We start from the raw sequence: 72,089 nt of genomic DNA on the forward strand, positions 1-72,089 counted from the left end.
TCTTGTATGCAGCAGAAGGATGGATTCTATTTTTGTATCCAATCTGTTAGACTGTGTCTTTTATAGGTGATTTGGTTCTACTTATATTAAGAGATATTAATGACCAGTGATTGCTAGTTACTGATATTTTAGTAATCATTGTTTGTGTTGTTATTGTGTGTGTTTTTCTCTTCTTTGGGATTTACTGCTCTGAGATCTTCTATTGTCTCTATTTTTGTGGATATAACTAACTTCTTTGGGTTGGAGTTTTCCTTCTAGTACTTTGTGTATGCCTGGGTTTGTGGCTAGGTATTGGTTAAATCTGGTTCTGTCATGATATATCTTGTTTTATCTTTCTATGGTGATTGTAAGTTTTACTAGGCATAGTCTTGGCTGGCATCCATGGTTTCTTAATGTCTAAATAATGCTTTACCAGGACCTTCTGGCTTTCATTATTTCCATTAAAAAGTCTAGTATAATTCTGATAGGTTTGTATTTATAAGTTACTTGACATTTTCCTTTGAAGCTCTTAGTATTATTCTTTCTTTATTATGTATGTTTAGTGTTTTGATTATTATGTGCTGAGAAGATTTTTTTGCGTCCAGTCTACTTGATGTTCTATAAGCTTTTTGTATCTTCATAAGTATATCTTTGTTTAGGTTGAGGAAGTTTTCTTTTGTGATTTTGTTGAATATATTTTCTGTGCTTTTGAATTGGACTTCTTCTCCCTGCTCCATTCTTATTATTCATAGGTTTGGTCTGTTCATGATGTCCCATATTTCCTGGATATTTTGTGTTAAGCTTTTGTTCAATTTAACATTTTTTTGACTGATGAGTCTGTTTCTTTAAATGTATCTTCAACACTTGAGATTTTCTCTTTTATCTCTTGTATTCTACTTGAATTTGTGGTGCCTTACCATTTCCCTCAGTTTTATTGTCTCCATTTTGGTTTTTCAAATCTTGATTTGCTTATTTTACCTGTTTAATAGCTGCTTCTTGGTTTTCTTTAAGGATTTTTTTCCAATTTTTTGATTGTCTTTTCTTTCATTTCTTTGAGAGAATTTTTCATTTCATCTTTAAGGGCCTCAAACATTCTCCCAAAGTTAATTTTAGGTCATTTTTTTCTGCTTCTTCTGTACTGAGGTGTTCAAGTCTTGATGTCTTAGTTTTTGTGGGTGTTGTGTTGCTCTTTTTTTGGTGTTGAGTGTGTTATTACCTTGTCTACCCATCTTTTCCTCTGATTGGTGAAGTTGGGGCTGTTTCTCTGGTTATCATTCATCCAGGTGCCAGTAGAGCGAAAGCTCAGATGATTGTTCCCCATGGTGGAGTCAAGACCATAGTTCCAGTTACCTCAGAGGTCACTTGAAGTTCCCAGAGGTCATTTGGCACTCCTAGAAGTCATTATGCAATCCTGAAAGTCATTAGTCCTACTCCCAAAGAGATTGCTTGCTTGGTCCCATTCCCACAGAGATCACTGGCTCAGGCCTACTCCCCTGGACATTGCTCTCTCATACCTGCTCCTGTGGAGGTTGCTGGCCTGTGCCTACTCCCATTTGTGACCCTGTCTCCAGCCTGCTTCTTCAGAGGTTGCTGGCCTACTAACTGTTGTAAACTTAGGGAAACATAAGACGAGGTTCATCTATAGTTCTAGTTTAAGATAAGGTACAGACCATCCTGATTGTGTGATAACACATCTATATTTAGGAGAAACACAGATAAATTTTGGGACTTACCCAAAAATCTACTATTCATTTATAGTAAAATAATAGTTCCTTAGACGGTATCCACAGTCAGAGTGATCTTTCTCTTTCAAATGATACTTTCTAGAAATAACTTTATAGATAAACTAAAGGTGTGTTTCCATTGTGGTTCTAAATACAGACAGATTGGCAATGAAGACTAAGTACCCTAATGACATAAAAAGTACAAATAAAATGATTAAAAGGAACTATTGCTAATGTTTTTTTAGAAAAAAATTAAAATATTTTCATTTAAAGATTACATTTTTAGTAAACAAATAAACAACAAAAAATACTGTTACAGAGAGAAGGATAACTTCAGAAACCAAAATTAGTATGGGTTTTAATAATATAAGTAGTGCATTAAATGTCTCAATAAGTATCATTCTAATGCTGTGTGTCATCCTTAGTCATCAGAGAAATGCAAATCAAAACAAGTCTGAGATTCCACCTTATACCTGTAAGAATAGCCAAGTTCAAAAAGACTGATGACAACTTATGCAGGTAAGGTTGTGTGGTAAAGGGAACAGTCCTGCATTTCTGGTGGGAATGAAAGCTGGTACATTCCCTTTGAATATCAATATGATTATTTCTCAGAAAATTAGTAAACAACCTTCCTCAAGACCCAGCTATATCACTTTTGGGTATATATTCAAAGGATGTTCAATTGTACCACAAGGACATGTGCTCAACTATGTTCATGGCAACATTGTTCGTCATAGCCAGAACCTGGAAACAACCTAAATGCCCCTTTACTGAAGAATGGATAAGGAAAATGTGGTACATTTACACAATGGAGTACTACACAGCAGAAAAAAATAATGACATCTTGAAATTTGCGAGCAAATGGGTGGAGCTAGAAAACATAATGAGTGAGGTAACCCAAACCCAGAAAGACCTACTCATAAGTGGTCTTTAAACTTATGAACCTACTCATAAGTGCTCTTTAAACATAATTCAAAGACAACCCACCTACAAATCACAATCCCAGACAAACTTTACACAATGAGGATCCTAAGAGAGCCATGCATGTATCTAATCTACATGGGAAGTATAAAAAGACAAGATCACCTGAGCAAATTGGAAGCATGGGGACCATGGAAGTAGGTTGAAGGAGAAGGGAGAGGCAGGAAAGAGAGAGCAGAGAAAAATGTAGAGCTCAATAAAATCAATAAAAACATCAAGAAAAAAAGAAAAAAAGAATTATTTGATTAGAGTAAAGAAATAAAAAGAATATTCCTCAAAGAAGTCACATAGCTCTTGGTATGTCTGTGTGTGTTTGTGATTGTTTGTGTGTGTGTGTGTGTGTGTGTGTGTGTGTGTGTGAGAGAGAGAGAGAGAGAGAGAGAGAGAGAGAGAGAGTTGTTTAAGTGAACTTAGCCTACATGGGGCCATAATGATCCCTTCAGAATGGACTATCTAACAAAATCCCTGGGCTGGACATGGAAATCTCCCTTTCAGCTCTCAGGGATTCCAAGAGATTCTCTCAAACACCATAAGCTATGGCTGTTTTCTAGAATGTGAAAATAAGACCTTACTGATGAAGACACCATCTACTTCATATACAGAACTTGGAAAGATAAAGCTGGTAGTGACCTGGAAGCCTGCACGCTAAGGACAAGTTTTTATATTATCAAAAGGTACTATGGAAGCTGCCAAGGAAGACCAGATTGAAAGACATATGTAATTTTATAATACTGACACAAATATTTTGGGAGCAACCAACAGGGTCTCAAAAGACTTAAGGTCTACTCAAGAGGAGGAAACTTACAACTGATACTGTAAAGTCAGTCAAGAGCTTATGGTTGGAGAGATCATAGAACCACAGGAGAACTTACTACTTCTGATTATCTAAATCAATGTAGCTTCCAACTCTGTTCTAAATACTTATCCTTATAGCCAAAGGCAACTGTATCTTACTCATTATCAAAAAAATACTGCTTTTTGCATAAAAGAGAGGTTACTACAGAGATTCACAATTTACAGTGTATACCCAGCACTAACTGGAACATTTGTAACATACTGGAATTTCAAGAACTATTACTTTATGAATAGAATAACAAATTACACATGGAAACAAAATTTTGTAGGTTGGTTTTATACACTAATGAACTCCTTGAACACTAAAAATAAAATTATGAACATTATATTTTAATTGCATGTGAACAGATACTTATGAAAGCCAGAAGAGACCAACAGATCCTCTGAAGGTGAAGTTACAGGAGGCTTTGAGGTACGCAATATTGGTGGCAGTAACCAAACTCATGTCCTCTGCAAGAACAGTGGACACTCTTTTAACTGATGAGCTACCTTTACATCCCTCATTATCTTAATACTATTATATCGATGGTACTCTATTTACTTTGGCAAACATGGTAGTATATGTGTTCTATTAGAAACTTTGAACAATCATAGTTAATAGTATGGTTTATATATAAAAATATTTGGTAATACATAAACAAATATAAATATTTTAAAAGTTCATATCCAATGTTTTATGCATTGGAAGTAGTTCTTATTCAAGGTAAGTCTTGCCATTTATGATACATTACTAGAAAAATTACTGGGTTAAAAATGATTTAATGCATTAACAGAATTCCAGGAAATCACTTTGTCTAAAAGTAAAGAATGATAAATGAGTATACTGAATAAAACTGTTTCAGTGAAGTAGAACACACACATATACACATACACATACATGCATGTGTGTGTGTGTGTGTGGTCTCTTAATGCATAGTATATTGATCTAGAAAGTAATATTATGCCCAATTTACTATCATAGCTGATAATTCAAAGCTTCAGCATATGTGTACAATTTATTCCAATGTTTGCTTGCTTTATTCAACCACTTAACATGTATTTACTGAGAAGCTATTATGAAACTCATAAGGTTGAGAGTGTCAAAAATTTCATGTAATCATTGCTGATCTAAGCTTGAACATATCTAGTAATATTCCTCTATGTTTAAAATGTCTTTATTCTCCAACATGTTTTTTATAAATTAGTCTTCAAAAATTAAAGTATGAATGAATTTTGTATGAAATGACTCAGTCAAACAGAAATTAGTCATTTAAATGACATACTAGACTTATACATCTTATCGAAGATACATACCATCAAAACGAGCACTTTCTTTTAATAATTTATCAATTTTACTTAATTAGAAATTTATTTTTATTCTGTTGACACTTCAATGGATTAGATCATGGCCACTTATCTAAATTATATTTTTAAAAAAACTTACTTTATCAATATTAGAATTTTGAGAGGCTACCCTCACAGAAAAGCATCACGCTGTCTATTTGGGCATCCAGTAATGAATTCAAATTAACACATGAAATAACTTCTACAGTAACCATATTATATTTAACTCTATAAAATCAGCATCTCCCTATGTGTCTGTACCATGGGAGATCTGTATAAATTTTGTCATTTCATGAACTTCTTCAAGTATTTGTCTTACATTTTCATTGACATGTGACAAATATACCAGTAAGATGAGTGAATATTTCAGTGTGGAATGAGGGTTTTGGTGTCTTGACCTCTAGAAACATTAGCTATTGTATTTCAGTTATGTCTTTGTAGGTATATCATTTTCTGTTTTAGCAGAAATGAGTCATTGCGTATAGCAAAAGAATCACCTTAGAACTTCAAAAGGGACCATGAGTGTAACTCAATAGATAAAGAAGATCAGAGAGGAATAAATCCATGGTTGGCATTACAAATAGTGTAGAAATGAAAATTTCCTAAAGATTAGTTTCCTTCCAAAATATGAATGTGTTCTTTAGCTTTAATAATGCATTCTTGACCTCTTTGTTTCTAAGACTGTAGACCACAGGGTTTAACATTGGAATAACCATGGTGTAGAACACAGATGCAATTTTGTCTGTGTCCATGGAATGACTGGAGCTGGGCTGTAAATACATGAAGATGACTGTCCCATAGAAAATAGAGACTGCAGTAAAATGGGAGGCACAGGTAGATATAGCCTTGCGATGTCCTGCAGCTGTGCGCATTCGTAGGATGGTAATAAAAATGAATATGTAAGATATCCAGATGACTATAATAGCAAAAAAGATATTGAAGCTCACTACATAAACAAGAAGCAGCTCGTTAATATGTCTATCTGAACAAGAAAGAACCATTACTGCAGGAATATCACAAAAAAAATGATGAACCACATTGGATTCACAGAAGGAGAGACTGAATGCATCTCCAGTGTAGATGGAAGCATTAAGGAAACCTAGGATATAGCAGCCTATGACCAGCCATGCACACACACTTGTAGTCATGGTGGTGGAATAGTGTAGAGGCTTAGACACTGCTGCATAGCGATCATATGCCATTGAGGCTAGCAAGTAGTTTTCCACACTGGCAAAGGCAGTGAAACAGAACATCTGAGTAGCACAGTCATTGTAGGACATGACCTTCCTCCCTAAAAGAAGTCCGGTCATCACTGTTGGAGTAACAGCTGAAGAATAACAAAAATCCACCAGAGACAGGTTACCTAGAAAAAAGTACATGGGAGTGTGAAGCTGAGAGTCCAGGACAATCAGAAGGATCATCCCCAGGTTGCCCACCAAGGTGATGGTGTAGATAAGCAGAAAGGTGATGAAAAGGGGAAGCTGCAGATCTGGGTCATTAGTGAGTCCTAACAGGAAGAAATATGACACTTCTGTCCTGTTCTCCATCCAGCTCATTGGGGATCACTGAGTGCTCTGTGGCATAAAAACAAGAGGAAAAGAACAATAAAAGAAAATGATATGAAAAGTATAAATTATGTCTAGAAGCCATTGAGATATGACTTGTGCCTTAAACTTTTTCAAACAAAGCCCTGATTTCAGAATCAAGTTCAGTGCACTAATTATATAGTGTTATTTATTTACAAATTGAGGAATCCTAATAGATAATATACACAGTTTTAAACTTTATAAATTGAGATGTTGACAAGTTAATAATTTAATAGAAATTACTTGTTTGGCTGAATCTTTTGCCAAGTAATCTCTCTTGAACTCAAAACAGTTGATACTCCCATATAGCTCATCTAAGAAATCTTTGAACATTTTTGAAGTGTGTTTACTGCCTTTTCTTATGAATATATAAATTTCAGAAGGAGGGAGAACATGAGCAAGGAAGTCAGGACCGCAAGGGGTGTGTTCACCCACTGAGACGGTGGAACAGATATAATAGGAGCTCACCAAGGCCAGTTGGAATGGGACTGATGGATCATGTGATCAAACCGGACTCTCCAAATGTGACTGATGGTGGAGGCTGACTGAGAAGCCAAGGACAATGGCGCTAGGCTTTGATTCTACTGCATGGACGGGCTTTGTGGGAGCCTTGTCTGTTTGGATGTTCACCTTCCTGGACCTGGGGGGAACGGGGAGGACCTTGGACTTCCCATAGGTTAGGGAACCCTGACTGCTCTTTGGCCTGGAGAAGGAGGGGGAGGAGGAGTGGGGGGAAAAGAGGGGAGGAAAGTGGGTGAAGGGGAGGAGGTGGAAATTTTTAATAAACTAAAAGAATATATAAATTTGCTTGGTTGTCACTTTTATGTAAATTATAAGGTACAGGAGGTTGTGCAACTTATTCTAGTTACTAAACTATTGCTTCGCACTGTTTTCTTTGGACTCTTGCCAACCATTAAATGATTCTGTGTCTGTTAATTCTCAGTTTGAAATGACTTTAAAACACATCCAACCACCTGAATTCATAATTATTCTTTTGTCACCATTCATGGAAGTCAGTATCTACATTTTCATAGTCAATTAATAAAGGAACTGACCAAGTAGTAATTTCATATTTTCACCATACAGTTTCCTCTCATTGCAAATATAAAAAAAACAAAACTTCAAAGGAAAATGATCCTTCTCTTAAAAGCAAAACTGTTCTTAATGAATTTAAAATTTCTTAATTGGATTAGTTTTTGATACATAAAATATTATCACATATCAAAAGTCAAACAAACAAGAAGATGATGATGGCTCATCTTCACCATCTCAAGACAGATTTTCACCATCACCAATATCTTTATATGTTGAGAATTCATAGTTACATCATAAACTTATGAATTTATTGAGGTGTTTAACTCTTATGCACAGTAGTTTTGGAGGGGTAGTTGGAGTTATGGGAATGAGTTCAACCTGAAAATATAGTTTTACTGAGTGAATGAAACAAATGGTTTGGCAGAGACAGGATTTTCACTACTGAAAAAAATACAAATATTTGAGCAATTGATTTCTTTATAGGAGTCACTGTAGCCTCATTTCTCTGAAAATCATTTTCCATCCACAGAATAAAGACAATCACCTTTATGTAAAACCCATTTTTAATTCAGTACATAAAATAGATATGACAGGAGTGTGCTAGATGCCATCACACTAGTATTAGGATGGGGCCAGGGACATCACAATAATTAGAGCAAGGCAAATACTAAATTTAGTTCAGGGCTTCGCTTGCATGTCAGTCTTGAGTATTGAAACTTCTTTCTCTTGTCTTTTCTCCCACATTCCAGCCACTGAACATGTCTACGTTCTCTAGGGTTTCACTGCCTTTACTCAAAGAATAGCATTGTCTTTTTATATCTTCATTTAGACATGTTAATTTTTCCTTGAAGTCTGTATTTCAATTTAGTAAGAGCCATGACCTCTTAAAATCCATTCTTTATTTTATTAGTGTTGTAAAATAGGCTAAATCACAGATCAGTGGTAAGTTATATTTACTACAGATCTGTTTATTTCAAAGCTCCATAGTTTTAAAAACAATTATTTGAAACTGTACTTCTACAATAAAAATATTATTTCAAATATTCTTTCTGTTTTGAAAACCCTAGTAGGACGTCCATCCCAAATTGAATACTATTATTTACCACCATCTTTATCAACAATCTTTAACAAGTTCAACTACTAGCCTGTCCTTGAAGATATCATGGTACCCAATTTTAACACAAATGATCACAATTAGCATTTGATAAGTGTAGGAGTTGTTTATAAATCCCCCCCTCTCTCTCTGTGTGTGTGTGTGTGTGTGTGTGTGTGTGTGTGTGTGTGTGCGCGCGCGCGCGCGCACTAGGTATTACTATATACATTAGCAAGGAAACTTAGGATTTCAGAAGTTACACAAGAACTATAGGATAGGATCCAGGTTCAAAATGTTAAACAACTTCCCAAAAGTAAGCAGAAGATTAAAATAACTTTGAAATTAAGTTTGAGGTTTATTAGTTCATAATTTATTATGACCCTTTACAGCTTAGCAAAGTCTCCTTCTACCTTTCTCATTTTTATCTGTTTTAACTCCCATTGAGATGAAAGAGCATAAAACCATTATATTTATATTTTATATTATATATATATATATATATATATATTACATTTATAGAGCATAAAACCATTATTAGTCTGCCTTTATTTAGTGGTTGAAAGAACCATAACTAATAAAATAAACTAATAAATTCTCCATAATATACATGAAGGCATTTGTGTCCTACTCTCATCTCATTGTTTTTTAAAAAATAGTCTTGAACATCTCATTTTCATAGAACTTATATAGGATGCAGGCAGCCTATAGTTGTATGAATTTCACTTCCCATTTAAGTGAAAACATAATATAGAAGTGAACATTCTGAGAAAATCAAAACAACATACAATAAAGAATAATATTAAAGTCATAAGATTAGCTACATAATATTTCTAAAATTCTATTATAGGTAATCTAACTTCTCTAATACAAATAAAATTGGCAGAAGAACACAAGTATGGATAAGTTTCAAACCAACATGAATTCTTTCAATTTTACTGCCCTGGGAAGAATCACTTACCTGCTCCTTATTGGTAAAATGGATATGATACAATTTCTTCTCTTATACAATGCAGTATTTTGACAAGTAATATGGAGTAGATAGCTATTTACAAAGATGGTGTAATTTAAATATCAGTAACTTAGAAGTGAATATGAGCAATGTACATTATATATGTTTAGAAAATGTCTTAATAAAACTCATTATTTCTCATAAATATTATACACTGATAGTAGAAAAGTCCATCAATGTAACTTTTATATTTGGAAATTTCTTTGATCCTGCTAAAAGTTCACAGCAAGACTTCAGGTAAGTAGAAGGCATTTTTTTATTCACAGGGAATTCACTCAGATGATTAATGATGTCCAATAAGTCATTATCTGCAGGCTGTCTTTTCTAAACAATGTGATTTGGAGACATGTTGGGATTTAGAGGCCAGGGTGAGGGGAACTTGAGGGAATTACACAGATTTGATGAACTCTGGAGATTTCCCCATGTGATTGCTTGAAGAATTCTTATCCAAATTTTCTATGGAAGAGACAATTAACCTGCCTGCAGAAACAAAAAAAATGTTGTTATATTTTTAAAATTAAGGTTTTTAACTGATAAATGAAATTATGTAAATTAATGATGAAACATGAGACCTTTCTTTTCTCTGTTTTATGCTTCATTAAATCTGTTCTTTAACAAACTAAGTATTGTGTATTATGCATTCTTATACTCTCACCACATTCTAACTTGTCTTCCTTCACCTTCTGACTCCCAAAAATTTCCTTTTCACATTCATGACTTTGAGGATTGATTGAGCTTGACCAGGACTATGTGTGTAGCCTTAAGTTTGGAACTATCCATTTTTGCCTGCTGGACTCACTATTGGATATACAACTGAAGAATATGATGGTTTATCCCCCAGAATCCAGTAATAGCCAATAGTTCAGGGAAGTATAGAGTTCTATGAGACCCTCCTCTAACCATACAGACATTGAAAGGCCCAGTTCAGTGCAAGAAAGTTCAGGAAGTCACAACTATTGTAAGATCACAATTACAATGGTTATGCCATATTCTGAAGACACTTTCCAGATCTCTGTGTTTTCTGGTACTCACATACATTCTGCCTCTTTCTCTGTGATGTTCTCTGAGCCTTTGAGGGAATGAAATAAATGCCCTCTTTAGAGATGAAAACTCAATGTCATTTATTCTTAGCAACTTGAGTAATCATAAGTCTCCTTATTCAGCAACATTCATAGCAAAAAAAAGGTTATATGATTAAGGCAGTGAGTATCATTTTTCTAGGGTTAAGGCTGAGGTGTAGTATTTTTCTACTGTTTTAAAAATAAACATTTAGAAAGTGATTTGTCACCATATCAGTTTAGCAAAACATTATCAGTCTATTGACCTCCAAGACCTCCTCAGTCAATTTTTTCTTTTTCTTTTATACTGGTAGTGTCATACATGAACGACATTTAATAGACTAGGCTTCAAATCCAGAAGACTTTAAGTTACCCCATAGCCAATCTATGTTTGAATCAATGTATCTTGCCTGGTAGGTGAATATTGTTGTTCATTGGATTCACAGCTATGGAAGACAACTGAAGGCTTCTGGCACCATCTAGAAATGTGACGCTCAGTTTCAGTCTAATTTCTTTATATGTTACAACAAATGAAAATACTATCTTCAGCAATAAAGTCTTATCTACTATTTATACTGAGTAACTAAGAGGAATAACTAGAGTCTGTATTGTTTTAAGGGCCTCCACAGACTATCTCAACAACAATTCATAAGTCAATATTTCACAATAAGTCCTGGGAATTTTGTAATTCAAGTTTTTAAGAGCCACACTATTTAGCAACACAGGATATTTACCCTCTAAAACATCCTTCTTTTTGCTCTTAGGTTTTCATTGGGTTATAAACAAGTAAGTTTCTACACTTACCTGGGGGTTTCAGGTAATTTTTTATGTATTGTTGTTAGGGACTATGCTAGTTTAGTGAATTAGGAGTTGTAGTGTTTTCTTGCAACAACCATAACTTCACTAGCACAAAGTGGTTATCTAGGATTTGAAAACCAGGAATGGTATCCTTCTTGTTGACAGGGTCTCAAGTGCAATTAGAAAACTGTTGGTTACTGCTAAGGTATTCTTGTCACTATTGCACCCTTGGGGTTACTAACCAATGTTGGTTTTTTATGTGGGTTATAGACATTATATCTGGATAGGATTCTTGGTTGTCTCCATCCTTTTTAAACTTCTGGTGCCTTCTGGTATGATGAAAATTAGTCTGGGAGGATATTCAGGTTAATTTCAGATCAGGGGTTTATGGGCTCTGCTTCTGAAGTGTATAAATACCAATAATAGTTACTATCTTTCCACCTCTGGTGGGCAATGAAGGGTAACTACAGCAGATTGTATGGTTTGGGCGTCTCTTGGATATTCTTGTCCAACTACTCAAAAGAAGGCTTTTCATTCCTAGTATTAATGTTTCTGTTAGGTAGACTTTGGCTTTTGGAGGAACCATTGTCATCCCATATTTAAAAAAATGTGTTTTGACTATATATGTATACATTGAATTTTGTGTATTGTAGGGTTTGTTTGTGTAAATAATTAATAATATGGCTCCTTATGACTTTTTCAAACTTCTTAATAATTATGTTAGACACCTCCTCTTTCTTCTATCTCTCTATCTTCATCCTAAAATTCCCCCTTTTGCTATTTACCATATGATTTCACGTGCATCCTGCTATTCCCCTTCAGTCTCCTGCCATGAAGACCAAGAACCATAACCAATGAAAATGCACAGTTGTGAAACCCTGTCCCAGTAGATACATATACAAAACACTCGTGCCCTTAAGTCTCAGAAATATTGTTGAGGAGGATGTGGAATGAGTGGAAGAGACAGAATCAGGGAGTTTGCTATGAGATTCTGTCTCCTTGTAACATCAAAACCTACATTCATGAAGCATTACCTACATGACTGGTCAAATGTGAACTGAAAGACTATAAAACCAATGAACAGTCCAAAGTGGACAAAGAGAAACCCAAAATGCCTCAAGCCTACACAAAGAACTATAGGCACCTGAGAAAAAGTGGGATCATAAAAGTAGTTTTACTGAGAGACACTACTCAATTTGATATCCAGTACCAAGGCATGAAAACATACATTCAAGTAACATTAAATGTACTGAACTGGTATATTTAGGAATATATACAAATATGTATTCATATATTCATGCAATAACAATTAATGAAAATTGGCTAAGAATTTGCAGGATAATAGAAAAGGGTATACTTAAAGTTTGGAAGTAGGAAAGAGGAGTAATAAATGATATAATTATATTATAATCACAAAAAAAGAAAAAAATTGAAACAAAAAAGAAGTAGGTTTCCACCTGGTGGTTTCACACACCCTTCATTTACCTAACCATCTTCTGTTCCATATTCTCCCCATCCCTGATTAAGCCTTATTGATCTCCAGTCACATTAATGTTGTTTATAAATAATTGAATATTTGTATGAATCATTATAATATATAAAATATTTGAGTACTATATTTTCTTTATTGTACCATCATCTGAGAATATTTATATTTTCTTTCTATTCCTGAGTATTATGATAACCACTAGAAGGATTGTGTAGTGCCATGATTTGTTGTTGGGTCCAAACTCATTTTATTTCTTTTGAACTCTTACTCATTAGCAGAATATGGGTTCTCCCTAAAATTATATATAGTAGTTATGTTAATTATATCTCAGGATTCCAGAAACTGGGCATACTTACCAGATTTCACATAAGTGCTAGGGATTGAAACTCATATTTATACAGCAAGCTTTTTATTCACTGAGTCATCTCCCAAATTTTGCAATTTAATTGTTTTTGCTCTAAATTCATGAAATTAGGAAAGGTGGTAAGACCTATGTTGAACTAGTTCTATGATAAACAGTCAGGAGGTAGAGCTAAATGAATAAACTTGAGCTCAAATACCTGACAATGATGAGGAAAATCTATAATTATTGTACTCTTAGAAACTGAGGAAATGAGAAGGCATGGGAGAAGAAAGGGGATAAATATCACTTAATAACTAATTTAAAGAAGGAGGTAACTCTTTTTTCCACAACTTCCTACTATTCAGGTCAGTACTCCTCGGGTTGGATGATGAGAAAAACTGACATTTTTAAAGTAACTCTGCTTGTTTCAAGTAGAACTCTTTAAATATAACCACATATTCTAGTCATTAAACAAACATTAAATATTTGCTATGTTCATTTGGATATCTCTATGAAATGAGCACAATTAAATGAACACAAAGGTAGGCATATAACACAAACTCATGTTACATTTTATTCTGGGAATTTTCTGACATCCATTTGTATGAGTCTTCAAAATAACTTATTAATGTGTCTTCTCTTTAACTGTTTGCTCTATGCACCTGTATATATAGATTTGTATTGATGTGACAGAAAAATATTTGATTAAAAGTAATTAATGATGATAATATGATCATTTAGATTTGTCACAAGCTATCCTAAATTTATCATACACATTTTATTCAGGTTTCACTCTTCTGAACAAAATGTCACCTTTTTGACAGACAACACACATTGCAGGGATAAAAATATCACTTCAAGTTATTGAATTCAATATAGCATGAAAATATGTGATTCAGTGTAGAGTTAGTAAGAGAGAAATTATTCCAGATGGTGTGCATCCCAAAACGTTAAAATTAAAGCTTCAGCATTATTTTGACCTCAATACAATCTTTGTGAATGCATTCTTCACCTCCTTATTCCTTAGACTGTAGACTAGAGGGTTCAACATGGGTATAACCATGGTGTAAAAGACAGATGCAATTTTGTCAGTGTCCATGGAGTGACTGGAGCTGGGCTGCAGATACATGAATATGAGTGTCCCATAGAAAATGGAGACAGCTGTGAAATGGGAGGCACAAGTAGAGAGAGCTTTGCGATATGCTGCAGCAGAGTTCATCTTTAGAATGTTGGTAAAAATGAACATGTAGGATATTAAGATAAGTGTAAGAGCAAAAAAAATATTGAAGCTGGCTACATAAATAAGAACCAGTTCATTGACATGTCTATCAGAGCAAGATACAACCATGACTGCTGGAATATCACAGAAAAAGTGGTGGACCACATTGTACACACAGAAGGAGAGAGTTAATACATTCGCAGTATAGATAGAAGCATTCAGGAAACCACAGATATAACAGCCAATGACTAAACATGCACATACATTTGTTGTCATGGTGGTGGCATAGTGTAGGGGCTTACATACTGCTACATAGCGATCGTATGCCATTGAGACCAAAAGGTAGTTCTCCACATTGGCAAAGGTTGCAAAGAAGAATATCTGAGAGGCACAAGCATTGTAAGACATAATCTTGTTTCCTGAAAGGAATCCAGCTATGACCTTTGGAGTGATTGTTGAAGAGTAACAAAAGTCCACTAAAGACAGGTTACTGAGAAAAATGTACATAGGGGTGTGAAGCCGAGAGTCAAAGAGAATCAACAGGAACATTCCCAGGTTCCCCACCAGGGTGATGGTGTAGATGAGGAAGAAGATGATGAAGAGAGGAAGCTGCAGGTGGGGGTCATTGGTGAGTCCCAGAAGAATGAACAACGTCACTTCTGTCTTGTTCTCCATCAATGATATCAGTTAATTAACAGGAGGCCTTAAACAATTTTTAAGAAGAGAGAGAAATAAGGGGCAGGAGAGATATTCCAGCAGTTATAAGTACTAGGATTCTATTCCAAAGGACTCAGCATCTACATGACAGTTTAGAACTGTTTGTAATTCCGGTACCAGGGGATCTGACATCTTCTTCTATCCACCTCAAGCATGAGACACATATGGTTCACAGACATACATGTAGGTAAAGCAACCACACACATATAATTATTTTTTTAAAAAAACTTTAAGAATAGTTTTTTAAAGGAATTAGAATCTGTAAAATCTTAATTCATTTTCTTCCAAAATAAAAATTATTTATATAATAATATATAATATATATAAATAAATTTAAAATATATATAAATAAATATAATAAAAATTATATATATAAATATATGTGTGTGTATTATTTGTGTGTGTTAATCAGATGCAGAAAGTTTAAGAATTGTGTGAAATAATTCATTTTAATTTATCAATGTGCCAGTTCACTTTTCTTGGGCTTTGTAAAACTAACATTACTGGCTGCTCTGCTAAGAAAAACTAAAGAAGCATCCTGTTCTCTGTCAATAACATAATCACTTTGATAAATTGCTACATCCATCTAAATTTTGAAGCAAAAGAGACAAAAATTTTCTAAATACTTGAATAACATAATTTCCAATTTCTTTTTTGAATCTTTTCACCCATTGCAAGCTAATGATCTAAAATAATTTATCTTAATTATAGTGAATATTTTTTTTATTTTGTTTATTTTCAGTGAACTGAGTGTGAACTGAGTGTAATTAAGATGTATATTAATTTCATATTGGTTACTATATAGTTGTTCTCCTTAAAAAATCAAGTAAATGAGTTCTCCAAAACTGTGAAATGTTTTTTCTGAGTACTAAAAAGTTCTGAATGGAGTAATGGGCTTTAATTACATTTTAACTCTTCTTGGCACATACATTATCCTGTTTTTAATGTAGCAAATCTAGATACATTAATAAGGATATATGCAGAACCAAGAAATTATGATTAGCTCAAATAAGGCTTTATCTTGAATCAATATTTCTAAATAGTGTACATACTAGATTTTTTGAACTTACAGATATGTTATAAAAGTGTTCAACCTCAGAAACAGTTTAGAATGAAAAAAAAACGTATTAACTAAAACACAGAGAGCTCAAGTTCTTGGGAGAAATACATATTGAGATCATTCACTGACTACCTAGATAGTACCTACTTCTAAAAATACCGAATAGCCATCTACAAAATAAAGACCTTCTTGGGGTATTATTGTGAAAGTATAATAGTATATCAAAGGCAATGCATCCTCTCCATCATAAGTTTTCATAAATATTTTTGTTCTTGACCATTCTTACAGGCATAAGATGTAGTCTTAAAGTTCTTTTGATTTGCATTTCTCTGATGGCTAAAGATGTTGAGCATTTCCTTAAATGTCTTTCAGTCATTTTAGATTTATCTGTTGAGAATTCTCAGTTTAGGTCTATACTCCAATTTTTATTGGATTATTTGTTCATTTGATGACCAATTTCTTGAGTTCCTTGTATATTTTGGAGATTAATACCACTTTGGGATATATACCCAAAGAATTCTCAATCATACAACAAGGACATGTGCTCAACTATGTTCATAGCAGCATTGTTTGTCATAGACAGAACCTGGAAACAACTTAAATGCCTATTGACCAAATAATGGATAAGGAAAATGTGATATATATATACACAATGGAGTATTACACAGCAGAAAAAAATAACGACATCTTGAAATTTGCAGGCAAATGGATGGAACTAGACAACATCATATTGAGTGAGGTAACCCAGACCCAGAAAGACAGATATCATATGTGCTCACTCATAAGGAGCTTTTAGACATAAAACAAAGAAAACCAGCCTGTAGTTTCACAATCCCAGAGAACCTAGACAACAATGAGAACCCTAGGAGTGAAATACATGAATCAAGTCTACATGGGAAGTAGAAAAATACAAGATCTCTTGATTAAATTTGGAGCATGGGGACCATGTGAGAGGGTTGAAGGGGAGAGAAAAGGAAGGTAAGGAAGGGAGGGGAGCAAATAAATATGTATACTTCAATAAAATCAATAAAAAATATAAAAAAAGAAAATTTTGGTTAATAAGCAAGCTTTAGTGAGTAGTACTGATCTTCTCATTACTATATGAAAATAGCATACAGGGCTTTAGTTCTGAGTAAGCTTAAATCTTGAAAATTTTTACTCCAAATTGCCTTTTCTGCATTTGGGTCCCTGGGATTTTCTGTGCCTTGTCATGAATCTTAGTTTGTTTTTACTCTAAGAATATCAATGTTTGAAACATTCTTTTCAAAAGTTTCATTATTGTAATCAATAGTTATAGGTAATACATTCCTCTTTTGCTAATTTTTAGTTTTACTTTTCTCTGAACCTCACCCCACAGTAAGAACAGCGATTCTAGAGCCCAAGCTCCCAGCATATGAGCTTTGTTTATCTTATAGACATAGTGTTCTTATGGTCTAACAATACTTAAACTTTTTTGTTTGGCTTCACACATTTGGAAAACTATTCACTCTGTTATTTCCTTGTAATTATTTACATGAGCATTTGTCCACTTTAATTATGCTCATCTATGCTGAAAACATTTTAGTTGTCAGTCCTATGTCATATGATACCTACTATCATTTGCTATATTATCTACAAAGGGTGTTTGCATGTGTGAGTGTTTGTGAAAAGTAGAAATGAAAGTACTATTTCTTACATTATTTATAGAAAAAAACCCCTAATAACTAAGAAGTTACATGGTAACCTCAGTTTTTGTAAGCAGTATGAAAAACACTCAAGATGCAAGAGGTAAAACTTCCATCTAGCAATGAGCCTGAGCTCATAACATAGGTGTTAAAATGTGGTTGAGAGAATATTTGCTTATTTCTAATCCTTCATCTGTGTGCAGAAAGATTATGTTATCTTCTGGGTTTGTATCTTTTGATTGTTTTTTAATCTCCAAGTAAATTTAACATATACTGATGAAAATAAAGCTACATCAACAAAGATATTCTGAGAATAACTTATTATATGAATCATTAAATCTCTTGCAATATTTTGACATCTATACCTAGAATCAGTTTTGGAAGAATATCCATTAGGTTTTAAATTGTTTTCACCCTCAAATCTATTTTTAAACAACTGTTTTCAAGTAACTTGTAGTAGGTATACATAGCCAATTTCCTTTCAGGAATTATACTTCTCACTAATGTAGATGGAAGCTTATGTCCCATCCAGTCCCACAGCCATTTAGTCCCAAATAAACACATAGAGGCTTTTATTAATTATAAACTGTTAGACCTATTGTTTGGGCTTATTACTAACAACCTCTTGTAACTTAAATTAACCCATAATTCTTATCTATATTTAGCCATGTGGCTTGGTACCTTTTTGCAGGAAGGCATTCTCATCTTGCTTCCTCTCATTCTGGATGAAGATTCTATCTCTACCTTTTCTCTTCCCAGAATTCTCCTACTCTGGTTTCCCCACCTACACATCCTGCCTGGCTACTGGCTAATCCGTGTTTTATTAAACTAATACAAGTGACAAATCTTTACAGTGTACAAGAGCATTATCCCCCAATGAATGTTTCAATCTTGTCTAAAAGAAGAGGAAAAGACAGAACTTCTGCAAAAACAAGTTCTTAATTCACCACATATTACTCATCTTCCTTTGGACGAGTCACTCACCTCCTTATAATAAATACATACTACAGGAAACCAGACAAGATTACTCCTCTCCCATAGTTCACAAATTGTGTCTGTATATAAAAAACAGAAGTCTTTAAGAAAACCCATGAAGAATTTGCCAGATAGGAGTTAATCAATGGGATATTTTTGAGTGTTTTCCTTCAGCTTACTTGAAGGCCCATAGCTGATCTTCAGGTTAGTTCAAAGACCTGCATGTGCTAACAATGACTGCCATTCTGAAAATAAACATCTGATGGTAATAGCAAGCAGTATACTCCCTGGTGTGCCACATTGGGATTTCAGAGGCTAGTGCATAGAGAAGTAGAGAATTATAGACACTTAGAGAGCTCTGGAGAGTTCCCCTAGAGTGTATCTGAAGACATGCATTCTGTCTTCTTAAGAGAAAAGCAATTAACCAACCTTGGGGAACAAACTAGATTCTGTATGCTAGCAGTTAAATTTCCTTTTTAGTAGAAAAATGAAAATATAAAAGTCATACATATTAAATGAGGCACCATGTGCAATGTTTCTATACATAATGTGTTTTGTAAAAGTTCAAGGTAAATTAAGAATGCCTGTCTTCTTAAGCAATATTTCTTTATGATAAAAAATTTCAAAATCCTTTGTTCTAGAATTTTCTTTTCATTTCTTCTAGTCTAAGTAAAAACTTTCAAAATCCTACATTCTAGAATTTTCATATGTTTTAGTCTTTCCAAAAACATAATATATCGTTGTTATCTATAGTAACCTTTGTGCCCAATAACAGATCTCAGCTTCTTGTTCCTAGCCAACTCTAACTTCCTATAATATCAATGATTCTTGATTATTTTATGTAATGTCCTTTATAGTACTCTACAGAATGTTGTATGTCACATTTTACAAAAATGTATGCTAATTTATATTGACCAATAATTTTTTAAATTTTAATACATTTATGTGATATATATGTATTTATTTACTCATCTATGGTATTTGTGTAAAGACTTCTGAGAATAACTTGTAGAAGCCAATTCTATTCTCCCTGCATATGGGTCCCAGAATTTAAACAAATACCACCAGGCTTGGAAACTAGCTCCTTTATCCACTGAGGCAGCTCACCTTAGCCCGCATTCATCAGTTATTTTCTATGGACTTTGCAATTATTTTTCTACTCTGAAAATCAGAAGTACCTTACAGATGTACAATTTTTGCTATTTTTTCTTATTTTGTAGACTTTTTCTTATTCTGAAGACTAAGATTTTTTTCTTATTCTTTGTCAAACTAGTTCTTTCTACATTGAGACAGTCATACTTTTGTTTGTTTCTACTTGTTTACTCATCTGTGAAATGAAACAACTAAAAAAACTGAAACCACTCCTTCCATTGTAGTGTAGTGTTCTCAAGTGTCTCCCCTATATTTTTCTTTAGCATTTTCATAGCTTGGGTCTTTCTTTTAATTCATTTATTTATTTTGAAGATAATGTTGTAGTTGGAAAGCTGAGGTGTATGTAGTTTTATTTTTCACATAGATATCTTAGTCTCCTAGTCTCATTCATTGAAGTTGCCATGTGTTCCCTTGGGAAATGATCAAGCAACACATGGCTATCGATACACAGCTTTAGTTCCAGAATCTCTGTTTTATCAATTTTTGGGACATTTCCTGAACTGGAGAATGCTCATTCATTTTCCTGTCACCCAGAGTCAAATAATCACACAGAAACTATATTAATAACAATGCTGTTCGGCCAACAGCTTAGGTGTGTTCCTATCTAAGTTCTTCTATCTTAAATTAACCCATTTCTATTATTTTGTATTGCCACAAGGCTATGGCCTCCTGGTAAGGTGCCTTCTAGCACCTGTCTCCTTCATCTGCTACATGACATTTCTTTAACTCCACCTACTCTATATATTTCTTCCAACTTGGCTATATTCTGCCCAGCTATAAACCAAAGCAGCTTATTTATTAGACAATGGTAATAAAGCATATTTATGCCATACAGAGGGGATTCCCATATCAATATCCCATTTGATCATGACAAGTACTTTTTCTAATACATTCTTGATTTAGTTTGTAAGTAACATGTTGAGGAATTTTATCTATACTCATGAGAGATATTGAGCTTTCACTTCCCCATTCATTGTGCCATTTTCCATTATTGTGGCCTGGTGTGGGACAATGTTTTTTATTCTATTATATTTTAAATAAATGTTGATTGGCCAGTAGCCAGGCAGGAAGTATAGGAATGACAACCAGACAGGAAGTAGAGGTCGGTCAATGAGAACAGGAGAATTCTGGGAAGAAGAAAGTTTTAGTCTGGAGTCATGACCCAGCCACAGAAGAAGTAAGGTGTGACTGCCTTGTTGAATAAGGTAACGAGCCACATGGCTAGCAAAGAAAAGAATAATGGACTGATATAAGTTAAATATATATATATGTATATATACATATATATAATAAGTTCATAAGAAGCCTGAGCTAATGGGCCAACAAGTTTATAACTAATTTAGACCTCTGTGTGATTTCTTTGGGATTTAACAATTGCGGGTACATGGCAGGACAGAAACCCCAACAACAGTGCCCTATCTTGGCTTCAATTCCTGTTGCTGTAACAGAAAATACTGATAAAGGCAACTTAAAAGTTAGATTATTAATTTCGGTAACAATTCCAGGTTATTCCATTACAGAGAATTCATTCTAACATATATCACAATCAAACTCAGAAAACAATGAATTAATGTTGCATGTAATACTCAGCTCATTTTATCCACTTTACAAAATCCATGTTCCCCTTCCCAGACTGTTGGGCCCAAGTTGAGGCCCCAAGAGAGATCACCACTGGAAGCCAGTCAAGTCCAGAATGCAAAAGCAAAGTTTATTCAGTGATCTCCAACCAAGCTGGGGACACAACCACTACTCACAACACAATGTGGTAGAAAAGAAGAGCCCCTTCCTCATTAAGGGGGTTGACAAAGATAGGCAAAAACTGCAAGCCAAGTTTATTCAGGGTCAAGGGGATTAGCTTTGTTGAGTAAAGCGAATGGACTATTTTTCTGTATACCCTCTTCTTCCTTTAAGTGTCTACTTCTTCTTCTGTGTATGTCCCTCGTCCTCCCCCCAAGCAGTTATTTCCTGCTCCTGTTTAGACAATAAAGCTAGGCAGCTAGCTGCCAGAAACAGTTGGTTTTTCCAGCTAATTCTTGTGATGTTGCAAAGAGCTCAAAGCCGGTGTCTTAACCAGCTCCTGACCAAGCAGAGGTTTTTGAAAATTTTTTTCTGTCCTTACATTTCCATGTCCTTACATTTCTATGTTCTTACAAGAGAAGGATGCCATCCACAGTGCCCAAGCCTTCCAATACATCAAGGTCATCTGCTACAGACACAAACAATCTCTTAGTCAGACTCTATTCTCTGGTGACTCTAGATTTTGTCAAGTTGTCAAAACTATCCCATTTCTTTATCTGTCTTTGGTGTCTAGATAAAGCTAGCTTTGTAGAACTTTTGTTGACAGAGTTTCTTCCTATTTTTTAATTTAAAAAATATAAATGTGTTGTAAATAGAAAAAATAAATTAATTAAAGCATAATTATAATAAGTTCTCATTTTTTTCATTCTCTCTGACCCTTCTGATTATACTCTAACTCCAAATGGATCAAACACCCCAATATAAAACCAGACACACTGAACTTTATAGAAAAGAAAGTGAGGTCATAGACACAAAAATTACTTCCTGGACAGGACACAAATAGTGCAGGCACTAAGATTGGCAATTAATAAATGAGACCATATGTAATTGAAAATACAGCATGGCAAATAACACCATCTTTCTGACAAAGCAAATTTTCCATTTACAGAATGGAAAAATATTTTTACTTATTTCACAGATGATAGAGGACTAATATCTAAAATCTATATAAACACTCAAGAACTAGATGTCAAAAAACCAAATAATGCAATTAAAAAATGGAATTCAGACCTAAAGGAAAAAAATTATCACTAGAGGAAACCCAAGTGGCTGTGAAACAAAAAAAAGTTCAGCATCCTTAGCCAATAGGGAAATGCAAATTGAAACTAATCTAAAATTCCATCCTATAGCTGTCAGAAGAGCTAAAATCAATAACACAAATGACAGCTTATGCTGTTGGGGATGTGGAATACAGGGAACACTCACCCATTACCGATAGAAGTAGGAAGTACAGCCTCTATGGAAATCAATGTGGCAATTCCTCAGAAAGATGGAAATTGATCTACTTCAAGATCGACCTATATTACTTTTGGACATATACCAAAACGTGCTTCATCCTTCCACAAGGGCACTTACACAACCATGTTCATTGTTGCTCAACTAATAATATCCAGAAACTGGAAACAACCTAGATGTCCATTAATAGATAAAGAAATTGTAGTACATTTATAAGATAGAGTATTACTCAGCTGTTAAAATAACATCATAAAATTTGCAGGTAAATGGGTATAACCAGAAAAAAATCACCCTGAGTTAGGTAGCCAGGAGCCAGAAAAATGAATATGCTATGTATTCATTTACAGGTGGATATTAACCACTAAATAAATGATAACCAAGTTATAATTGACTGTCCCGATGAGGTTAGTTATGCAGTTAAGGGACTAGGGAGAACACCTTCTTCTCCCTGACAGGTAAAAATTAAATAGATTTTATGAATGGACAGATGCCAGAGGAAATAGGAACAAAAAGCAAAGATCAGGTGAGGTAGGGGAGGGGAGATGGGTTGAGGAAAAGATTGCAGGGAAGGACAGCTAGAATTGAGAGGAATTTGAGGGGTGGTATGGAAAACTAATGCAGTGGAATCCTAGCATATATGAAGTTAACCTTAATGGATTCCCCAAATAATGGGGGAGACAGAGTCACAGCTTGCCATCTCTTGTCATCAAATTAAGCCAGGGCTGGATTATATCTAATTGAGTTATTGGCCAAAGGAGTACCATGTACATTCCCAAACAACCCAGGCTGTTCAAAACAGTAGTCTACTTTTCACAAACTGATAGAAAGGTCCCAATGCTGAAGACAATACCCACACAACACACAAAACTTGGATAAGCTGATCTTCACCCCTATGTTCTAGAGTCTGTGGTAGAGAAAGGTACTCTGAAAACTACCAAAAGAGAAATGTAATCACCAGTCTAGTAACGAAACCTTTGTTCTACTATGCAGCTCTGCCTGCAAAATATTCTAGGGCAATGGTGGAACTAAGCTGGTGCAAGAGAATTGTCTGTATTCTGTCAATCATGTTTTAAACAAATGCTGATTGGCCAGGCAGAAGGTGTAGGCAGGAAAACCAGACAGGAAGTGGAAATGATGCAAAGAGAGCAGGAGAATTCTGAGGAGGAGGAAGTTGATTCCTCCCACTCCTGCCCAGATCACGGAAGCAGCAGGATGTGAGCTGACCCACTGAAAAAGGTATTGAGCCAAATGGCTAACATAGATCATAAAAATGGGTTAATCAAGATGAGAGAGTTAGCTAATAAGTAGCCTGACCTAATGGGCCAATCAGCTTTATAATTTATAGAGATCTTAGTGTGATTTTTTTCTGGGACTAAACAGCTGGGGTACTGGGCAGGACAAAAACCCCAACAAGCAGGCCTGGCCTTCTCATGTTACACTAAGCTCATGGGAATAGCCAATCAACCTCTTATTTGACTTAAAGTTCACTTCACAAGATGGAAACTATATCCAAAAATGCTTGGATTATTAAGAATTAGAGATTATACGGTCCAGATATCTAGGGTCAAACCAAATGCTACTGGTATTTAAAACAAACAAATATACAAAAAGTGGTGGTAAAATGACTACTAATGATATTCTGTCTTATTGATTCATCATCAGAGAAGGTTCCTCCTGCAGCAGTGGGAATAAATACAGAGACCCACAGCCAGATATCAGCCAGAGAGATAAACCTTAGAACACACATCTCTTAATAGGGATCCATCATATTCCTTCACTTGAAACTTATGGAAGCCTACCAAAGAGGAAGCAGAAATAGTGTAAGGCCCAGAGGGGATGGAGGACACTATGAGAACAAGGTCCTCTAAATCAACTGAGCAATGCTCCTGTGAACTCACAGAGACTGAAGCAGCATGCTCAGGGTCTACACGTGTCTGCATGTGTCTGCACCAGGTCTCTGCTAATATATTATGGCTTCCAGTTTACTGTTCTTATGGGAGTTCTGAGTGTTTGAACAAGTGAGTCTCTGATTCTTGTACCTTCTCTTAGCCTCTATTCCTTCTGCTTGTTTGCCTTGTTCAACTTCAAAGTGATGATCTTTGGTTTACTTATGTTTTATTAATATGAGATTCCCCTCTGTATTCTGCAAATACCATTGGTTAATAACGAAACTGTCTTAATCCTGTGATAGGGTAGAGTAGAGCTAGGCAGGGAAAACTAAACTGAATGCTGGGAGAAAGAAGGGCAGAGTCAGGGAGAAGCCAGGGAGTGGTTGTGTGTCACATAGTGTGCCCTTTTGTACAATCAGCCCCACCCACAAAATTTTCATTGTAATGAATCATTGTTCTGGTTCAAGACCTCTAGCACACCATCATAACTGGACCCTCACTAAAACTCCTCTTGGATATCCTGCTATTGTTCAGCTATTGTTCCACTGGACCATGCCCTTCAAACACTCAAATATGTTGTAAATGGGGTAGATGTTAGAGTGGGTCAACCCAAGCCCCTGAATGTATGTCTGTGTGGTAGCTGGTCTGGTTGGTCTGTGTCACTGTTACTGGACCCTGAGGTAAGGAGCACAATCAACACTCCTGAGCCCATGCCATGGGACCAGTTTTCCCACATCCATAGTGAGGGGTAAGACCTTATCTCCCACATGTGGGAGCCCATTCTCCCATGAGGGACAGGTCCAATTTTCTCTCTCCTGCTACAGTGTCTATCAAGGGGCAGGTCAGCTAGCTCCAGGACAGTGAGGGTTGTGGCTGTCTCAGTAAAGCCCTCAATTTCAACACGCATAGCTCCTACTTTTATCAATTGAAAGTCTGTTCTTTTTTAATGAAAGAAAGAGAGTGTATCTAAATAAGAAAAAAGGTAGAGAAGAACTGAGGAGAGCAGCAGACAAAGGGGAAAATATGATATAGTGTATGAGAAGGAAATCTATCTTAAAGAAAAAGGGAAAAATCAAAGATATTGAAAATAGAAAAAAATTAAAATATAAGTGTATTAAATTCCCCATCTTCTTTCTTATTATTTCCTTTCTTATTTCTCCTAATTTCTCTCGAATTCAATGCTCTGTTATCTTTTTCTTTGTATTTGTGTATGTGTGTGTGTCTGTGTATATTCCAAAATATGTGAATACACTCTATTCAATCTATATGTTGCTGCTTGTATGCATATGATTTCATTTTTTATGATGACAGTGAAATTTGGGAAAAGGTTTTAATGCTTGCTAGAATTCATTTGTGATATCACCCAGTTTGTTTAATGGGATGTTTTGTTATTAATTCAAATCACTGGTTATTAACGTTCTGTTAAGTCCATTGGTCATGTTTTATTGCATTTAGTGAGAAATGTTGTGGATAAAGCATTTGAAGCTAGAAAGATGGCAATGATTTGAAGCTCTGGGTGTCTTTGAGGGGTCCCTGGCAATGGGACCAGGATCTATCCCTGGTGCATGTGCTGACTTTTTGGGGCCTATTCAAGGTATTCCCTACGGTAGGATACCTTGCTCAGTATTGATTCGGGTGGGGGGGTTCTCCTGCCTCTACTTGATGTGCCAGATTTTGTTGACTACCTATGGGAAGCCTTACCCTTTCTGAAGTTTGGATGGGGCATGGGTTGTGGAGGGGGAGGTTGGCAGAGGAGCAGAAGAAGGAAAGGAAGGGGGAACTGTGATTGGTATACAAAATAAGTTAAAAATTAAAATAAAAAAGCAGTTCTATCCATGTATATGCTGAATTTTAGTCTTTTTGTGCATTATTGCCCTTCTTTTTCCAATGAAACCCTTGCTCTCAACAAGTTTCCTTGCTACTTTCTTATCTTTTTCTCCCTTTTTCTGCCCAGTGACTGTTTATTCTAACTTTTTATTGATTTTATTGAGCTATGCATTCTCCTCTGCTCCCCTCCTTTTTTCTCCCCTCCCCTTCTGCCCTCTCCCATGCTCCCTATGCCCCCCAATTAACTCAGGAGATCTTGTCGTTTTCTACTTCCCGTATAGATTAGACCCATGTATGTCTCTCTTAGGGTCATCATTATTGTCTAGGTTCACTTGGGTTGTGAATTGTAGACTGGTTTTCTTTGCTTTATGTCTAAAAGCCACTTATGAGTGAGTACATATGATGTCTGTCTTTCTGGATCTGAGCTACTTTCATATCTTCTATGTGTCAGCCATGGAGTTAAAATAAGTTTGCTTATATGAGTGTTGGTACAAAGTAACTTACTGAAACTGAGCAACTTACAATTAAAAAATGTGATACCCCATTTAATATTAACTGCCAATAGTTGTCAGGGATGGGTAGAGCCCCATAAGCCTTTTTTCTTGTCTGGTATGAAATATTGAGGGGCCCAATCTTATATGGACCTTATACAGGTAATATCAACTGCAGTGAATTCATGGGCAAAGCAGTATTGTCATGTCCAGAAGACACTGTTTCTCAGAAGTCCTCTCAACCTCTGACCCTTAACAGCCTTTCTGCTCCCTCTTTCTCAATGTTGCAAGATCTTTAGGGGAAGTAATATATATATTGACTGTTTAAGGATGAGCAGTTCACAATCAATAGTTAAGAATTCCCATGTATAGACTTACAATATATTTTGCCATAATTTCACTTAATTATAGAAGCCAAAATTACCCACTTGTGCAGGCCCAAAAATATGATCCTATTTCCACATTGACCAAAGTTTAAAGAGTTGGAACTTAACTCTAGTTCCTTCAAGGTTATTGGGCTTCTACCTCAAACAAAGTTCCCACCTAGATGGAGGTCAGAGAGTTCTGCTCTCTCAACGTTATTGTCAAGAGGTGTGGCTAATAACCAGACCTTGTAATCCAGGATTAGAGAAGTAGATCTGTTCCTACCTCAAACAAAAGTCTAAAGATCCAACTAAGTTCCAGTTCCCTTAAGGATTCCACCCAGGGAGTGGTTTTCCTACAGAATGTTTTGGTCTAGGGTATAAGCATGACTTATTTTGTTGTAGCATCAAAATGTCTAACTATGAATGCAATCTTTGACCTTCAATTAGTATATTCATTTCCTTGTATCATATTAATGCAGTCTTTTGTCTTACACCTACCTTTTGGGGTCCGGGGTATTTTGAGCAGTTGGAAATTAAATGCGGGTGAATTTTCAGTACTCGCTGGAATTCCCTTCTGATACTATCCTATATGTTTCTCCATTTTATTATTTTCATTTGCATCTTCATATTCTTTACTATATTTCTAAATCCCTGAGCCTCTACTCTGGCAAGAGGTACTTTTGTCGAGGCTAGCCCCCAACACCCACTGTGTTTTCTGTGAAGGCTGGAAACCAGAAAGACTTATGTGTTAATTAAGACATACTTCAAAGAACTGAGAAATGGGGAGGGGGAGAGATCAAGGACTTGTGAGTTGGTAGTTCCACTATCTAGAAGTGACAGAAGAGAGACATCTCTCTCAGACAGCAAAAGGATGAAAGAGCGAAGAACGGGAGTGGAAGGAGGGAAAGAGAGAAGAAGAGAGGCAGAGAAGAAGAGAAGAAAGGAAGTTTCTACTTCATTCTATCTAGGTGAGCCTTCTCAGTTTGAATTATGGGCAGCCACATTGATCAGGACAAATATTTGCTGATCCCACAGCTTCCAAGAGGAGTTTCTTTCATAAATATTATTATAATCTCTCAGAAAGACATAAGTTGGGACATCCTTGTTACTGAATTTTTCCTTTGATTTTTCTTTTCTTCTGTTTTTAATCCTGACACTGTTTTGCCTTGTAACTTAAATTAATTTCAAATCATTAATCCATGCATATCACCCTCTTCATTGCTGATAATCCATGCGTTTGCCACTAAATATGGCAAGAATATGTTTATTACTAAAGTATAACTTAATACAGTCAAACAGTTTTATGTTTAAAGCATAAAACAACCACATAAAAGCAAAGTACATTTCTTCCAAAAAATTGGCCACATCTGTGTCCATATGTTCTGCAACATAAAAGACTTGACTTTTGGTGGGCTCCAAAGCATAGTCTGTATTGTGTTCTTATTCTACAAACATTTGCACTAACACAGGTAGAAAAAAATTGCTAATTGATCTGTATCTTACTTGTATTTGAAAAGAAAACCCCAGTGCCATTAGCAGTCTCACTTTGATATTACGACTCTGAATATGTCTGTATTCCTGTAAGGTATCACTTCAGGAAACTGAACTCAGAGTTGGTTTTTGTTAGTCAGAGCATAGCAGAGAAACCACCGAAATCACTGCTCCATGACTGGGGGAATAGTTTTTCTTGTAAATATGAGACAAAATAGTCAGTTGTATCTGAAAGGGTCCAAAGTAAAAAGAATAAGAAGCAGACTGGACATGGTGAGGGCTATCTTTAAGAGAAGTAAGAATAGCAAGAGAGGGAATAGCTGCATTAGTGGGGACAAGGGAATAATTTTGCCTTATATAGGGAAGCAACCAATATCTGGGAGAAGGGAAACCAGCTACCCACAACAACCTGGGAGCTACCATAGTGGAGGAGGAAGAAAGAAAGGTGAAAAGGGCCAGAATTCTAAACTAGACTTTGAAATACATAACAAACATGTAAGAGTAGGAATTGAAAGAGACAAAAGCCAGCATGGACTTTTATATACAATGGCATATATAGCCAAGGAAGATGACTTTCTTGCAGAACCCCAAGTGTTTGTAGGTTCCTCACAAATACTGACTTTGGACTTTTATCTGTCTGCCAGAAATCCTTCTATAGTCCAGCTTGTGCTAAGCCTGCACTGTACTTATTCCCTGACCCATGAAAAAGTGAGAAAGTGGAATTTCCTTTCAACATGAGAATTTTTAAATGTGATTAAAGTTGGCTTAGTGAGTAAAGGTGCTGTTTGCCTAAGCTGAGAGCCTGTTTGATCCTCGGAACCTGTGTGGTGGAAAAAGAGAGAGACTGCCTTTTACCAGTTGTCCTTTAACCTTCAAATGAGTTCAATGAAATGCCTGTAACACATTGTACACTCACACATGCACACACACACGCACACACACACACATGCATGCACAAACACACGCATGAACACACAGACACACAATTGATGGATAGATAGGTAGATAGATAGATAGATAGATAGATAGATAGATAGATAGATAGATAGACAGACAGAAGATAGATAGAGAACAAATTAAATCTGACTCCATTGGAACATATATGAAAGGAATAAATCCAGATATTGCACACCTCAGATGTGTAAAATCAGTATTGTAAATGTTATTTTGCCCTGAAAACAATCTTTCTGAATGCACTCTTGACTTCCTTGTTCCTCAGACTGTAGACCAAGGGGTTCAACATGGGGATGACCATGGTATAGAACACAGATACAGTTTTGTCAGTGTCCATTGCATGACTGGAGCTAGGTTGCAAGTACATAAATATTACAGTACCGTAGAAAATAAAAACAGCAGTAAAATGGGATGCACAGGTGGAAATGGCCTTCTGATGGCCTGCTGCTGAGTGCATCTTTAGGATTGTGATAAAAATCATTAGGTAGGATATTAAGATAATAATGAGAGCAAAGAAGATATTGAAACTGGCTACACAAACAAGAATCAGCTCATTCATGTGTTTGTCAAAGCAAGAGAGTACCATGACAGCTGGAATATCACAGAAGAAATGATGAACTACATAGGGCTCACAGAAGGAGAGACTGAATGCATCCCCAGTGTAGATGCAGGCATTGATGAAACCACAGGCATAGCAGCTGGCAATCATGCATACACACGCACCTGTAGTCATGGTGGTAGTATAGTGTAGGGGTTTACAGACTGCTGCATAGCGATCATAGGCCATTGAGGCCAAGAGGTAATTTTCCACAGTAGCAAAGCCAGTAACAAAGAACATCTGAGTAGCACAATCATTGTAGGACATGACTTTGTCTCCTACTAGAAACCCAGCCATAACTTTCGGAGTGACTCCTGAGGAGTAACAGAAGTCCACCAGTGATAGATTACCAAGGAAAATATACATGGGAGTATGGAGTTGAGAGTCCAGAACGATAAGCAGGATTATCCCCAGGTTCCCCATCAGGGTGATGGTGTAGATGAGGAGGAAGAGGATAAAGAGGGGAAGCTCCAAGGCTTGGTCATCAGTGAGTCCCAGCAGGATGAACCATGTCATGTCTGTCCTGTTCTCCATTAGGGTTACTAGAGAATCAAAGTATGCTCTGTATCAAAGGGTCAAAAGTTACAAAAAGATTAAGAAGTTAAATTGAACTTCACATTATCAAGCAACATGTACTTTGATATTTTCTATAAAGGCATGATCTTGAGAGAAATGATTACAAATTATAAGCAGGGTTAAAAGCTGTTGAATCTGTGGAATCTTAATCAATGTTCTGCTAATTTCAATTTTATAGATTGTTAGCAAAAATGTAAACAATCTAAGAATCTAATCAAAATGATTTTCTGGCTGAATCTATTTTCTAATTCATTTCTCTTTAGTTCAGTCAAACATGTGTTTCTCATTTACCAAGAACTCCATAAAACCTTTACGGTATATTAATTGTTTCCTCCCAACAGAATTTTGAGTTTGACCGCCTGTTCTAATCTTTTAAATTATGAAGCACAAAAGGTTGAGTCATTTATTCATATTTACACAAGCCTAATTTGGTGATTTCTGTTAAGCAGTCAAGTCATTCGTGTGTGTGTGTGTGTGTGTGTATCCTAATCTTTTTTATTACTTTAAAAAATATCAATTCAAATTCCTGCCTCCTCCCCTCTTCTCACTCCCCTCCCACTCCTTCCACACATCCTCCTGCCTACACCTTCCAATCTTAAGAGAGGGCAAGGCACCCTGCGCTGTGGAAAGTCCAAGGCCCTCCCAACTGCATCTAGGTTGAGCAAAGAATACATCCAAAGAGAATAGGATCCCAAAAAGCCCGTACATGCAGTGCCATTGTCATTGTTCACTCAGTCTGCCCCAACTGTCAACCACATTCATAGGGACTAGTTTGATCTCATGCTCATTTATTTCCAGTCCAGTTGGAGCCTGTGAGCTCCCATTAGCTCAGGCACATTGAAGTCAAGTCATTCTTATAGCTATTTTGAGTCCCTTCTAAATCTAATATTCTAACATATTTATATATTTTAACCTGAATTTATGCCAATGTATAATTTCCACTTTGTTTCAGTTTCTATTTTGAGTTTCATAATGAACTAAGTGATAGCACAGGTAGCAGCTTTATCTTGTCCACTAAGTATTTGTATTTCATCAGTGGAACAAAAAACAAACCTAGAAATGAAGGTACCAAAGTGCCATTAATAAATTAATAAGTTCTGAATTGCACTTTATCTCTCCCTATACACACTCATTTTATGCATCTTACAGTTAGGACACACAGATAGCATTGTGGTTTAAAGCATAAATTTTTGACTAGTTTGAAGATAATACAAGGTGAACTCTGAAATTATCTTCATATAACTCAATGCCAAGTGAATATGGTGGGATGATTGACAGGATGGAAATGATCAACCTCAAAGAGATTCTTACTGAAGATCTGTCATCAGATATAGATACAGAGTTCATATTCCTGGAAATGGTGCACATAATATTGGACATTTACTACACCAATCCTGATCAAAATTTCCTGAGTATCTTGTTCTCATCTGCAAAATGAAGACAGTAATGAGACCTGCTTAGAGATGTTTCTCTGAGAATTTAACCATCTAATATGTAAAAGGCAGCAAATGTGTGCTCAGCATAGTCAGGAAAGTTTTGTTTATCATGTTACTGTTAAACCTTCATAGTATTTTGTACACTGGTTTGATCAATGTGGATGCTGACACACAAGACTTTGATTTTCAGTAAAGATTTCCCATTTTAAAATTTTTCTCTCCAATATGGAAGGACTTGGCGGAGGTGAAGAATATGACCAAAATACATTTAAACTTTAAAATTATTTTAAATAATGAAAATAAAAATGAATAACTGTCTCCAAATTGTTTCTTGCTATATTAAAGCCATTAGGATTCTCTAAGCTTTCTGATGTTGTCGTTCTGTCCTTATTCCAAAAATGTGATTGGTGATTCCATGATTCAAGATGAGTCTGTATTTTACTTTTGATATGATGAATTGTCTTTAAATAATCATCTCATCTCCAATCAATGGCATACCTTAGCCAAACCAGAGTCTATAAGTTGAAGTATTCCTGAATTATGGGATGTCTTCATCTCATAGATTTACTTTCATGGCAAGTTCCATCCCAGATGCTATTATATCTGAGTCTCTTCTCATGTAGTAACAGCATATATAATTTCTTGATCATAATGAAGCTTTTGAAGAATAGTCATCCAATTATAATTATTATTCATGACTTTTCATCCTCATAACATCAGTTTATAAGATTGATTTGAACATTGTTTTCTACCTTTAACAAAGACAGGATTAACTTAGAAGATACTTAGCTCTACAATCAGTAATGAAAACTTTGTATAAATATGTCTGTAATTTCCCATACATATAAGTCTTGTGGGACAAGTAACATTTTCATTCTTTACTATTAGGAAGTTGACAATTGAAATGTATATAATATTCTAAAAATTATATGTCCAGTTTTTTAATAAAGTCAAGATTCAAAAGTTAAAGGTGTCAACCTAATTAAAATTCTGTGAATTTTATTCATACCACTGTCAATATGTGTAGTATTAGTGTGAATTGGCATGAGATCACAGGGTAAAAGTTAAAGTACACTTCAACTCTTGTCATGAAGGAAGCAGTCTTTCACTTTGAAGATTATATGTTTCCTTTTTTTGTTGCTTTCCTCTAATAAGAAGCAAATACATAGTTAAAAAAGTGCGAGTATAGCCTAATCAGCTAAGATATCGTATGCTTTGTTTTGCTCATCCTCACTGAGAAATAAGCACATGTGTCATAAGAACATCTGCATTCCTTATGATAGAAATTTTTAGATTTACCTCAGATTTTGAAAACATATTGAAATCATCTAATCTTCTTTTAGCCTAACCCGCAGTGAATTCAGTTGCTTTGATGGTTTTGCAGACAAAAATTGTGAAAAGTTCATGGAGAATAGACGCTTACCAGTTTTCTAGGAGAGAACAGTCAATCTAGAATAGCATTCCGAAATTCCCAGATCAGCCATGGAATACCATGTAAGTGCTGTGTGAGAAACTCCCTCTCAGACAGTGGTCAAAAAGTCCCAACTACTCTACTGCAGTGAATGGAGAAGGAAAGAGTATTAGCATTGATTAAGGCCCAATTACTCCATTAATTCTTGGGTCTCTGGAAGAGTCTCTGACTTTCTCCTAACATGCTTCATAGACACAATAAAATTGTGTCTCTCAAGTAGCCCACAAACTGTGCCTGTATGCAGTGCATATCTACAAAGCTTCTCACGAAGAGGTTAGCAATTAAAAGTCAGTCAGTGTGAATTTATCTTTGTTTTTCTAGACCTTAGTTGAAGGCTTATAGCAAATCCCCACTCAGGTCAAGAAGGCCTACAGATGCTAAGAATTATGATCATTTAGATCAAAAACTAATGGCCAATGAAGCATGGCATACAGTGTGTTCCTCCTAAATTGACATCACTTAGAGTTACATTACACTTGGAGGCCAATACAAGGAGATGTAGGGCCTCCTAGAGACATTGAGACCTCTAGAGAGTGATTCGATGGGATTGTCTAAACTTCCTAATCCTACAGGGTAAAGACAATTAAGGTGTCCATGGAGATTCAGCTAGTTATTTTTATTGTACACATTTTTATTACTTTTATTTCTTTTCTTCTAATTGATGCATAAATTGCACACAAAATATCTCACTTTCCAATGTGTTGCTCTGGAAAATCTCATTCAAATAATACTCAGATAGCATAAACAGTGTCATCTAAGTCAATTGTCTGAGTTTCTCTTAGATAACTTTCCATCACACTTCTTTGGTAACTGAATTTATCCAAATATGTTTTCATGCCATCATTAGGGCATCCTTACAAAAATAACTATGACTGAATACTGTGAAAAACTATACACCAACAAAATGTGTGAGACTGATAAAAATACAAACTTGGGATAATGTTCATCCTACCAAAATTGACTCCAGGAAATCTGTTTCTAAATATTTTTATATCCATAGAAACATGCTACTCCCATCCTTTGTCAGAGAACATTTTTTTTTGCAGTGAGTATTGCTTAATGGAGAGTCTCATAACTGCCAAAAACCCTGAGAATAAGTGACTGTGAGTACTTAATCTAGGTGCAGCATCCATATCAACTTTTCAACCCAAAATTCAGAGACCATCTTGAAGGGAAACAGAGAATATGAAAGCCCAAGTAGGGGAGGAACACTGTGAAATGCTGTCTTCCAGAAATAATATAGATGTCACACACAGAACAGCTGTACTTAATGTACTTAGCACACAAGACAAAGTTGAGAAAGTTCAGAGACTCTGCTCTGCCATGACTCACTACATCCATTAGTAGTGTGTGCTTAGTGTCAGAGAAGCTACAGCAGAGACATTGTCCTTGCCAGATACCTGTCCTAGTGGGACTGAAAGCATGTGAGAGCAAGCCTTTTAGGAAAGCATTTGGCATTGTAAAATAAGAAAATGGGTTACAGAAAAGCCACTAGTAGTGGGGAAGGAATTTGTGATGCAGTATTATATTTTGTTGAATAAAGCTTCAGAATACCCACACAGGTTTTACTGCAGGAATTTCTCCAATGTTAATGGTGGAAAGAGAAGGTGGAAAACCCCAAGAGGCAGTTTTTGGTCAAAATGATTGCTATATGCCACCAAGTGTTATCTCTGAACTTTGATGAATGTCACACAAATTTTGTAATATGGATGCTCATGAGTGATGGAGTATTGCACAAGTTATGAGTTTTCTGTTTAACAGAGATAAAGGTTGCGCAAACCTCTGTTATGACTCCTGAAAGATCTATTCCAAATGATTTTTATGTTTACCATGATGTGTTGCAATAAGGTGTATGGTATGGGCTAATTCTTAAGCAGAACTGTAGAAGAATAAAAATATAACACAGAGTGGATATGGGCAGATATTTCTGGAACCTGTGCAAGAGAATGCAAATGGCTGCTCCTATGATGCTCACTCTGTGATTAATGTCATCAAGGAGACTTTAGAAGAATCTTCTCTTGAACCTGAATCTGAATCAAACACTGAACCATAAGCAATGAATAAAAGCTTAGAAAAGAAAGGCAGAATCTACTTCTCTGCCTCAAGAACCAGCAAAGCCAAGTATTAGAGGTAAACCAGAAGTTCAAACTCAGTTGTCTCTTGTGTATGAATAAAGATGTTGAGAATGACCTGGTTTTTCTTTTCAAGAACCAAAATCACCCAGAGGAGTTATAGAATATAATGATTCTGACAACCAGATAATATTCATTACCCAAGAGTCATCAGCTTTCCATTGATAATTTGCCTCATGATATTGATAAAATTGAGCTGAAAGACTCATTTATTAGTTTTGGAAAAGTAGTTGAATATCATCTCAATACCAGGAATATTGGGGACAAGCTTCCAAATTCTCTCAACAGGTTAAGATAATCTTTTACCAGCATTATTTTTTTCTGCTTCTAATATTTTATTTTTATTTTTTTAAAAATGAAAATAAACTATCTTGTTTCATTATCCATATCAACCCATGTTCCCACTCCCTCCCATTTCTTCCACTTACCCCTATCTCCCACCCAAACACCACCCCCATCCACAACTCAGAGAGGGTGAGGCACATCACTTTGGGGAAGGTCCAAGGTCTTTCCTACTATATCTAGGCTGAACAAAACACCCGTCCAAAGAGAATAGATTTAAAAAATGCCAGTACAAGCAGAAGGGATAAATCCTGGTGCCACTGCCAGAGTCCCCTCTGTCTGCCCTGGTCATGCAACTGCCAACCACATTCAGAGGGACTAGTTTGGCCCTATGCTTGTTCATTCCCTGTCAGGCTAGAGTTGGGAGCTCCCATTAGATCAGATAGACTGTTTCAGTGGGTGTACCCATCATGGTTTTGACCTTTTTGCTCATATTCTCATTTCTCCCACTCTTCCTCTGGACATTGGGAACTCAGTCAAGTGATTCTCTGTGGGTCTCGGTCTCTGTTTCCATCAGTTTCTGGATGAAGGTTCTATGATGAAATTTAAGGTATTAATCAGTCTGACTACAGGACAAGGCCAGTTTGGACACCCTCTTCTCTATTGCTTAGGGTTTTAGCTGGAGTCATTGTTGTGAAGTCCTAGGAATTTCTCTAGATCCAGATTTCTTGCTAGCTCCATAATGGTTACCTTTATCAAGAAAGAGATAATCTCTTAATTGCAAAACCAATTATATTTGGAGAAGAATCACGTATAAATATGGAAGAGAAAAAACAAAGCTGCAAAAGAACAAGAATTCAGAGATTTCGATGATGATTGCAAAGATATTAGGCAAAATGATCTAATTTTGGTGGTCCACATGGAATAGTGGTAGGATGATACATGGTCATAACTGACAAGGACTGCCAGCAATAGACAAAAGGGCATAGCCCAGAAACTTAGCCACAGGACAAATAAGAGGTTTTCACAGGGCAACATCACTTAAACTCCACTGTTGGCAAAGTCTTAGCAGTGGAACCTAACTCACTGTGTTTTCATTCTTGCTAAAGTTTTTTTTCCTTTTGGCTTTGGAATGTAATACAACTTTTTGATCACGTCTTTGATATGAAAAGCATCTTTTGGTTAGCAATTAAATTATGTGAACATTATTTTCCAATTTCACAACAGGATTCATATTATTAATTCAGGAATCTAAATTTGGAGAGTTAAGGACTGAGATAAAAAATGACCATATTTTAAACTGTCTACAACAAAATGAACTTCAAAGGACAGACTCACTGAATTCAGGTCATTCAAGTTAAAAAAGGAAAGTTCTCTGATACACATTTTAAGTGCTACTGTTTCTGCTTTTAATATGGGAAGCACAAGAACCCCTGAGTGACCCACTTGCCAGTGGAACTGCACCTTTCCCTGGAATCTGATCCCCCAAATACTTGTCCCAGCTAGGCTTTGTTCCCCACTGCTGGGTCCTTTCCCCAATACCAGCAGTCTGCCTCCGCTGAGGTACAGACCACAACCACAACCCATAACCAGTGAGTGACCCTCTAGTCCTGTGGTCAGTCACCTCCTATCTGAAGGCCAGCACCACTGCTATGTCCTGCGTCTATCACTGTTGGAATACCACCACTCTGAAGCAGCACTCACCTGGCTAGCTGGTGAGTGACCTGCTTGCCAACCTGTCAGAAGTAGACTGACACTACCTCTGAATTCTCATCCTCAAGATCCAAACCACCACCCAAGCCCTTCCACCCCATCATCCTCCCCATTGCAAGCCATTCCCCAGAACTCCCACAGACTTTATAAACCCAGATGCAGTCCACATCAGTTGGAAGAATGAAAGCCAAAGTCCCAGGTATAGTACACACCAGTCAGAAGAACAGCCCTAGCAGCTCTACCAGAGGCCAGACTGGTTTTGGCACCCTCTGAAGAAGACTCAGGCTTTACTGGAGGACAGGCTGGATCTAGAGACCAGAGGCCAGATTGGAACAGGAGACCCAAGGCCCCCCAAACTTCAAAAGAGATATCTTATAGGACCTAAAGAAATGATAGTCACCAGAACCTTGGGCCACTTAGGCCAGAAAACCTGAGAGGAAACAGAAACCAAGGAACAAAGCACCCATCCAACAGAGACAAACACGGGAATCCAAAACTACACCTATAATCATCCCAAATCCAGATGACTAAATGCCAATTTAAGAAAACAATCAATAACAGAAGGGGCAATGTGTCACCACCAGAGCTGAGCTATCCTACAACAGCAAGACCTGTACATTTCAACAAAGCTGAAGTATAAAAAAAGTCCTTGGAAATAAGTTTATAAAGAAGATAGCGGTTCTTAAAGAGGAAATTTAAAAATTTCCTTGAAGAAATTGGAGAAAAGTCAAACAGAAATTTGTAAGAAATAAAATCTCTTAAACAATGCCAAGAAAGCGAAGGAGAAACAAAACAAAACAAAACAGGTGAAGGAAACACATAAAGCTGTTCAAGACTTGAAAATATAAATAGTAGCAATAAATAAAACACAAACCGGAGGAATTCTGAAAATGTAAAATCTGAGTAAGTGAATAGAAACTACAGATGCAAGCATCAGCAGCAGAATACAAGAGATTGATGAGAGAATCTCAGACATTGGCGTTACAATAGAGGAAATAGATTCATCAGTAAAAGAAATTGTTAATCTAAAAAAAATCCTAACACAAAACATCCAAAAAATCTGGGACACTATGAATCTGGAACACTAAAAAATAATAGGAATAGACAAAGGAAAATAATTCCAGCTCAAAGGCACAGAAAAATATATTCAACAAAGTTGTAGAAGAAAATTTTCCCTACCTAAGGAAAGATATACCTATAAAGGTCGAAGAAGTTTAAAGAAAATAAAATAGACTGGGCACCAATTTCTCAATGGAGATGTTGAAAGTTAGAAAATCCTGGACAGGCATCTTGTAGACTCTTAGAGACCATGGATGAAAGCAAAGACTATATTACCAAGCAAAATTTTCAATCACCATAAATAGCAAAAACAAGATATTTCATGATAAACTCAAATTTAATCACTATCTTTCCACAAATCCAGTCCAAGAGAATGTATTAGAAGAAAAACTCCAACCCAAGGAAGTTAGCTGCCCACATGAAAACACAGACAATATGATCCCACACCAGCAAAACACAAAAAAGAAAACATATACACACCACCAAAAACAACAACAACAAGCAGCAGGAATTAACAATCATTGATCATTAATGTCTGTTAAGATCAATGGACTCAATTTGCCTATAAAAGGAGACAGGCTAACAAAATGGGCACAAAAACAGGGTCCATTATTCTACTGCATACAAGAAATATACCTCAACATCAGTAACTGATGAAAGAAGATGCAGAGATACATAGCTAAGCACTCTCAGAGTCTAGCTAAAGAGAGGAAAGAGCAATGATATGAGCAAACGGGTCAAGACCATGATGGAGATACCCACAGAAACAGTTAACCTGATCTAGTATGAACTCACTGACTCCAGACTGACAGTGGGGAAACTTGCAAAGGACAAAATTAGGGGTTGTGAATCTGGGTCACAGTTGTGTGTGTGGCTTAGGCAGTATGTTGAGCCACTGGCAGTGGGACCAGGATTTATCCATAGTGCTTAAACTGCCTTTTTGGAGCCCGTTTTCTTTGGAAGGATATCTTGTTCAGCCTAGATATAGGGGGGAGGTACTTGGTCCTTTCTCAAAATGATACAACAGACTTTGTTGATTCTCCATGGGAACCCTTACCTCTCTGAGGAGTGCATTCCGGTGATGTGGGGAACAAGCTGTGGTGGAAGGAGAAGGGGAGGGAGTGGAAACTGGGATTGACTGGTTAAATGAGAAGAGATTGTTTAAAAAAAACATAAGAAAAAAATCATATCACATAAAAATGGCAAATAAACAATAAAAAATATCAAATGTCAGATAAACATTTAATAAAATGTTGAGTATTCTTAGCCATCAGGAAAATGTAAGTTTAAAACAACTCTAAGATTCCATCTTATGTCTATAAGAATGGTTAGGATAAAAAACACAAATTACACCTTATTCTAGAGCAGAAGTATAGCAAGAGCAACACTCCTTCATGGCTGGTGGGTGTGCAAACTCATACAGCCATTTTGGAAATCAATATGGAAGTGACTTAGAAAATTGGTAATCAGTCCACTTCAAGACCCAGCTATATTACTCTTGACCATATACCCAAAGGATGTTCCACCATACCAGAAGGACACTTGATCAGCTATGTTTATAGCAACTTTATTAATAGCCAGAACCTGGAAACAACTTAGATGCCCCTCAATGAAAAGTGGATAAAGAAAGTGTAGTACATTTACACAATGGAGCATTATTCAGTGATAAAACAAATGACTTCAGGGAATTTGAAGGCCAATTTTTGGAACTAGAAAAAGAAACACATCCTGAGTAAGGTAACTCAAACCCAGAAAGACAAGTATGGTATGTACTCACTCACAAGTGGATATTAGCTGTAAAGGATAGACATGCTACAGTCCAAAGAGGCTAAGTAACAAGGATGGCCTAGGTAGAGATGCATGGATCTTCCTGGAAAGGGTAAATAGAAGAAATCACCTGGATGAACTGGGAGAAGGTGGAAAGGGAAACTCGAGGGGTCAGGTTGTGATCGATGGAGAGGGAAAGTATTGAAAGAGATGACTACAAGTAGGTGAGTATTTGGGGGTCAGCTAGAAAGCTGATGCAAGGGAAACTCCCACAAATCTATGAGGGTCATCCCAGCTCAGATTTCTAGCAGTAGTGGATACATAGTTGGAACTGACGTTCACCTGTGATCAGATTGGGTACTGCCCCCATTGACATCAGAGAGCCTTCATCCAGTAATTAATTGGTATAAACAAATGCAGAGACCCACAGCCAAACATTAGGCTGAGTTCATGGAAATCTGCTATAGATATGGAGGAAGGAATGTAGGAGCCAGAGGAGTAAAAGATATCTTAAGAAAATCCACAGAAAAAAACTAACCTGGGTCATAGTATATCAGAGTATAAGCAAACAAACAAGGAGCCTGAGTGAGACTTACCCAGGCCCTCTACACATTTGTGACAATTGTGTAGTTTGGTCTATGTGTGAGACTCCTAACAATGGGAACAGGAGCTGTACCTGGATCTTTGACTGATTTATGAGATCCTATTGCCTCATATGCTTTTCCAAGTCTTAATACAAGGGAGGTTCTTAGTCTTACTGCAACTTTATATGTCATGTCTTGTTGATACCCATGGCAGTACTGTCCCTTCCTAAACAGAAACAGAGGGGTGGTTTGAGGGGATGTGGAGCAGTGAAGGAACTGTGGTCAGGATGTAAAATAAATAAATTAAATAAATAAATAAATATTGAAAACACAAATAGTGCGATTTGTGCAGTTGGTGGACTTGCCCTCCCTCATACAAACCAAAAGAAATGTGTTGTGCACTCATTAAAATACACTGTTATGTACTCTGAAGTCATTATCATTGACATCTATACCAGGAGATAAGAAGGAAATAAATCTTTCATCTTCTTCTCCAGTAGAGAGTAGTTTATGAAATGATAAGGGCATTTTATCTGCTTGCTATTACCAGTCTGTGCTTACATAAACCTTAACAAGACTGCAAACATAATACAGAAGGAAAACACTTAGTTGGGAACAAAATAACAAAAATCAGAACTTCAAATACTATGGTCTTTAATATTAGAACAGATTCAATGGCTCCATATCGGAAGAGTTTCTACCGTTTCTCTTCAGTACAGGAATGGATGGCTTCTCCACATAATCCTCCCTTCCCTTCCGTAAGCTGTGTACAGTGAAACTTGCCATTCCGGTACTTTTGTTTTCAAGTAATAAAATAAGCTTGATAGTGTCTTCTATTAATATATAATTCCAGTCTTGCTGGTAATTTCATACAGTATAGTTTATGAATAGCTGTGCAGAAAAGTCAACAGTTGTAAAATGTTTTTTAAAAAAATCACTGGAACTAAAAAAATCTCAGTATCTTAAACATCAGTAAAATAAATATTTATTTAGAAAAGGAAATTTCCAGCATAGAAGACAGAAGTTGGCAAAAAAGAAACTGTGATAAATCATATATGAAAATATCTATTTTAAATTTAACAACCTAAAGTGAAAGGTTAATTTACTAAAGAATAGACAAGGCCAGCTGGACTGAGACTGAACGAGCATATGATCAAACCGAATTCCCTGAATGTGGCCAGATTCTCTGAATGTGGCTGGCACGGGGACTGTCTGAGAAGCCATTGATAATGGCACTGGGACTTGTTTACTCTGCATGTTCTGGATTTTTTGGGATTCTAGTCTGTTTGGATGCTCACCTTCCTAGACCTGGATGGAGGGGGGAGGAACTTGAACTTCCCACAGGGCAGGAAACACTGACTGCTCTTAGGGCTGGAGAGAGAGGAGGAGAGGGAGGGGGGAATGGGAGGGTACTGAAAGGGGGGGCAGAAGTGGAAACTTTTATAAATTAATAAAAAAATAAAAAAATTAAAGAAAAGAATATTAAAAGTCACCATCCCTCAAAAAATATATGTAGAGAGCAAGTTTCCTGGCCAGCAAGGGGCACTGATCCTCTAGCAGACATCCATCAGAAGGCTTTCACCCAGATACCTTTTCCTTTATTCCTCCCTTCTCCCTAGGGCCATAAAATTCCACAGCTCAGCTTCCTTGCATGCTGGGACTGGACTGTAAGCACAACCCAGCAGGAGGGAGTTCCTGTGTTTCAATAGCCTGCCTGAGGAAAGGAAAGTCCTGTGTCAGCTCAGCGAGTTTCCTGGCCAGCAAGGGGTACTGATCCTCTAGCAGACATCCATCAGAGGGTTGAGTTTGCTCCTGACCCTTGGCAGAAACCCGGCCATGAGGAACTCAGACATTCCCTGACCCCCTTGACTCCCTGGTCACTCTGCAGGGGTGGCTACACACTGCTAAGCTCTCTTGCCTCCTATCCCATCCCAGCTTTCACCCAGGTACCCCTTCCATTATTCTTCCCTTCCCCCTGGAGCAATAAAATTCCCCAGCTCAGCTGCCTTGGGCAATGAGACTGGGCTGTAAGCACAACCCGGCAGGAGGGAGTTTCTGTGTTTCAATAGCCTGCCTGCAGAAAGCAAAGCCTTCTGTCAGTGAGGTCCCTGCCCAACAAGGGAACCTGACCCAGTATCAGAAGATCCAATAGAGAGCATTTGAAGGAAGAGATGGGCAGATGCCCAGGCAAGAATTCCTCCAACAATCTGAAAAACAACATGAAAACACCAGATCCCAAAGACCCTACAACAGAAAACTTGAACACCTTAATCCAGAAGAAGTGGAAAAAAGTGCCATTATGAAAGCAATAGAGTCCCTTAAATAGGATATGAACAACTCCCTTAAAGAATTATATGAGAAGTATAACAAAAAGTTTGAAGAAATGAGTAAAGAAATGGATGAGAAATATAACAAAAAGTTTGAAGAAATGAGTCAATCCATATACGATACCCTGGGAAACCAAGAAAAAACAATCAAACAGGTAATGGAAACAGTTCAAGATCTGAAACCTGAAATGGAGGCAATGAAGAAAACACAAACTGAGAGCTGGCTGGATATGGAAAATCTAGGTAAACAAACAGAGACTACAGAATTAAGCATAACCAATAGAATACAAGAGATAGAAGAACGAATCTCAGATTCTGAAGATACCATAGAGAAAATAAACGCTCTGGTCAAAGAAAATGGCAAATCCAACAAATTCTCTTCAAAAAACATTCAAGAAATCTGAAACACTATAAAAAAAACCCAAATCTAAGAATAATAGGGGTAGAAGAAGGAGAAGAATTGCAGATCAAAGGTACAGAAAATATATTCAACAAAATTATAGAAGAAAACTTTCCAAACCTAAAGAACGATTTTCCTGTGAAGGTTCAAGAAGCATACAGAACACCAAATGGACTTGATAAAAAAAAAATCACCTCACCATATAATAATCAAAACACAAAAGATACAGATTAAAGAAATATTTTTAAGAGCTGCAACGGAACAGGGTCAAGTAACTTATAAAGGTAAACCTAAAAGACTTACACTGGACATCTCATTGGAAACCATGAAAGCCAGAAGGTCCTGGATAAAGGTAGTGCAGAAGCTAAGAAACCATGAACGCAAGTCCAGACTACTATACCCAGCCAAGCTAACATTCACTATCAATGGAGAAAACAAAATATTCCAGGATAAAAACAAATTTAAACAATTCATAGCCACAAATCCAGCCTTACAGAAAGTACTAGAAGGAAAATCGCAACCCAAGGAATCTAACATTGCCAACACTGCCTACAACAACTCAGACATCTAGTGACCCTTCACAAGCACAACTCAAAGAAGGGAAACACACAAACTCTACTACACAAAATAAATAAATAAATAAATAAATAAATAAATAAATAAAATAACTGAAGTCAACAACCACTGGTCATTAATATCACTTAATATTAATGGACTCAACTCACCTATAAAAAGGCACAGACTAAGATATTGGACACGAAAATGGGATCCAACATTCTGCTGTTTACAAGAAACACACTTCAACTACAAAGACAGACATCTACTCAGAATAAAGTGTTGGGAAAAGGTTTTTCAAGCAAACAGACCTAAGAAACAAGCAGGTGTGGCCATTCTTATTTCCAACAAAACTGACTTCAAACTAAAATTAATCAGAAGAGATGGATTGTAAATTTTATTCTCATAACAGGAACAGTACATCAGGAGGAAGTCTCAATCCTGAATATCTATGCCCCTAATAAAAAAGCACCCACTTATGTAAAAGAAAAACTTTTAGAACTCAAGGCAGTCATCAAATCACACACACTAATAGTAGGAGACTTCAAGATACCTCTCTCACCAATGGACAGGTCACTCAGACAGAAACCCAACAGGGAAATAAGAGAATTAATAGAAGTAATGAATCAAATAGACTTAACAGATATCTATAGAACATTCCACCCAAATAGGAAAGAATATACCTTCTTCTCTGCAGCTCATGGAACCTTCTCGAAAATTGATCACATACTCGGGAACAGAACAAACTTCCACAGATCCAAAAAATATTAGTAACCACCTGTGTCTTGTCCAATCACCATGGAATAAAGTTAGAATTCAACAACAATTCTAATACCAGAAAGCCTACAAACTCATGGAAATTGAACAGTCAACTACTGAATCACCCCTCGGTCAAGGAAGAAATAAAGAAAGAAAATAAAGTCTTCCCTGAATTTAATGAAAATAAAGACACAACATACTCAAACCTATGGAACACAATGAAAGCAGTGCTAAGGGGATAGTTCATAGCACTAAGTGCCCAATTAAAGAAAACAGAGAAAGCTCACATTGGAAACTTAACAGCACACCTGAAAGCTCTGGGAAAAAAAGAAACAGACTCACCCAGGAGGAGTAGAGGACTGGAAATAATCAAACTGATGGCTGAAATCAACAAAATATAAACACAGAATACAATCCAAAGAATCAACGAAACAAAGAGCTGGTTTTTGGAGAAAATCAACAAGATTGACAAACCCCTAGCCAAACTAATAAAACAGCAGAGAGAGAAGACTCAAATTAATGAGATTAGAAATGAAAAGGGGGACATAACCACAGACACAGAGGAAATTCAGAGAATCATTAGAGCTTACTACCAAAGCCTATATGCCACAAAGTTGGAAAATGTACAAGAAATGGACTTGTTTTTAGATAAGTACCATTTACCAAAGTTAAATCAGGACCAGGTAAACAATCTAAATAGACCTGTTAGTCACGAAGAATTAGAAGCTGTTATCGAAAACCTCCTGACCAAAAAAAGCCCAGGGCCTGATGGTTTCAATGCAGAATTCTACCAGAACTTCCAAGAAGAGCTGATACCTATACTCCTTAAGGTATTTCACAGTATAGAAACAGAAGAGTCATTGCCAAACTCTTTTTATGAAGCTACAGTTACCCTGATACAAAAACCACATAAAGATACAACCAAGAAAGAGAATTACAGGCCAGTCTCACTCATGAACATTGAGGCAAAAATTATCGACACAATACTGGCAAACCGAATCCAAGAACACATTAGAAAAATTATCCATTGTGACCAAGTAGGCTTCATCCCAGAGATGCAGGGCTAGTCCAACATACGCAAATCTATCAATTTAATCCATGATATAAATAAACTGAAAGAAAAAAACCATATGATCATTTCATTAGATGCTGAAAAAGCATTTGACAAAATTCAACACCCACTTATGATAAAGGTTTTCAAGAGATTGGGGATACAAGGATCATACCTAAATATAATAAAAGCTATTTACAGCAAGCCAACAGCTAACATCAAACTGAATGGAAACTCAAAGCCATTCCACTAAAATTAGGAACATGACAAGACTGTCCACTCTCCCCATACCTCTTCAATATAGTGCTTGAACTTCTAGCAATAGCTATTAGACAAAATAAGGGGATCATGGGGATTCGAATTGGAAAGGAAGAAGTTAAACTCTCGTTATTTGCAGATGATATGATAGTGTACATATGTGACCCCAAAAACTCTACCAAAGAACTCCTACATCTGATAAACACCTTTAGTAATGTGGCAGTATACAAGATCAACTCCAAAAATCAGTTGCACACCTGTACACGAAGGATAAAGAAGCAGGGAGGGAAATCAGAGAAACTTCACCTTTCACAATAGCCACACATAGCATAAAATATCTTGGGATAACTCTAACCAAGGAAGTGAAAGACCTTACTTGGTTAAAGTTATTTAACAAGAACTTTAAGTCTTTGAAGAAAGAAATTGAAGAGGATACCAGAAAATGGAAAGATCTCATTTGCTATTAGATTGGGAGGATCAACATAGTTAAAATGGCAATTCTACCAAAAGCAATCTATAGATTCAATGAAATCCCCATCAAAATCCCATCAAAATTCTTCACAGAATTTGAGAGAACAATAATCAACTTTGTATGGAAAAACAAAAAACCCAGGATAGCCAAAACAATCTGCTATAATAAAGGAACTTCTGGAGGTATAACCATCCCTGACTTCAAACTTTATTTCAGAGCAATAGTATTGAAAACAGCTTGGTATTGGCATAAGAACAAAGAAGTCGACCTATGGAATCAAATAGAAGATACAGATATTAACCCTTCAAACCTATGAATACCTAATTTTTGACAAGTGAGCTAAAGGTATACAATGGAAGAAGGATAGCATCTTTAACAAATGGTTCTGGCATAACTGGATGTCAACCTGTAGAAGAATCAAAGTAGATCCTTTTCTATCACCATGCATAAAACTCAAGTCCAAATGGATTAAAGACCTCAACATTAATCTGCCCACTTTGAACCTGATAGAAGAGAAAGTAGGAAGTACTCTACAAGACGTAGGCACAGAAGACCACTTCCTAAGTAGAACCCCAGTAGCACAGACAATAAGAGAATCAATGAATAAATGGGACCTCCTGAAACTGAGAAGCTTCTGTAAAGCAAAGGACACTGTTAGTAAGACAAACATGCTACCTTCCAACTGGGATAATATCTTAACTAACCCCTCATCAGACAAAGGTCTGATCTCCAAAATATACAAAGAACTCAAGAAACTAGACACTAAAACTCTAATTAACCCAATTAAAAAATGGGGTACTGATCTGAACAGAGAATTCTCAACAGAAGACCTTCGAATGGCCAAAATACACTTAAGGTCATGCTCAACCTCCTTAGCGATCAGGGAAATGTAAATCAAAACCACTTTGAGATACCATCTTACACCTGTCAGAATAGCTAAAGTCAAAAACACCAATGATAGTCTATGCTGGAGAGGATATGGAGTGAGGGGAACACTCATCCATTGTTGGTGGGAACGCAAACTTTGTGCAGCCACTGTGGAAATCAGTGTGGCGGTTTCTCAGGAAACTGGGAGTCAACCTCCCTCAGGACCCAGCAATTCCACTCTTGGGAATATACCCAAGAGGTGCCCTATCATACCACAAAAGCATTTGTTCAACTATGTTCATAACAGCACTATTTGTAATAGCCAGAACCTGGTAACAACCTAGGTGCCCCGCAATAGAAGAATGGTTAAATAAGTTGTGGAACATTTACAAATTAGAGTTTTACTTAGCAGTAAAAAACAATGACATATTGAATTTTTCATGCAAATGGATGGAAATAGAAAACGCTTTCCTGAGTGAGGTAACCCAGACCCAAAAAGAGGAATATGGTATGTATTCACTCATAAGTGGATTCTAGCCATAATTAAAGGTCTTTGAGCCTATAATTCGTGATCCTAGAGAAGCTAAATAAGAAGGTGAACCTGAAGAAAATCATGTAGTTATCCTCCTGGATATTGGAAGTAGACAAGATTGCCAGGCAAACTTGGGTGCACGGGGGGCGGGGGGGGAGGAAGGGGAAAGGGTTAGAGAGAAGGGAGTAGGGGAGGATTGGGGAAAGCTTGGGGGAATGGGATGGGAGAGGGAGGAAGGATGGATATGGGAGCGGGGAAGTATATATCTCAACTAAGGGAGCCATTTTAAGGTTTGCAAGAGACTTGATTCTGGAGGGGTTCCCTGGTCCAAGGAGAAATTCCCATGTTGTTCCCTGGACAGCAGAGGAGAGAGGGCCTGAACTGGCCTTGGCCCATTACCATACTGACGAATATTTTGCATATCACCATAGAACCTTCATCTGGCGATGGATGGAGATAGAGACAGAGAGCCACATTGGAACAATGGACTTAACTCCCTAAGGTCCAAATGAGGAGCAGAAGGAGAGAGAACGTGAACAAGGAAGTCAGGATCAGAGGGAACCTTCATCTGACGATGGATGGAGATTGAGACAGAGACCCACATGGGAGCACTGGACTGAGTCCCCAAGGTCCAAATGAGGAGCAGAAGGAGGGAGAACATAAACAATGAAGTCAGGACCGCGAGGGGTGCGTTTCACCCACTGATATAAGGGGACTAATCTAATGAGAGCTCACCAAGGCCAGATGGACTGAGACTGAATGAGCATGTGATCAAACCGAATTCTCTGAATGTGGCTGACACGGGGACTGTCTGAAAAGCCATTGATAATGACACTGGGACTTGTTTTCTCTGCATGTACTGGCTTTTTGGGATCTTAGTCTGTTTGGATGCTCACCTTCCCAGACCTGGAGGGAGGGGGGAAGAACTTGAATTTCCCACAGGGCAGGAAACCCTGACTGCTCTTAGGACTGGAGACAGAGGAAGAGAGGGAGTGGGGGGAGTGGGAGGGTATTGGGAGGAGGGGCGGAAGTGGAAATTTTTATAAATTAATTAAAAACAAAGATAGAAACAAAAAATATATGTAAACAGATGAGTCCGTGATTAAAATTGTGAATTGCTCTTGCAGAGTGCCTGAACTAGTTTCCCAACACTTTCATTAGATGGAACTCTACTACCTGCAGCTCAAGACCCAAGAAATCTGATGCCCTCTTTTGGATTCCACAAACATATTCCTACACAGAGACTGATGTATTTCCTGCCTACACATTCCCATCCACATGTCATATCACTTTCTTAAATATAGTTTGGGTTGTGATCCTGGTCTTTAACAGCTGAGCCATTTCTCCAGTCCTACTTTACTCTTTTTTTTTACTTTTTTTAAAAATTTTATTTATTTGAGAAGCTTCTGCAAAGCAAAGGACACAGTCAATAGCACAAAAAGGCAGCCTACAAAATGGGAAAAAATCTTCACCAACCCCACATGAGACAGAGCGAATATTCAAAATATATAAAGAACTCAATAAACTAGACAACAAAATTCTAAATAATCCAATTAAAAATGAGGTACATATCTGAACAGAGAATTCTCCAAAGAAGAATCTCAAATAGTCAAAGGACAGTTACAGTTAAGGAAATGTTCAGCATCCTTAGCCATCAGGGAAATGCAAATCAAACTGACTCTGACATACCATTTTACACCAGTCAGAATGACTAAGTTCAAAAATACCAATGATAGCTTATGCTGAAGAGGATGCAGAGTAAGGAAAACACTCCTCCACTGCTGGTGGGAATTCAAACTTGTACAACCACTTTGGAAATCAGTATGGCAGTTTCTCAGAAAATTGGGAATCAACCTAACTCAAGACCCAGCAATACCACTCTTGGGCATATAACCAAAGGATACCCAATCATACTACAAAAGCATTAGTTCAACTTTGTTCATAGCAGCACTATTTGTAATAGCCAGAACCTGGAAACAACCTAGATGCCCCTCAATCAAAGAATGGATAGAGAAAATGTGGTATATTTACACAATGGTGTACTACTAGCGGGGGAAAAATGACATTTTGACATTTGCATGCAAATGGATGGAACTAGAAAAACCCAACCTGAATGAGGTAACCCAAACCCAGAAAGGTGAACATGTACGAACTCACTTTTAAGTGGATACTTGTGTAAAGTAAAAGATAAGGAGCCTTTAATCCGCAACTCCAGAGAAGCTAAGTAACAAGAAAAATCATTAGAGAAACATATATAGATACCCCTGGGAATGGGAAATAGACAAAGTCCCCTGAGAAAATTGGGATCATGGGGTGGGGGTGGGCAAAGGAGGATAGAAGTGGAGGGGGTAAAGGAAAGGAGAAAGAAAATTTGAGGGAATGGGAGAATTGAGATGAGGGAAGGACAGAGAATGAAATCAAGGAAAAGATATCTTGATTGAGGGAACCATTATGGAACTAGCAATAAACTATTTTCCAGTGTCCCCACCAGTGGCAGCTTGACCACTGTGAGTGCTCCCACAGTACCCACTGGTGGGACTTCTCTATCCCTGTGGTCATGTCCAAATACAGTTAGACTTTTCTTTATTATTCTTAACAGTTAACATTAGCTTATTAGCTTTTATAAGACTAGGATTTGTTGTTGTATGCTTTGTTGTTGTTACAAGCAAGTACTGGGGGAGCCTAGAGACTGGCATTACCCTTGAAAAATTAATAGACACCACAGTCATGCGTTAATGGAAGGGCCATAAGTTCCTTTTGTCAGAGTTAAGGAGACTGACTCCCTTTTTAGTAAGCAGGGAATTTCTTCAAGTCCCCTGAGGGAATGGGAATTTTATCTAAACACCTGACCTTGGGAAAAGGACTTTATAGCTTTACCTCTGTTGAGTTGAGCTTTAGTAGGTGAGAGAGCAGCCCTTTAGGCCATAAGAACTGAACTATCTCTGCCCTCTCATCAGTTGCATAACTTGGGAGAGTAGCCCTTATGCCACATCTGCCCAACACAGAAGAACTGGACCTGAAGGTGTAGGTGGGGGAAATTCAACCCTGAGGATGAGGACCTGAAAGCTGGAGAACTTTGCCCCTCACCCCGCTCAATGCTGCAATGGGTGAGCTCACAAGGGTATTGAAAGAGAGTTCACCCTGCATTACCTCACCATAGTAAGGACACATGGAAGAGTTGGCAGGCTGACCAACCCTGCAAGTAGCCAGGCTCAGAACCAGGGTTATGCGTTGGCTCACCTCAACATCCATCCCATCTGTGATGTACTAGAGCATGTAAGGGACCAGTCCTGCAGACCCAAAAGCTGCAGGATCTCCACAACACAGGGCAACAGCAGGAGAACCTAGAGGAGTTTCAGTGAGGGCCCCCAGCATCTTCTTTTTTTAAAGTTTATAAAATTATAAAAGTTTCCATTTCCGCCCCTCCTCCCAACACCCTCCCACTTCCCCCACTCCCTCCCCTCCTCCCTCTCCATCCCTAAGAGTAGTCAGGGTTTCCTGCCCTGTGGGAAGTTCAAGTTCCTCCCCCCTCCCTCCAGGTCCAGGAAGGTTAGTATCCCCAGCATCTTTTTTGTAGCAGAAGCCAGAGGCCTAAAACCAGACCAATGACTCTCCAATGAACACTTACAAGTAAAGATATATGGATAAAAGCATGAACAGTGTGACTCACTGTGGCACACTACAATTTTCATGACAAGATTGATTTTTCCTTCTTTTTTCTCTTAATTTTTGTTTTATTTCCTTTGGGGGAGGGCAAGGGTGCAAGGGCAGAGGGTGGATGCTAAGGGAGGGGAAATGAATAGGATGGAGATGAGAAGAGCACAGAGAATAAATAAAAGAAAAAAATAATATTTTAAACAATGTTGATCCTTAAAAATAACAATTTCTCAACTGAAGCTCCTTTTATTATCAAAATAAAACTTTTAACTCATGTACACAGTCAACAAAGACCGAATTTTCCTGATTCTTTTATAGTTCACCATTCCAGAATATAGCAATTTTTTATATAACTCAGTTTAACAAAGTTAGCAACAATGAGGCTAGACATACTTCCTGAAGCATGAACAGATAAGGGAAGACATTCTCTAAGTCAGTGGTTCTCACCTTTCCTAATGTTTCAACCCTTCAATGCTGTTCGCCATGTTGCCCCCCCTCCCACACACACTGACCAGAAAATCATTACCTTGATATTTCACAACTGCACTTTTCCCTCTGTTATGATTGTTAGCATTCAGGCATACCTTGGCACTGCCCCTTGGAAATCTGACACCTCTCTGAGTATGGCAAGCAGTTCCTTGACTGAACACAAGTGCAAAGCTCCACCCACACTTGTGCTCTCTCTATCTGTCCTCCCCACCTTTCTTCTGTTTCTTTTTTTATTATTTACTTATTTATTAAAAATTTCCACCTCCTCCGCTCTTCCCCTCCCACTTCCTCCATTCCCTTTCCCTCTCCCTCTACAGTCCTAAGAACAGTCACGGTTCACCGCCCTGTGGGAAGTCCAAGGTCCTCCACCCTCCATCCAAGTCTAGAAAGATGAGCATCCAAACAGACTAGGCTCCCACAAAGCCAGTACATACAGAAGAATCAAAACCCAGTGCCATTGTCCTTGGCTTCTCAGTCAGCCATCATTGCCGGCCACATTCAGAGAGTATGATTTGATCACATGCTTGTTCAGTCCCAGTCCAGCTGGCCTTGGTGAGCTCCCATTAGATTAGTCCCAAGGTCTCCGAGAGTGGTTGCACCCCTCGCTGTCCTGGCTTCCTTGCTCATCTTCTCCATCCTTCTGCTCTTCATCTGGGCCTTGGGATCTCAGTCCAGTGCTCAAGTGTGGGTCTCTGTCACTATCTCCATCCATCTCCAGATGAAAATTCTATGGTGATACGCAAGAGATTCATCAGTGTGGCTATGGGACAAGGCCAGTTCAGGCACCCTCTCCTCTGCTGCCCATGGACCTATCTGGGGAAATTCCCTTGGACACCTGGGAACCCCTCTAGAGTCAAGTCTCTTGCCAACCCTAAAATGTTGCCCTTAGTTAAGATATCTTCTTCCCTGCTCCCATATCTACTCTTCCTCCATCTCACCATCTCATTCCCCCAAATTCTCCCCAGTCCTCTCCTTCTCCCCTCTCTCTCCCCATCTCCCTTCCCCTCAACCTACCCCCACCCCCCTGCTTCCAACTTTTGCCCGGCGATCTTGTCTACTTCCACTATCCAGGAGGATAAATATATGTTTTTCTTTGGGTTCACCTTCTTATTTAGTTTCTCTAGGGTCATGAACTATAGGCTCAATGTCCTTTGTTTATGGATATAATCCACTTATGAGTGAGTACATACCATATTCATTCTTTTAGGTCTGGGTTATCTCAATCAGTAAAGTGTTTTCTGTTTCCATCCATTTGCATGCAAAATTCAAGATGTCATTGTTTTTTACCACTGAGTAGAACTCTAAAGTGTATATGTGCCACACATTCTTTATCTTTTTTTATATTGAGGGGCACCTAGGTTGCCTCCAGGTTCTGGCTATTACAAATAGTGCTGTTATGAACATAGTTGAACAAATGCTTTTGTAGTATGATTGAGCATCTCTTGGGTATATTCCCAAGAGTGGAACTGCTGGATCTTGAGGGAGGTTGACTCCAAGTTTCCTGAGAAACAGACACACTGATTTCCAAAGTGGCTGTACAAGTTTGCATTCCCACCAACAATGGATGAGTGTCCTCCTTACCCCACATCCTCTCCAGCGTAGGCTATCATTGGTGTTTTTGAGTTTGGCTATTCTGACAGGTGTAAGATGATATCTCAAAGTTGTTTTGATTTGCATTTCCCTAATGGCTAAGGAGGTTGATAATGACCTTAAGTGTCTTTTGGCCATTTAAACTTCTGTTGAGAATTCTCTGTTCAGTTCAGTACCCTATTTTTAAATGAGTCAATTACAGCTTTTTTTAAAGTAAATTTTATTAAATTATAAAAGTTTCCATTTCCGCCCCTCTTCCCAACACCCTCCCACTCCCCCCACTCCCTCTCCTCCTCCCTCTTTGTCCCTTAGGACAGTCAGGGTTTCCTGCCCTGTGGGAAGTTCAAGTTCCTCCCCCTCCCTCCAGGTCCAGGAAGGTGAGTATCCAAACAGACTGGATCCCCAAAATCCAGTATATGCAGATGAAACAAGTCCCAGTATCATAGTCAATGGCTTTTCAGAAAGACTTCGGGCCAGTCACATTCAGAGAATCCAGCCAAATTCCGAGAATCTGGTCAGATCACGTCCTCGTTCAGTCCCAGTACAACTGGCCTTGGTAAACTCTCATTAGATCCGTTCCCTTGTATCAGTGGGTGATAGCATCCCTCGCAGCCCGGATTTCCTTTTTCATGTTCTTCCTCCTTCTGCTCTTCATTTGAACCTTGGGGGGCTCAGTCCAGTGCTCCAATGTGGGTCTCCGTCTGTATCGCCGTCCTTCGCCAGATGAAGGATCTATGGTGATAAGCAAAATATACATCAGTATGGTTATGGGCCACGGCCGGTTCAGGCACCCTCTCCTCTGTCCAGAGAACAATCTGGGGGATTTCTCCTTGGACCTGGGATCCCATATATAATCAAGTCTCCTGTAAACCCTAAAATGACTCCCTTAGTTGAAATATATTCTTCCCTGATCCCATATTCATCCTTCCTCCCTTCCCCCCCCATCCCAGGCCACCGAGCTTTCTCCATTCCTCCCCTACTCCCTTCTCTCTAACCCTCTCCCCTTCCAACAACCCTCCCACACCCCCCCCCATGCACCTGAGGTTACCTTGTCTATTTCCTACCTCCTGGCGGATAGCTAAATAATCTTCATCAGGTTCATCTTCTTATTTAGCTTCTCTAGGATCACGAATAATAGGCTCAAAGACCTTTAATTATGGTTAGAATCCACTTATGAGTGAATACATACCGTGTTCCTCTTTTTGGGTCTGGCTTACCTCACTCAGTAAAGCGTTTTCTATTTCCATCCATTTGCATGCAAAATTCAAGATGTCATTATTTTTTACCGCTGAGTAAAACTCTAATGTGTATATGTTCCACACCTTTTTTTAACTATTCTTCTATTGAGGGGCACCTAGGCTGTTTCCAGGTTATGGCTATTACAAATAATGCTGCTATGAACATAGTAGAACAAATGCTTTTGTAGTATGTTAGGGAATCTCTAGGGTATATTCCCAAGAGTGGAATTGCTGGGTCCTGAGGGAGGTTGACTCCCAGTTTCCTGAGAAACCGCCACACTGATTTCCACAGTGGCTGCACGAGTTTGCATTCCCACCAACAATGGATGAACATGAACATCGACACAAAAATTCTCAATAAAATACTGGCAAACCGAATCCAAGAACACATTAGAAAAATTATCCATTTTGATCAAGTCGGCTTCATTCCAGAGATGCAGGGCTGGTTCAACGTACACAAATCTATCAATGTAATCCATCATATAAATAAACTGAAAGAAAAAAACCATATGATCATCTCACTAGATGCTGAAAAAGCATTTGACAAAATTCAACACCCATTTATGATAAAGGTGTTGGAGAGACTGGGGTTACAAGGATCATACCTAAATATAATAAAAGCAATATACAGCAAGCCGACAACTAACATCAAACTGAATGGAGAGAAACTCAAAGCCTTTCCACTAAAATCAGGAATGCGACAAGGCTGTCCACTCTCTCCATACTTCTTCAGTATAGTGCTTGAAGTTCTAGCAATACCAATAAGACAACATCAGGAGATCAAGGGGATTCGTATTCGAAAGGATGAAGTTAAACTTTCGTTATTTGCTGACGATATGATAGTTTACATAAGTGACCCCGAAAACTCTACCAAAGAACTCCTACAGCTGATAAGCACCTTTAGTAACGTGGCAGGATACAAGATCAACTCCAAAAAATCAGTGGCCCTCCTATACACAAAGGATAAAGAAGCAGAGAGGGAAATCAGAGAAACATCACCTTTCATGATAGCCACAAATAGCATAAAATATCAATTACAGTTTTAATGTCTAGTTTCTTGAGTTCTTCTTTTTAAATTTATTTATTTATTAAAAATTTCCAGTTCCTCCCCACATCCCTTTTCCCTTCCCCTTCCTTTCCCCTCCCCCTCCAGTCCTAAGAGCAGTCAGGGTTCCCTACCCTGTGGGAAGTCCAAGGTCCTCACCCCTCCTTCCAGGTCTATGAAGGTGAGCGCCCAAACAAAGCAGACTCCCACAAAGTCAGTCCACGCAGTAGAATCAAAACCCACTGCCATTGTCCTTGGCCTCTCAGTCAGCCTTCATTGACAGCGACATTCAGAGTCTGGTTTGATCACATGCTCCATCACTCCCAGTCCAGGTGGCCTTGGTGAGCTCCTATTAGATCAGTCCCACCGTCTCAGTGGGTGGACAAACCCGTGGCGGTCCTGATTTCCTTGCTCATGTTCTCCCTCCTTCTGCTCCTCATTTGGACCTTGGGAGCTCATTATATATTTTAGAGATCAGACCTTTGTCTGATGTGGGGTTGGTGAAAATCTTATCCCTTTCAGTAGGTTGCCCTTTTGTCTTAATGATAGTATTCTTTGCATTACAGAAACTTCTCAGCTTCAGGAGGTCACATATATTCATTGTTGCTCCTATTGTCTGTGCTACTAAGGTTCTACTTAGGAAGTGGTCTCCTGTGCCCTGTGTTGCAGAATTCAACTGGGCTCTCTTTATCAACTTACACTGTCACACATTTGCAAGCCTCACTTCTTCCTCATGATCTCTCTATGCTGAACCATTATCACCTGGGTGATTCTTAAATAACAAAGTTTAGTTACCAGAGCAAGGTACTATTTTGCATATAACAGCATTGAAGAGCAGGTTTAATACATTATTAAACAAGCATTGTTTTTAAATTCTATTGTTCATAAACCTTGTTTTCAGTACAGGACATGAATTATCATTCAAAAATCCATCCTCTAAAATATCTTGGAGACCCATTGTCTCCTTGGTTACCCTTAATCAAGATGGTGGTGCCATCACATGACAACTGAATTTAGTTCTGATTAAGAGGGATAGGCTTGTTGAGGATCTTCTTGGGGACTAAGAAGAATAGACCTCTTGAGGAACATTTTTCTTTCTCATGTGGACTATTTAATCAAAATGAAAATCAACAGGACAGAGAGGTTGAAGAAAAACAAATCAGCCATAAATATATTTATGAATGCTTTAATAATTAATTTGAATATTTGGAAGCAATCCAAATATATTTCAATACGTGAAAATATATAATAAAACCAGATAACATAATTCAATGCTAAAAATAAATGAGGTATCAAATCATAGGAAGATAAGGATGAAACAAGTGCTAAAAGAAAAAGGGAAATTTTATGTTATGAATCAATTTAATTATTTAAATTATTCCTACTGAAATTTCCTATTTATGCCTATACATGTTCACAACACACACACATTTCTAAAAATTTTCTTTGGTTTTTCTCACTCAGGTATTATATTTGCAAATATACTTTTTAATATAAAATAGACTTCTGAAGAGGTGTGTATTAGGCAGGAATCCCCTGTGCTTTGGGGAGCTTAAATCTAACTAATGCACAATGAATATGAGAGACCAATGAAATTTATTTCCAGTCTGAAATCTCACTCTTACATAAAAATTTTGCCCTCTTAACTACTTTCTTAAATGCATTGTTAACTTCCTTGTTCCTTAGACTGTAGACCAAAGGATTCAGTGTGGGGATGATCATAGTGTAGAACATAGATGCTGTTTTATCTGCATCCATGGAATGACTGGAGCTAGGCTGTAAGTACATGAAAATGACAGTGCTATAAAATATGGAAACTGTGGCGAGGTGGGAGGCACAGGTGGACAAAGCCTTTTGATGTCCCCTATCTGACTTCATCTTCAAGATGGTAATAAATATGAAAATATAGGAAACTAAGATAATCAGAAGAGCAAAGAAGACATTGAAGGTCGACAAAAAAACAAGAACCACTTCACTAAGGTGTATATTGGAGCAAGATAGAGCCATGAGTGCTGGAACATCACAGAAAAAGTGATGGACCACATTGGACTTGCCAAATGAGAGACTGAATATGTCCCCAACATGAAAAATGGCATTCAAGAAACCACAGATATAACAACCAATGTTCAGGCAGATACAAACACTTGTTGTCATCCTGGTGGAATAATGCAGGGGGTTGCACACGGCTACATAGCGGTCATAAGCCATTGATGCTAAGAGATAATTTTCTCCCGTGGCAAAGCCTACGAAAAAGAACATCTGCACAGCACAGGCATTATAGGAAACCACTTTGGTGACTATGAAAAATTCAGAAATGACTGTGGGAGTGACAGCTGAGGAGTAACCCAAGTCTACAAGAGATAGGTTACAAAGGAAAAAGTACATGGGTGTGTGGAGACGAGAATCTATAAGAACCAACACTACTATTCCCAGGTTTCCAACCACATCAACGAAGTAGATGAGAGTGAACATAATAAAGAGGGGAACTTGCAGGCCTGGGTTATTGGTTACTCCCAGAAGGATGAACTCTCTCACTTTGGTACAATTCTCCATCAGTTATCTGGAAGCCACAGATGTCCTACAGAAATTGGAATTAAAGAGAAAAAGAGAATGATAAATGAAAAAATACAATGAGTTATCATGTCATTTGCTACAGACTGCAGATTTATGCAGTGAGAGTTTGGCACATAATTTATGGGTCAACTCATCAGAGATGTAGATCTCATGGAGTGCACACCTCATTTAGTAAGGTGATGAGGAATATTGTCACCAGAGATGCACATCTCATCAACCTTATCTGCAAGACATTAAGGAATACTGTCTTTCATATGTTTTAAGTTGTCCTCATTTCAGACTTGTTGTGTGCAGAGCTCTTTCCCTCACATTACAGCTTAAGGATATTTCAAACAGCACTACAGTTTATTGTTTACTGGGCACATATATCGGTTAGTGATCTAGAAGATAACTTTTCATTTAGCTATATAATTTCGATATATAGAATAGAAACTAGAACATGTTTCCTAACTGGATATATTTGTCCTCCTAGGACTGTGGACTCTTAACATCATGTCTTGTTCCTTTGCTAAGACTAATTGTTCCCAATTAGCTCACTTTCATGTCAGAACGAGTTAAAACTAACTAAAGGCTTTTTGTAAATAGATTATAAATGTGAAACCTCACAGCTATGTACAAGGTCAGAGCCACAGAAGTCCAACCAAAGTTACTAAAAATAAAAAGGCATGCCAATTCTTCACTTGCCAGTCTACTAACAGTGGATGTGTCTCTAAGTTGTCATTGGGCACTGTGCCCTCCCTGCCTGGTTGAAATTTTGCTCTTTATGGCCTTGGATCTTTGTGTTGCCATGGTAAGCAAGTAAACTCCTTATCACTTCAAGGCTCCTGAAGGAGAAGAGTTTTTAGAATAATAGAAGAAACTAGAAGAAGTATGTCAGAGAAGGAAGAAGTAGGATAGGATTATTAGAGTAGAAACAGAACAATAAAGAGTACTTGAAATGAAGAGTACTAGCCTGTGTGATACTAATATAAAAATCCTTTACACCCCTTCACTCCTGAGAAGCATTTCACCTTTGGGATCCTTGATAGGAGCTGGAGTTGGTCTCTTAGTCTCCACAAGTTAGATAGATATCTAACAAATACTAATGATGCATAGAATATAGAGAAAATAGAACTATGAAAGACCTATGCACTGTGTGGGGGATTGTAAGTTACTGTATACTTTTAGAGAAACTACTGTATAGGTTCCTCAAAAAATGCATAAATGTGAGAAGGGAATTTGTATGCAGGCAGAGTGAAAATAGAGTGGGAGAGAGATTAAAAAGGTATGATAAAAATCAAAATTGACACTATACATGCTTGATATTTTCAAAGAAAAAACTTTTCAATAAAAGTTAAATCTCCCTTCTGGGTATGAATCCAAAGTGAAAGCGGTAGTTCTATCAACAAGTTGTCCACATGTCCATGTTCATTTCACAACACCTTAGAGATGAAATCAAGCTAGGAGTCGATTTCTTCAGTAGAGAAGTAGATTTTAAACTAAATGGTCAGCTCTGAAACATATATGCAAGTAACATTATACAGACTGACATCATACATGTTGCACTTACATATTTGAGAATATATTAATATGAATATGTGTGAATAACAGCAATTAATGAAAAAAGAGACCATGAATCTGCAAAGCAGCAAGGAGAGGAATATGGTAATGTTTGGAAAGGAGAAAAGGAAGGGGAAATGACGTGATTATAATCTAAAAACCACAAGAACTAACTTTTAAAAGCTATATAGATACACATAAGAATAATATTCCACTATAGAAAGAATGAAATCCTATCATTTTCAACAAAATGGATGCACTGGAGTTTGTGTTAAAAAAAAAAAAACCAATAAGCCAGACACAGAAAGACAAATGCCTATTTACATGTGGAAGCTTCTTTGAAAAGTTGATGTGACTACAATATAGTTATACAATATAGTTATAAATAAGAGGCTGAAGGGTAAGTGGAAAGGAGCTAGAGAACGTCTCAATAACAAAGGACTAAAACAGTCAGAAGGAGTAAAATCTAGTGCTTTTGTGCGGTGAGAGTAGTTCACAGTAAACTGTGACAAAACCCTCATACACATAAAGAATAAAGAATTATATTGTCAATATTAATGAGTTTCTGGAATATTCTCCTTTGCAACAAATATTAAAAGCTTCTCACACAACTTCCATGTGTTTCGCAGGCAATATTAAAAACTATGGAGACTAGGTGTTTGAAGTTTTATAATACTCTATACCAACTACAATGAAAATTCTTCAAGGCTCAAGATGGAACTCATTTTCAACCTAATGGATACTCAGGTGTCCAGCCACCTTATTATTGACATATTTGGATGTGAATTTCTGTAAGGCTGTGTTATGAGAAAAGCACTGTGTAACATGAGGGGCTGCTCGTTGGGGTGTTTGTCCTGCCCGGAACCACAACAAGCCTGCAAGCCACAAAGAAAATCACATAGAGGACTCCATAACATTGCAAGCTGATTGGCCTATTAACTCGGGCTTTTTATTAGCTCTTATGACTTATATTAACCCATTATTTTGATCTATTTTAGCCATATAGCTTGGTACCTTTTTTAGCTGGCAGGTCACATCCAATTTTTTCAGTAATCTGTGCAGGACTGGGAGGAATGGGCTTTCTCCTTCCCAGAATTCTCCTGTCCCCATTGCATCACCTCTACTTCCTGTCTGTTCTTTTTGCTGTTGTTGTTGTTGTTTTTGCCTATACTTTCTGCCTGGCCAATCAGGTAGATTGCCAGAATACAGACAATTTTCCTGCACCACTTCCTCCTATTTTTTTTAAAAAAGGAAAATATCCATATTCTATTGGGGGGAATGTGGGCATAGTATTTTAGGCTACTTTCAGCTGTATGGGGGAGCTGATAATCTTATGGGGACCTAAAGAGAATTTAGAGTTATGATCAAGTTTTGACTGAAGTATCCTGTGATTCTTGATCATCTTAGGCAGCAGTCTTGAACCTGTTTTGGATGAAGAACTCAGACATCTGGGCCATCTGTTTCTACCGGAGATTTTTTAGGTGATCTTTTTTGATCAAATTGGATTTTTTTTAATCTCAGGATTAATTCATAGCCTCTCATTTTCTGTGGAAAAAAAAAAACAAAATCTCTTTTCCAAAGTAACATACATTTTGACTTCAATTTTGAAGTCAAGGTATTTTTAAAATACCTATCTGGGATTAATTTAGCAGCATTTATAAGCAAATATCTTTTTGCAGCTGTTGCTCCTTTTTTAGTATTTAAACAATTTAAAGAGAGTATAATAGTATACAGTATTAAGATTTTTTGTGTATTTTTTAATCTTTATGTGGCTTTATTTTAACCTCATTTTTATTTTTACTTTTACTTTTTTGAAATTCAGCTCAGTTATTGCTAACTCATTTAGTTTTCTGTGTATATTAAAATATTGCAAACTTACATGTTTGTTATTTTTGTATGCATTGTTCTCTATGGAGGAATGATGGTGGACAAAATAAAATAAAAATTCAGCCATGGCATTTCCCATCATATTTGTGCTTATCCTCTTAGGGAAGCTGGAAGACATTTTCTAAAAATCATTACCCTCAACACTCAACCCCCAACTTAAGTGCATTGCTTTAGAGAAAATGAAAAAACATCCTAACAACTAGTTCTGTGTTCAGATAACTTTTTATATACAGCTATCTCTTTGCTTTTACATGAATTAAAATTTTCACTAAACCATGTGCACAACCTTGTATATGCCACTCATACCTTCCTAAAGTAATTTTGCCAGTATATTTAAGGTGTGAAAAGACATCTCAATCAGTGAAGCATTAGCCTTGAATGCATGAGGACCTGAATTCAATCTCCAGATCACATGCTAAAGAATGTTAAGAATAAATCATGCACTTATATTTAAAATGCTGGGATTAGAGAGAGATCACTGCAGTTTATGGGGAAGCCAGATTTGCCTTCTTCAGAAGTTTCAGCCAGGAAAATGAGAGATTCTGTCTCAAGAGTGGGTGGAGAAAGGGAGGGATGGAAGGAAGGAGGGAGAGAGGGAGGGAGAAAGAGAGAAGGCAGGGAGGAAGGGACAAATGGACAGATGGGTGGATAGACAAGTCAAACAGCACCCGAGGTATGACACCCTCTGGTCTCTACATATGCTTCCTGGCACTCTCTCACACACATACACAGAAATAAAAAATATTTCTGTTAGTTGTATATACAGCAGATAGAAATTTCCCTTGCCTGTGGATAAGAAGTGGTACATTAATCCTAAATGTACGAGATCAGAAATTCAACCATGTAATGCATAACTGTTTACAGAGTAGTTAAAATCCATTATCTCCCAAAGAAAAATGAAGGGGAAAATATTAACATTGAACCTCATACCTGGGTTCAAGTCTTGAATATAGCATTTATTCTTACCGTGCCCTTAAACTGTCACTTATTGTTTCAAAGCTAAAAAAAGAAAAAAACCCTCCTATATAATTTGCAGAATCATATCAGTAATGAGAAATACATAGTTCTTTGAATAAAGGGAGTGAAAGTCTGTGTTTCAGAAGTCTAAATTTGTGTCATGTAATAATATACAAATTTAGGTTAGAGGGATGTCTCAGTGGCTAAGAGGAATTGACTGTTCCAGAAGACCGGAATTCAAATCCCAGAATCTTCATATTGGGTCACAGCTATCTTCAACTCCAGTTCTAAAGGACTCAATGCACACTTCTGACCTCCTTTGGCACCGGACATATGTGATGCACAGACACTCATGCAGGCTAAAGCACACATACGTGTGTGTACATGAACACACACACACACACGAAATAAAAAATAAAATAAAATTACAAAAAAGGGGAAATTGTTTTATAGATAAGGTATGCATGTTCAAGGTTGGGAACATTTTAGAAATGTCACTTACCTTCCTCCAACTTCAGTTTCTTTATTCACAGACCAAGTATATCATAAACACAGAAGTGTGCCCCTGAAGAGCAAATAAAAGCAGTCTGATAAAACAGTTGTAACTTTAAATTCATTCATTGTAATTATGACTTAGAGGACTTTCTATATATGTTCACTGTCCAACAAAATCCTCAGTTTGAAGGAGGCTATCCTATACAAATCTCTCTTTCAGAAGAGTAAATAAAGTACTGATGTCTCCATAGTACATCTCTGCCAAAAATTATTTCAGACAGACAATGCCTGGATTTTACATGCCTATGAAGGGAACAAAGAGAGAGTTGTAAGAACATGAAAACATCAGGGAAATAAGACTCTCTATGAGGCAATTACAGTGCCTTACTCTATTTACTTTAAGCAGAAGTAATTAAACTGCCTTTGGGACCTAATTATTTGGTTGAACAAGCATATAGACACATGGACTTTGTTTTCTCATTTATTTTTCCTATTAAGGTATAGCTTATGCTTAGTAGTCTGTGGGATGGATTCTTACTTTAGATAAATGTATATGATCACAAAATCAGTACCAAGTTCAACCCGAATACAATAGTTCAAAGAACACATATGTTTATTTGAGTACTTTGCTCCTTTTGATTATTAAATAGTATCTAATATGTGAATCTACCCAGATTATTTACTGATAAATGAATATGTATAAAATTTTGGTTAATTAAAGCTATTCTTTGGAACTAAAATGCACATACATAGTACATACATAGTACATTTTATTACTCTTATCCCCTAACCCTTCTTTCTCCCCACATCAATTCCCATCCTCCCACCAAGTTATTATCCTAAACTTATTTATTTTTGGCTTATTTTATGACACATGAACATTAACCATGATTATCTATGCAATCATAGATTTGGAGCATCCAGAGGAGCATGGTGAGTTAACCAGCAATAAAACCATTGAAGAAACTGATGGCCATCCTCCAGTATCCAAGTTAAGAGTTACCAATATTTTTATGTAAATATTGACATGCATTTTGTGTGAATAAATACACAGAAGCAGGATAATCAGCAACCTTGATAGTATTTTATTAACACTTTAAAATATTGCCAAATGCTGTTTTTAAGGTGTTATATCAGATTGGGTTTCCCTCCTATCATTTCTAACTCATCCTGATATATAAAAGCTAGAAAAGATGTATTTATGACAGAATTAGGACATTGAGAAAAGGCTTTGAAGAGCATGTGGATTTTAAACATTTTCATAAATATGTTTTTCAATTTATTTCCTAGATAAGAACCAAATAAAACAAAATAAAACATAATCTTCTTCCTAGAATCTTCAAAGATTACTGAAGAAAAATTCATTATTCATACTGGAAAATGTAAACATTATTTATATAGACATATATATTCAATGAAAGTTACGATAGAGACAAAAAATATGAAGAAAAGCAAATTTTTTTCTAAATTCTTTCTTCTTTCATTCCCATACAAGACGGCTTTTGACATGAGACAGAAACTCTGAATATTTTTTTAACAACATTCTTGGATGTAGAGAAGGACAGAGTTATTGTCCAACACCAAAGCCATCTCTCTATATATAGAGAGATATATTATCTATATATAATATATATATATTAATATTATATTATATATATTATCTATATATAATGTATATGTTTTTATCACCTACCCTTACAAGTCATATTCCTTTTTATTAATAATCCTTATTGTATAGTTATTTTTGCTTTTGTCAGCACCCAAACATCCAGGGTCTCTTGAATTTTTGAAGATGAGTATTTTCCTGTAAAGACAAGAGCAGAACCCTGCAGCAACCCTATATGGTTTCCTAACCACCTGTATGGTTGTCACCATTGTGGATGAGCTGTCATTCCTCTTTATCAAGAGAGTTCTTTTTCAAAGTGAATTTTTATCAATTTTGATGGTATCCATAGTTTTTCTTCTCCTGTGGAAACAGGATCAAAACCCCATCCCCAATGCAGCACATCTCCTGGCTTTCATTGTGAGGTCAGCACATCCTTGTAATACGCCAGCTGATTTAATTCATAAGACCTTTCTATTATCCAATGTCTCTCTGCTGCTGTTGTCCCTTCCTCATTAGCATTAAGAAAATTCAAGGTTAATAAACCATTATGTAATCTATTTCTGGAGGAATTTCCACGCATTTCTGTTTGTTTAAAATAGGGTTTACAAGAGACTTGATCCTAGAGGGGATCCCAAGTCCAAGGAGAGATCCCCAGTTTGTTCTCTGGACAGAGGAGAGAGTGCCTGAACCGGCCTTGGCCCATAACTATACTGATGAATATTTTGCATATTACCATACAACCTTCATCTGGCAATGGATGGAGATAGAGACAGAGACCCACATTGGAACACTGGACTTAACTCCCTAGGTCAAACGAGAAGCAGAAGGAAAGAGAATGTGAGCAAGAAAGGCAAGATCAGAGGGAACCTTCACCCATTGATAGATGGAGATTAAGACAGAGACCCACATTGGAGCACTGGACTGAGCCCCCAAGGTCTAAAGGAGGAGCAGAAGAACAGAGAACATGAACAAGGCAGGACCGTGAGGAGTGCATTCACCCACTGATACAAAGGGACTGATCAAACGAGAGTTCACCAAGGCCAGTTGGACTGGGACTGAATGAGCACGTGATCCAACCAGATTCCCTGAATGTGGCCAGATTCTCTGAATGTGGCTGGCATGGGGATTTTCTGAGAAGTCATTGACAATGGCACTGGGACTTGTTTCCTCTGCATATACTGGATTTTTGGGATCCAGTCTGTTTGGATGCTCACCTTCCTGGACCTGGAGAGAGGGGGGAGGAACTTGAACTTCCCACAGGGCAGGAAACCCTGACAGCTCTGGGGGATGGAGAGGGAGAAGTAGAGGTAGTAGTGTAGAAGGCTGCAACCACACTCTCCACCATAGATGGTGCTGCACCGCCAGGTGAGCTAGAAAGCTCACACATGTTGGTATTTTTCCACTACTCCCAAGGTATCACCTGGGACTGGGAGCAGTTGACCAATCAAAGAGTGACACGTCCAAAGCAGGGTCTGTTTCCTATATAAAGGATGGGTTCCATCTTATCTGGGTCTCCGCCATGTGGCTTATGCTCTAGCTCCCAAGAGACATAAAGCTTTTCTGCAGAAGGATCCTATGTGTACCGCGTGGTTCTTGCTGGCGAGACGGTAGCGCTGGACATCTGGTGCCATACCCAGGAAGAAGAAAAAGAAGAACTTTGCACCGCCGGAGACCCCTTGGACACAAGGAGGATTCAGAACTGCAGGCATGCATACTCAGAGAGGTACGTTCTAAAGTCCAGAGAGCATATCAGAAACTGAGCAGCAGTGGGAGGTTGTGCGCGCACCCAGATAAGTTAAAAAAGGACCCTCCGGTAAAGTATGGGGGAGACAGAAAAGAAAATAAGTTAAAAAGGACCCCCCAGTGATTTTAAAAAAGTAAAAATGGGGGAGAAGGCTGATTTACAAGGTCAAAAGCTTTATGTTATGTTGTTCGTGTTGTTTTTTATGTACTGGACAGGAGAAAGATATTTGAATTTAGGAACTGCTAAAAAAGGTAGTTTAAATTTAAAACATGGGTTTAAGAATATGATGTTTTGGAGGAGAGGTTTCGTTTTCGCCTCCACGGAGGATGGGAGCCTAAGTATGTGCTTGAGATCCACATGGTTTGAATCACCGAGACCTCCTGAAATGTTGTAGTGTATACCCCTAAGAATGCAGAGGCCCAATAACAGCAGGAAGCAGCCAAAGAGACTAAACGATGCCCAAATTCCCTAAAAGATTAAATGAGGTCCTTTCAAGCCTGCTTCTCTGAGTTCAGCTTTACTCCATGCACCGGTTTGGGCGCGGAATGGGTGCAGCTGGGGCTGGAGCGGAGCTTTGCTCTGTGGCTATGGTGGGGAGCACGTTGCTCCGGCTCAATTGGTGCGGCTTGGTTGGTGCCTGGCCTGGAGGATGTCACAGCGGTGCCACAGGCAGCCAGGCCAGAAGGCTTACAATGTACCTAAAACTGTGCTGGTCTCTGAGGGTAAAATGGCTCTGATTCCATTTGGCTATGCTAAATGATGCTGACTTCAGGCAGGGCTGGTCGTATTTATCATAATAAAAGCGCAATTAAGGTTTAGACACAGTAAACAGGCAGTACCGTATTACATCTACATAGTGCGACTTAAGTTTTTAAAAAACTGCTTAGCATTTTAAGAACTCAAGTCCTCCTAAAAGATTGCTGTGTATACGCTTGGCTTGTCTGGTGTTTCAGGATCCGCAGGGAGGTGGATGCAAAGGGCCCTTGGATTTTGGGGTGATTGGGTCGTTGGCTGGATCTGTGAGAATTTACAGCCGCTATTGCTGTGGCACAGGTGTTGAGAGTTTGCTAGTAGGAAAGCGGCCCTGGTTGCTGCCTCTCCCATCGGCCCCTTGAGCCGCAGCGGCTCTGGCACGGACCTTGAGATGTTGCCGCCTGTGCCGCCTCGGTCTGAGTGTCGGCTCCCGCCACACTCCGCCACCAACACAGCCGCGGGGAAGGCAGGGGCGCCTGGGGATGGAGCCACCACTTCCTGGCCTGGGACACGCGGAGCCGCGCAGCGAGCAGGCCCAGGGCCGCACACAGCCCTTGGATGGCGGGCGGGCTCTGGAACCCAAGGCCACCGGCAAGGAATACGGGAGCCAATAAATCTTAAACCTAATATCAACAAACAGGGCCTGGGTTTTTCCTAGGCGCCACTGGGACAGCACGGCCTATATCATGAAAAACAGAGACCCTCAATCAGTTATCTACCGCAGTGGCTACAGCCCTGGATCAGCAGGCTACCATAGATACATCTATTAGAGGTGGAATAATGGTTCCTAATTAAAGAATTGACCTAATACAAGAACAGGTGGATATCTTATGACAGCTTGCCCAATTGGGCTATGAATGGAAAACTCCAGCCTTATGTGTGACCAATGTACCATATGAGAACTTTATAAAAGTGGCTAACTTGTCCCGAGAATTGTCTTTGTATCTTGCAGAATTTTGATGATTAGCTGTCCTCCTTGAGACGGTCCATCGGGACAATCAACTCCACGCGAGTGGACATAAGCCTGGCCAAAGAATTCCAGTCCTGGATTGTGTCCTTCATCTCCTACTTCAAAGAATGGGTGGGGGTTGGAATGTTTGGAACAGTCCTATGCTATGGAATAGTGTTTCTCCTCTGGATGGTCTGCTGACTCAAATCCCAAAGTCTTAGGGACAAAGTGGTTATCTGCACCAGCGCTGGCTGCCCTGGAACAGGGAGCCTCTTCTGATATGTGGTTATTTATGTTGAAGCAGTAAGGTTTAAGCCAACCAGCTCCTGCACCCCTAGGACTGTGGTCCATTGCACAGGGTGGAGTGCTTGGCTTAGCTAGCCCTGAAGGTTGTCGAGCTGAAAAGCATCGCACAGAGAATGGCCCTCTCTGAGAGATAAGTCGCTCTGCATAATGGTTTCCTGCTGTATGTTCCCTTTCCCAGAAAAATGGCAGAGGGCAGGCCGGATAGGTTCCAGGTGTCATGAGCCTAGGGACAGATTCCGTGTAAGCCCATTTTAATGTTTCTATTTTGGGAAGTGCGACCTCTATCTTTACCTTTTGAGGGAGTTGCCTTTCTGCAAAGAAGTAAATTAGGGGGAGATGTAGAAGGCTGCAACCACACTCTCCACCATAGATGGCGCTGCACCGCCAGGTGAGCTAGAAAGCTCACACGTGTTGGTATTTTTCCACTACTCCCAAGGTATCACCTGGGACTGGGAGCAGTTGACCAATCAAAGAGTGACACGTCCAAAGCAGGGTCTGTTTCCTATATAAAGGATGGGTTCCATCTTATCTGGGTCTCTGCCATGTGGCTTATGCTCTAGCTCCCAAGAGACATAAAGCTTTTCTGCAGAAGGATCCTATGTGTACCGCGTGGTTCTTGCTGGCGAGACGGTAGCGTGGGACATAGTAGGGGGAGTGGAAGGGTGTTGGGAGGAGGGGTGGAAATGGAAAATTTTATAAATTAATAAACTGTTATAAATTAAAAAATAAATTGTTCACTTAGCCTTGAAAAAAATAAAATATACTTTATTGTTTCATTTGATCTTTTTATAACTGCCTGACCTGTAGAATTGTATGGTATACCTGCAATATGCTTAATATTATAATAAGCAAAAAATGAAACTGCTTCGATTTTCTTAGAGAATGCAAGAAGTTTTCTTTATAAGGTTAAGACTATAACTTTTGTGATAATAACTATTAATTTCTCCAAAAAATAGCACAAGCTCTTTGCTATTGTTCACTGTCTTTCCATAACTTTTTTATTTCTTCAGTAATGGAAGGCACCATAATCTCTGCTGAGTCTATACCTGCTAGTTAAGAAAGTCTCAATATAACTTTTATAATTAATCCACAGACTTTTCCATAAAGTTTTTAATATTTTACTTGATTCATGTATTTAAAACAATCCATTCTAAGATAATATCATCCCTCTGCATTAAAATTCCTTTAGGAGAAATTCTGGAAGGAATTATGAGTAGAACACAATTAGGATTTGGATTCTCCCTATCCACATGTGCCTCCTGTAATTTTTCCTCAACAATTGTCAGTTCTTTTATGCTTCAGCTGTTAATTCTCTGGGACTATTCAAGACTTGATCACCATCTAAAGTTTTTTATAAATCAATTATTAGATTAGGTGTTATCCCAATAGCCATTTGTAGTCTGGAAATGTCTCCTAACAATCTTTGAAAGTCAAAAAGAGTCTGCAACTAGTCTCTCATAATTTGTGACTTTTGTGTTCTAATTTTCTGCAAACCATTTTATAACCTAGGTAATTGCCAGAATCTCCTCTCTGTATTCTTTTCAGGAACAATTTGCAATCCACATTTTGGCAAAACTTTATTTCCTCAAACATTCTTTCTGAAGTATGTATGGTTGAATAAGATAGCAAAATGCCATCCATGTAATAGTAAATTATAAACTTAGGATGTAGCTTACATATTGTTTCTAATGGCTGACTTACAAAGTATTGGCACATGTGTGGCTATTGAGCATTCTTTGTGAGAGGATGGTCCATTGATATCTCCTAGTAGGTTGAGAATTATTATAAGTAGGCACTGTGAAGGCAAATTTTTCTCTATTGTTTTCTTGTAAAGATGTAGTGAAGAAACAATTTTTCAAAACAAAGAGACCATCCTTTTGTTAATAGAGAAGGCAGAGGAATACCAGATTGTAGAGAGCCCATAAGTAGAATTAACTTATAGACAACTCTTCATCTACTATCATTCTTCATTTACCAGATTTTTTTAAAAAAACAAATACAGGAGAATTCCAAGGGCTGGTTGATTCTTCAATACGGTGAACATCTATTTGTTCTTATACCAGCTGTTCTAAAGTCTGAAGCTTTTCTTTAATTAGAAGCCATTGCTTAACCCATATTGGTTTCTCAGTTAACCCTTTTATAGGTAGGGCTATTGATATCTCTAAAGGTTTTCTAGTTGTTTTGTGTTCTTGTAAAACCTGAATGGCTGGTGACCTTTATTTATAGTAATTTATAATATCCTTCCCAGAATTATGAGTAGTATGATAATTATGTCTGCACCTGTGTCTATCAAACCAACAATTACAATACC

General features: G+C 37.6%; 4 protein-coding genes across 4 annotated transcripts; all 4 read right to left on the reverse strand.

Moving 5' to 3' along the window:
• Nucleotides 1–5,464: 5,464 nt before the first annotated feature.
• Nucleotides 5,465–6,418, reverse strand: LOC125397446 (olfactory receptor 5B3-like). The gene has a single exon (XM_087908683.1). It carries the CDS (start codon nucleotides 6,416–6,418, stop codon nucleotides 5,465–5,467), a length of 954 nt encoding a protein of 317 aa, XP_087764809.1.
• Nucleotides 6,419–14,243: 7,825 nt separating this feature from the next.
• On the reverse strand, nucleotides 14,244–15,173 carry LOC148121376 (olfactory receptor 5B3-like). Its single transcript, XM_087907595.1, has one exon. It carries the CDS (start codon nucleotides 15,165–15,167, stop codon nucleotides 14,244–14,246), a length of 924 nt encoding a protein of 307 aa, XP_087763721.1. The 5' UTR covers nucleotides 15,168–15,173.
• A 15,145-nt stretch (nucleotides 15,174–30,318) lies between these two features.
• Nucleotides 30,319–31,245, reverse strand: LOC125397421 (olfactory receptor 5B3-like). Its single transcript, XM_087907596.1, has one exon. It carries the CDS (start codon nucleotides 31,240–31,242, stop codon nucleotides 30,319–30,321), a length of 924 nt encoding a protein of 307 aa, XP_087763722.1. The 5' UTR covers nucleotides 31,243–31,245.
• A 27,319-nt stretch (nucleotides 31,246–58,564) lies between these two features.
• On the reverse strand, nucleotides 58,565–59,533 carry LOC148121377 (olfactory receptor 5B2-like). The gene has a single exon (XM_087908684.1). It carries the CDS (start codon nucleotides 59,519–59,521, stop codon nucleotides 58,565–58,567), a length of 957 nt encoding a protein of 318 aa, XP_087764810.1. The 5' UTR covers nucleotides 59,522–59,533.
• Between the last annotated feature and the right edge of the window lie 12,556 nt (nucleotides 59,534–72,089).

This window comes from Myodes glareolus, chromosome 7 (genome assembly GCF_982192425.1).
Source record: "Myodes glareolus chromosome 7, mMyoGla1.1, whole genome shotgun sequence".
NCBI classification, from domain to species: Eukaryota; Metazoa; Chordata; class Mammalia; order Rodentia; family Cricetidae; genus Myodes; species Myodes glareolus.

Bases quoted from the DNA above. Each gene is read 5' to 3' on its own strand.
- LOC148121377 (XM_087908684.1), bottom strand. From the start codon at position 59,521: ATGGAGAATTGTACCAAAGTGAGAGAGTTCATCCTTCTGGGAGTAACC.
- LOC125397446 (XM_087908683.1), bottom strand. From the start codon at position 6,418: ATGAGCTGGATGGAGAACAGGACAGAAGTGTCATATTTCTTCCTGTTA.
- LOC125397421 (XM_087907596.1), bottom strand. From the start codon at position 31,242: ATGGAGAACAGGACAGACATGACATGGTTCATCCTGCTGGGACTCACT.
- LOC148121376 (XM_087907595.1), bottom strand. From the start codon at position 15,167: ATGGAGAACAAGACAGAAGTGACGTTGTTCATTCTTCTGGGACTCACC.